This window comes from Manis javanica, chromosome 10, assembly GCF_040802235.1.
Source record: "Manis javanica isolate MJ-LG chromosome 10, MJ_LKY, whole genome shotgun sequence".
Classification (NCBI taxonomy): domain Eukaryota; kingdom Metazoa; phylum Chordata; class Mammalia; order Pholidota; family Manidae; genus Manis; species Manis javanica.
Window position 1 is genome coordinate 8,288,584 of NC_133165.1, and position 62,885 is coordinate 8,351,468.

General features: G+C 51.3%; 1 protein-coding gene and 1 long non-coding RNA gene across 2 annotated transcripts; one reads left to right on the plus strand and one right to left on the minus strand.

Annotated features, from left to right (window-relative positions):
* Positions 1–12,642: 12,642 nt before the first annotated feature.
* On the minus strand, positions 12,643–43,082 carry EMP2 (epithelial membrane protein 2). The gene is made up of 5 exons (XM_073214741.1): positions 42,826–43,082; positions 21,714–21,846; positions 19,669–19,759; positions 17,169–17,315; positions 12,643–16,069 (listed from the first exon to the last, which is right to left on the minus strand). The coding sequence occupies exons 2-5, from the start codon at positions 21,789–21,791 to the stop codon at positions 15,882–15,884; spliced, it is 504 nt and encodes a 167-aa protein (XP_073070842.1). The 5' UTR covers positions 21,792–21,846; positions 42,826–43,082; the 3' UTR covers positions 12,643–15,881.
* Positions 43,083–56,169: 13,087 nt separating this feature from the next.
* Positions 56,170–59,261, plus strand: LOC140843973 (uncharacterized). The gene is made up of 3 exons (XR_012121969.1): positions 56,170–56,314; positions 56,887–57,316; positions 57,680–59,261. It is a non-coding gene; the product is annotated as an uncharacterized lncRNA (long non-coding RNA).
* Positions 59,262–62,885: the final 3,624 nt, after the last annotated feature.

Here is a 62,885-nt window from a genome sequence, read left to right on the forward strand (position 1 = left end):
CAATGGAATATTACTCAGCCATAAGAAAAAAACAGATCCTACCATTTGCAACAACATGGATGGAGCTGGAGGGTATTATGCTCAGTGAAATAAGCCAGGTAGAGAAAGACAAGTACCAAATGATTTCACTCATATGTGGAGAATAAGAACAAAGGAAAACTGAAGGAACAAAACAGCAGCAGAATCACAGAACCCAAGAATGGACTAATAGTTACCAAAGGGAAAGGGACTGGGGACGATGGGTGGGAAGGGAGGGGTAAGGGCAGGGAAAAAGAGGGCATTACAGTTAGCATGTATAGTGCATGGGGGGCACGGAGAGGGCTGTGCAACACAGAGAAGACAAGTAATGATTTTACATCATCTTACTACACAGATGGACAGTGACTGTGAAGGGGTATGTGGGGGGGACTTGGTGAAGGGGGGAACCTAGTAAACATAATGTTCTTTCTGTAATTGTAGATTAATTATACCAAAATAAAAATAGGAAAAAAAACCCAATGGGCTATGGACTCTTAATTCCATAAAGGATCAGGTGAGACTATCATCTGGAAATCGTGATTCAGCAGAAATCTGAGCTCACCAGGTTAAGAGCACAGTGAACATTTGCAAGGGGCAGATGGCTCATGATGGCCTGTGGTCCAGGGTGGGTCACAGGGGTCAGACCATGTAGAGCACGGCATAGAGCACCCCCATGCCACCCGGACTTCCGCAGGGTGGCCTCGCCTCTCCTCCTCCCGGAGGTGCAGTCTTTCCCTCTCATCTTCCTTGACTCTCGGGCTGTCTGACCGCTGTGACCGACAGAACACGGTGGAAGCAGCGTCGTGCCAGCTCTCAGAGCTAGCCAGGGAGCTTCCACGTCCTGTCTCTCAGTTCAACTCGCCCTGAGATGAGCGTGCTACAAGAAGCTCGGGTCATGAGGTCCTGGAGGACAAGACACCACATGGAGAGAGAAAGAGAGAGAGAGACAGACAGACAGACAGAGAAGCACAGAGGTGCAGACCCACGAGTGAAGAAACCATCTTGAAAGCAGATCCTGGCTCTGAAATGCTCCAGCGCGAGACATGCGGTGCAGACACATGGCTGAGCTCTACCCAAATTCCTGACCCACAAAACTGGGAAAAAAATAAAGGTCAAGTGAAGCCACTCTATTTGAGGCTCATTTATGAGGGGGCAACAGCCCCTGGGACACTACAAAGCCTGGGGGCCCATGGTAAGTTTGTCTTGGGAAGTACCTGGGAGCCACTGAAGGCTCCCGTCAAGTGGGTGATCGGACCGAAAAGACTGAGGAGATCCCTGTGGTCACCATGCAGAAATAGGCGGGGGATGGGTCAGTGAGTGGGTAGGAGGAACCAGGGTGACCAGTCACAAGTCTACTGAAATGGTTAGGGCGAGATGACAGGAGCTGGGACTGGGATAGAGGAGGTGATGCTCAAGGGCAGGGGAATCAGGAATAAATACTTTCTAGGGAACCTTCATGGCATGCACCAGGCCAGACTCCAGAGTCCAGTGATTTGCCCCAAGACCCCTTGGGAAGGCAGAATAAATGTGCACACCCTTCCTCTCCCAGGAAAAATGACATGCAGAAGAAAACGTATTAGAACCATAAAAGGAATTACTGGAATCACTTCTCTTTGGGGACTGATTTAAAAAAAAAAAGAGGAACTTTTATCTGATCAGACCGAACCAAATTGTTTTGGTTTATAATCGAGATTTTCATTGGATATCGAAATGTGCAGCTCCCCGGCCCACAGCTGCATATAAACGGCCCTGGAATGTTTACATTTACCCTCCTGCAGTCCACGTCATCGATTTCATCCTCTAAACACCTGAACGAGCACTTTGGGAAAGCGACCACCAGGGGGTAGTATCGCCTCTTCCTGTTTCTAGAATGAAATTAAACCTGCTTTTTGTCCTTTGCGGTGTTGAAACCAATTGATAATCACAGCACTACTCAGTAACAAAGCTGAAATGTGTCACCAAGGTAGCAAGTGTTTCAGCTACAACCTAGATACAGCACGGTCCCTTACGGTCCCTTCCTCCCAGATCTCCCCGTTGATTCTGGAGCTCAGAACAAGTCCCCCCAAAAATGTGCCCCTTGGGCATGTGGGTTATTTTGAGCTGAAGACAGTCAAGACCAAGCTCATTCAAGAAAAACTTTTACCTCTCCCTTCAACTACCTAAAAGAATCTAGAAAGGAGGCCTGGCTCAAAAAGAAATCTATTTCCCAGAGAGGTTATTTTATTTCAATGACCCATCTGTACGGCAGGGCAAACATTAATTACCCAAGATTTGTTCGTATTGCCCTCCTCCCCTCTGAAACCCAGGCCACTGTCCCCATTCCTTAGCTCAAGGTGACATAAAAGCCTCACCTGCCCGGCTTGTCTTTGTCTCACTGCCTCTGTGGGCCTCCATGTGTATGTAATTAAACTCGTTTTTCTCCTGTTAATCTGTCTTGTGCTAATTCCACTACGGAATCAGCCAAAGAACCAAGGGTAGAGGACACATGTTCCCTCCCCAACAATCCTAGTTGACCTTGATTCTTAATGCACAAGCTTTCTCCGGCATTGCCTTAGAAGTTAGTCGGCCTTTCTGAAGAGAGCAAAGCTCTTCCCTGTGTTCAAATTCCAGAGCTTCCCTTCTACTTCGAAACAAAAGCCCTTCCAGGTGGCGTCTGTCATCAGGCCAATCCTTCCCGTCTCTCTTCATCCTCCCGCCCTTCCTTCCATCACACTGGGTGGGGTGAGACAGATGAAAAGCAATTAGTTTAAACCGAAAAATCCACACGAGTGGAAAAAGACTCAAACCTCCATGAGACTAGGGAAGCCACTCACTCTCTGCTGTCCATGCTGGAGAAGTAAAGCTTCTCTGGTGGACTAAGTTGAATGTGGTAAAAAGAATAGCACAGACATGACCCGCATGATCAATCCCCAGCTCAGCGCTTCCCCGCTCCCGTGACAAAGAAAAGCACGAAGCAGCTCCCCCGAACACCGAGGTGGATGCAGACAGAGATGAAGCGAGAGGCCTTCAGGGTTGTTGCGTGCACCCGGCTTAAGCAGCAGGAGAATTTTCAGGAGTAGATGCAGTGTAGACTCGGGAATGTTCAGAGCAGGTAAAGGGATGGGGCTTGAACAAGAGCATCTAGGAACTATCGACAGGTCTGGCTTGGGTCACATGCTGCAAGAAACCCTGACTGACCTGTCCATCAGACCGCCCGCAGGGACGGGGAGAGCACTCTCCAGAAGGGATCTGGGGTGTTCTTACCAAAATTAAAGGAACTGCGTATTAGCCTTAACAATTTTTTTAAAGCACTGAATAGCCAAGTGCTTAGCAGATATTTTGAAAACCTGAGGACCATGAGTAAGAGGTGAGATGTCTTTTCTCTTTTTAAGTTATCATTTTCGGTTGGACTACACTGAAGTCAGATCCTTGAATTTCCAAACCACCTCTGTGTATATCATGCTCAGAGAGACAAAAAGGAGAACCGAGAGAGGAGGAAGTTCAGGGGGTCTGGACCATCAGCACCTCCTAATCTGGGCTGCCCGGCGCAGTTTAAGGACTCCGGCATTCCGAGTATTCCCAGTTGCAATCCACCGACCTCCTTCAGTTAAATCCCTGGAGAGCTTGTTAAAATGGCAGCTTTCCAGGGCCCCTGCCCTCCTTGAGGGGCCCACCCAGCAAGCCTGGGGTGCGGCCTGGGCATCTGCAGCTCAGCATATGCTCCCCAGGGAATTCCAAGGTACCAAGTTCAAGGATCACAGTTTAAGAAAACCCCTTTCTCTCACCAGCAAATTATAAAGACTTTTCCATGTACAACAGACAGAAATCTAGTCCAAACTCGAAATCAGTCGAGCTGCTGGCTGTACCTGCAAGTCCCTCGCGTTGCCCCATCCTGCCCACTGACTGGCTCTCTGCCTCCTTTGCCAGAAAACAAACCAGGCAAGATGGAGGACCTGAAGGCTGAGTCATCGTCCTTTACGGGTACTTCGGTTACTGTGTCAACTTACCCAGGGGTGGGGAGGTGGGGGCTGGCAGGTCACCTCACTAAGGGGCAGGCAACTATTGACAGTAGGAAGTCGTCTGTTCAGATCCCTGCTTGAAACTCCCGGCAGCCTGTCTCTCCCACTGGTCTCTGGGAAAAGCCTTCTGGTCCACCAGCTGCTCCGCGTGCTGGCTGCACACTTTCCTGCTCTCTCGGGCGCTTTTCCTCCCAGAAAGTCCACCTCCAAGGTCGGCCCAGCCACCACCTCCTCCAGGAAGCCCCTTCAGATTCAGTCCCACTGTTTGTCACCTCTGCCCACTCTAGAGCCTTTAGCACCTCCCTGAATGAGCCATTTGACTCTATCATTTGTTTTCAATTGTGGTAAAAAATAAAACACATGAGATCTACCATCTTAACAAAGTTTTAAGTGTGTGTTATAGTGTTAACTGTAAGCACTATGTTGTACAGCTTGTGCGCTGAAACTCTGCACCCCTTAAACAGCAGTTTCCCAGCTCCACCCACCCTCAGCCTCTGGCCACCATCTACTTTCTGTTCCCATGAATCTGACTACTTTAAATACCTCATGTAGGTGGTATCAAGAAATGGAAACAGCCTCAATGTCTATCAACAGATGAATGGATAATATGGCATGTGCATACAATGGAATATTATTCAGGTTATTTTAAAAAAAGAAGGAAATACAATCATATGCTACAACCTGGATGAACCTAGCAGACATTACGGTAAGTGGAAGAAGCCAGTCACAGGAGGTCAAATTCTGCACAATTCTGACTAGCAGTTGACTGCAGCTGAGTTATCACGTGGAGCAGAGAGAGGTTCTCCACCCAGGCTGCCCGTTACAATCACCTGGATTCTAACTTAAGCAACTTCCACAACTAGGCCATTTCCCAGACCAGTTAAATGGCAAGCTCTGTGCCATCCGGGCTTCTGAAGCTTCCCAAGTGGTAAGGTTCCTTGCATGTGGCAAGAATAAGAACCCAAGATTTAGAGTCAGAAGATCTAATTTTGGGTCTTGAATCTGCCCCTTCGGTAGATTGCCTTGGCCCAGTAACTTGATAATAACGAGAATAATAGCCCATGTTGAGCACCAACTGTAGGCCCCCTGCAGCTGCTGCCAATGACTGCTCCCATTTTACAGAATGCAGAGGCCCAGAGAAATCAAGCAATTTGCCTGAGGTCACACAGCTGGAAATGTGTGACCAGGTTTGGACATAGGCAGCCAGCTCAGCAGGGCAGAGTTAGCCCTGGTGACACATGTCTCATTGGTCCTAGAGAGAAATTTCCCCGCGTTCTGGATATCCCACCTTATTCTGAGAAGGTCTGGTGGAGTGGGGCTGGCTTTCAGAGTTCTTTACTCACGACAAAAGACCACCCATCCCAGGCTGCCATAGGATGACAAAGAGGAAAAGCAGGCCTTCAGGAAAGCGGAAACCTAAGCACGGCTAAGAGGCTAGAGGATGGCGGCTGCCTCATTAACACCGCCATCCCGCATCGGGTCCCGCGGGAGTGTGGCTGCTTTTCTGGCGGGGCTCTTCTCTCTCCAGTATCCACCATTGCTTCCCGCACATAGGCAGCAGCGTGTCAGGCCAATTTAACTTCCTCTCCTGGCCAAAAAAATGAAATTCTTCCCCAAGATCAAGTCACACCTCTTTCCTCGCCTGTGTGCAAGCTCCTAGCAAAATTACATGTTTGTTCTTCCACAAAGACGGAGAGGCAACGTCTTCCTGGTTCCTCTGGATTCTGTTCTGGTGAGCACATGTGCCGTTTAAGCTTTGGGACCAGGAACAGCCTGCACTGTTCTCGTGTGGGTTCAGAGCCAGGCCAAGGCCCAAGGTGGGCTGGGCTGTTAGTGACTTTTCCCTGTTTCTCCTCAGGTGATGTGAGATGCTGTGGGCCAGCCACTGCACGAACAATTTCCAACAGCACACTGCCAATCACCGTATTTCCTGGTATATAAAACCCTTCCACAGTGGTTCCCAGCAGGGGACAATTTTGCATCCCCTTCCTGGGGGACATTTAGCAATGTCTGGAGACATTTTTGATTGCTACAATTCAGTGGGGAGGGATGCTCCTTAGCATCTCCCGGTGGAGGCCATGGATACTGCTAAATACATGACACGTATAGGACAGCCCCCCCACAACAGAGAATTATCTGGCCCCAAACGTCAACTGTACCAACATTGAGAAACCCTGGTGTTTAATCTGGAGCTTTCGTAAGGAAAAATTTTGAAAGAACGCATTCACAAATACTTTACATCATACGGTTATTGACAATGACTTCAAAGTGGTTTTGCATGGAAAACATACTTTTTCACATGTAAGAACAGTAAATTCTACACCGACATTCAGTTGCAAATTGTGTATGTCTTAATGTAGTAATATCTTAACAAAATACAAGTACAAAAATCATGTGGCTGTGCTGGATTTGGCTAAACTGGGTGTGAAAAGACAAAACCTTTGTGGGGGCGCTTCACACCTTGTGTTGCCACAAACCACCACGAGGGGGCGGTAGCACCACTTGCTCGTTCACTTTCTGGCCACTTGGCTGGCGTTCCCAAGCCTGTAAAGCGAATGCCTTGGAAGCAGGATCGTTTCTGGATATATATTTTTGGAGGGAGGAGCCGAGATTCATATACATGTGTCTATATAGAATACTCTTGTTTCAGTGTTTAACTCCAAATTTAAAATGAAAACCCATCTGATTTATGTACGTAGGTTTGATCCCTTAAAACGATGGTTTGCAAATTTTTGTGATCATCAGAATGAAGCCTGAAAGGCTTGTAAAATTCAGACTCTGGACCATGCTCTTAGAGATTTGACAGGGATGGAACCTGCATTTGCGTAAGTACTCCATCTGTGCCCTAAACGGTTCAATGGCTTTACACATGCGTGCACACACACACACACACCATAATTTATGGACCTAAATGGAAGCCTCTGGAAACATTACATTAATGGCCCCGATTTTCTTGTTCGTGTCTCCCACTATAATGAGAGCATCATGAGCTCACGGGACTTCACTGGCACATTCTGTGTCTGCAGAGCAGAGCCCAGTGTGTGCATAGTAGATGCAGACTATGTTACAAAGTGTACGGAACCTAAGTAGCTAGCTAGCTCAAGTCAGATTGGAACTGGGGCGTGTCTGGTGCTGAGGTCCAGGGGTTTTACACTGCATGGCCCCGCCTCCCAGGAGGCTTTGGTTGGCTGCAGAAGTGCAGAGACACGGCCTTGGGTGGGAGCGAGAAATGCAGTGATCAGAACAGAAAGACAAAGCAGAGCTCCTGCGCCACTAGCAATGAGTCAGACACCTCAGCTCCTTAGAGCCAGATGCGCTCTGAAATTAGTGCCCCCCAGACACCTGGCAGAGACGCCGTTCCTGCCAGCCATCTGTGTGGGATTGCACAACGCCTCCTTCAGCCCCTTCCGCCTCCGATTACTGAGTCCCCGCCCCTCCAGAAGCTCGAGTAGGAATCATGGTCAGCAGGGGGTGAGATTATAGGGCATGATGGGCTTCTTTGCAGGCTGCAAGCATCTGATCCTACATCCAGGTGTGGCTAAACCAAAATACAGATTTCTAATCTGTTGCGTTGAGATGTACTACAAGGCCAGCTTGAGAGAGGAAACCCAGTTCAGAAACAGGAGACCCAGGAAAGGCGACAAGAGAGAAACAGAACACAACGTGTGAATTGCCTTTCACAGTGAAGACGGTCAGGTCCATGCTTTTTTACGTGTCTTACACCCTCCCCCCAACGGACCCATATAAGAAAGACAAGATCGCAAGGAGGGTTGTGGTAGGTAGAGTCGTAAGCCCCTAAAGAACCCGCATCCTCACCGCCAGGACCTATGAATGTTACCCCACATGGCAAAGGCACTTCTGCAGCTGTGATTAAGGATCTTGAGATGGGAGAGGATCTTGGATTATCCAGGTGACCCGGTGACATCACAGGTCCCCCTACCGGGGAGGCAGGAGGTCACAGAGGAGATGCTGAGTGCCCGTTTTGAGGATGGACGGGCTGTGCATCAAGGTATGTGGGTGGTTGGCAAAAACTCTAGCAGTTGGCCAAGCATGTTCTCCCAAATGGAGGAGGTCTATTCTTCCCCTCGTCTCCAGGAGGAACCAGCCCTGCTGAACTGGTGAACCTGATTTGAAATTTCTGGTTTGAGAAATGTGAGATAAGTTCATGTTACTTGAAGCCACCACGTTTGTAGTGACTCCTCACAGCAACGACTGGAAACTAAGGATTGGAAACACAGGCAAATGTCTCCAGTGGTACCCGACCGGTTTAGGTGGCACCTAAGGACACACTGCATGGGAAGAAGCTATCAGGCTCCTGTTACCTTTCTAGCTTTTTGATTACATCAAGCGTGTGAGGGGGGCGGGGGGTGGTCCTGGTCATTTTTTACCACCTATACATCTGTTATGAACTTCCTTTCTTAACTAGGAAAGAGCAGCCCCCAGGCTCAAAACTCCTGCTGACAAGAGTTTGTAATATGCATTCAATAGCGTTCCTGTTTTTAATCGTATCTAGTTTTTAACTGGGTCACTTATGACAACTGATGCTGATTATCGACTTAAGAGTTTTCTCTTGAATATGTATTTATATAAAAAATGTGTTGCTTTCAAGAAAAACGTTCGGTAAACAATAGCGGAGGCTGTCCACACCTAAAAGCACAGAGCATGTAGGTGGGATATGGATGAATAGGAATACGAGCTTAGCTGTGAGTTGATAGGGAACTGGCTTCTGATGGGACTTGGAAGGCATTTTGCCGTTCTGTTTGACAGCCCAGTATCTGAATGTCCTTCCTTTGTTGGGGACTTTCCTTACTTCCGAGTCTTGGTGGGTTGCCGAACTTTCCTCCCACTGCAGAAACTGAAAATGTCTGATAATCACTCCCCAACCCCCCATGCAGTGAGTGTGCGGTCACATGACCTGGTCTCCATCGATCAGATGCACCACGCCAGACGCCCACTCCAGAGGTAGGGAGCACAGAGGGTTTCCGGAGGCTGTTGGATCAGGGTCGTGGTGCAAGTGGCACCACCTGGTGGTGGGGGCAATAGTTCCTTTACCAACTGCTCCGTGGTGGATGTAGCTGCTCACTTCCAAGCCTGTTTTCCTTTTGATAAACTTGACTTCCTTTTAATAAATTCCTTTTCTGTTAAAATCAGCCAGAGCCACCCTTGCTTGCAACCAAGAGCCCTAATACCAAATTTGGGTGCTACGAGCAACAGACACACTTAGGTGCAACTGGCCCCGTGGAAGTGACAGAACAGAAGGCAGCGAGGACCTGTCATTCCAGGCTGGGAAATGGTGCCCCTTGCATCGCTGGTTGCCACCAAGTTTTGGCAAACTTTTTCTGTAAAGGGCCAGAAAGTAAAAGGTTTAGACCTAGTGGACCACATGGTCTGTTTGGCAAAGACCCAGCTCTGCCTTTGAAAGCAGCTTTGAACAATATGTAAACTAGTAGGCATAGCTGGATGCCAACAGAACTTCATTAATCAGGTGTGGGACAGGATTTGGCTCATGGACTGTACATAGTTTGACTCTGATTTAAACTGTCACCTATTTCATACCAACCAGGTACCTATGGATGTTGTCCTATCAGAAAAAGTTGTAGAAACCCATCAGGATATTGCTATGATTGGCTGCTTCTTAGAATCTTAATAAGGTCTTCTAAGAAAATGTCAATTTGGGGCTGAAGATGGTCCATTTCATAGCAAAAATGTAAGACAATACAGCTTTACTGAGATGCTTTCTGCCAGAAGCCTGCGGTGTAAACTGATGGAGGATCCAGTGATTGGGAGATTTGCAGGGATGACAAGTCAAATTCTGAACACGGAGTCAGCAAACTTTGTAAAGGGCCAGGTAGTAAATATCTGAGGTTAGAAGCCGCAGCTCTTTGTAGCAGGGTCTTCTTTGCACCTTTCCCAACCCTTTAAAAATGGAGAAACGTTCTTCGCTTTTGGGCTATTAGAACGCAGGCCTTTGACCATCAAGCCAGGAATCTGCTAAACCCTGCTCTAAAGGAAGGATCGGGCTGTGGAGGCAAAAAGCTGAGCAGAATAGACGTCTGGGTTTGCAGAGAAAGATATGCCAGATCCTCTAGCATTTCTCACCAGATGACGAACAGGCTTAGGGACAGCTTGTATTAGGAGAGCTTGAAGTTCCTGCCTCAGGAAACAGAGGCTGGAGTATAAAACAAGGATTCCTAGGCTGAAAGATTAGGCCCACCTCATAAAAGACCTTAAGGGGGCACCCCCACCCAGCTATGCTGCTCCCAGATTCCTGTCAAAATTTGTGTAATAATAAATGTTTGTTCTTAAAAAAAAAAAAGATCTAGAAAAGATCTCTGGCTGGCTCAGCCTTTCACGGCCAAAGGAACACCATCCATAACTGAGAACAGCCTGTGACCACCCAACAGCCCGGGGGCATCTCTAAGATACCAGGCCTCACGTCCACAGGAAGGAGGCAGGAGCCTCCTCCCCACTGCCCATCTGAATGAGTATCTCCCGTCAATCGGAACCAGCTGTGGATTGACGCACCACTGATGTCACTGAGCTCCAGCGAGGGGTGTTCTTGGTAAGAGTGACTGACAGTGAAGCTTTGGGCTCTGGGTCTTGATTCTCATCCAGCTCATCCATTTCCCCAAGGGGGGCATTTACTGTAGGCGTCCTGTTCCTTTTCCCCCATTACATCCTCAGTGCATTTGGGAGTGTGTGACTTAGCTGTTGATCATAGGTTGCGGGGCCTTAAGGAGCCACACCCAGACCTACTAACAAGGATAACACGTCCTCAAGAGATCCTGGAGTGGGAGCTGGAAGTGGCAATTGGTTTCAGCTTCCCAGACCTCTTGGGATGGGGTTCATTTCCCGGGTATCTAAGAATTTAAAAAATTCATACCAGGTTGGCTACAAACAGATAAATGTAGCAGACACGGCTGGTTGCCTCCCTAATGGTCAATCCCGTCTTCTCCCTTCTAAGAGTGAGGGTCCTAAGTATATCCCTCACTGAAGGAATTCGATCCCCAGCTCAGAGGTCAATGTAAATCATGGTAGTTCAGTTACCTCTGCCAGTGATTGGGAATAAGGTAAAAAATTGGAATCCGCAGGCCAGTGACATCAGGAGGATTTCGCTAGAGGGTTCTGGGAAAGCTCTTCTCGTTACTAGAAAAAGAGACACAGAAAAAGATAGTTCCCTCCCTTATTGCTTGATTAGACCAGGGGATGGCGAAACATTTTCTCTACCAAGACAGGCTTTGCACGCCAGGCAGGTTCTGTGGCCACGCGGTCCTTGGAGCAGGAAGGCAGCCGTACGCAGAATCTAAGAAAACGGGCATGGCTAGGTTCAATGAAAACGTTATCTAGGAACACTGAATTTTGAATTTCGTATAATTTTCTCATGCCACCAAGTATTAGTCTTCTCTTAAATTTCTTAAAAAACTGGGACTAAGTCTGGATCAAGGTAGGGACTACGTTTATCATGATATACCTGACACCTAGCACAATGCTTATGCCCTCGCACACGAATATTTGCTGATCATGGTGATTTGACCCCCTTATCATTTCAAATGCTGATGCAGCCAACATCAGCGCCCCTAGATGTGGAAAGCCGTATATCTGAAGGGGAAAAGAGAGAGCAGCACGCTAACAGTAGTGGACCTTAATACCCCACATTCGACGTGGACAGATCATCCAGACAGAAAATCAATAAGAAACCATGAGACTTGAGCTGTACTTCAGACCAAACGGATCTGACAGACATTTACGAACAGTCCGTCCGACAGCCCCAGAAGGCGCATTCTTCTCAAGCACATACGGAATGTTCTCCAAGATAAATCATATGTTAGGCCACAAATACTTGCTGAATGACTGAATGGATGAATGGACATGCTGATCCCCTGTAAGAAATATAAAAATGAATGCTCTGGGGTGACCACCATCCACCTGCCACCTGGATCACAAAAAACAAAAACAAAACAAAACACACAAAACTCTAGATACAAAGAATGCAGACAGTAGTTGCTGGAGGTTTTAGTTTGCAACCCTGTTTGGAGGTAAGGAAAAGTAGGTTTCTTAGATGGCTTTTACTCCTTTTGGCATTCCTTAGGTAGAAATTGAAGATCTCTGTTTCTATCACCTGTCTTTCAATCAATTGTCTAGCTACCTTTCTTTCTGGCTGAGTTGTTCTGTCTTTAGCGGAGTGTGCTGTAAAGACAGTCTGATTTTCATCATCCCTCCATCCTGTAAAAACACAAAAATAAATCCTTTATTAAATACAAACTGAAGAACAGGACTGGCTGCAAAATTTGTGGGGACTATCGCAAATTGACAATGTGGGTCTGTTTGTTCAGTTATCACTAAGGTTTGAGATGGTGGGGGCAGGTCACTAAACAGGCACACAGCCCTTTGAAGCACAGGGTCCTGGCCAAGAGTGAGTCCCATGGAGAAGGCAGAGGGGGACGGAGATGGTCCAGGCAGAGGGCAATAGAGACGGTATAGGCAGACACAAACTGTCGGGCATCAACTGCTCCCTTCAAAACCGCACAGGATCCTCTCGGTGAGAAGACGAATGATCCCCATCACTCAAAGTGGCAGCGCTCTACCCCTGACGTCGGCAGTAACTGGGAACATCAGAGTCTCTTGATCCGGCCAACTTGGTTTTAGACTTTATTTCTCATGTACAGTTTCAGATTATACAAAACATAGAAAACAGACTATTTTATAGGCACATTAAGTAGGAAAGTATCTAACTACCCTGAAATCGTATTTGTTTCCAAACCAAGATTCAAATTTAGAGTATCCTTAGCATTTCCTCCAAACCACTGTCCAATATACAAAACTGTCCACCTTTGCTGTATTGTTAGGTAACCTCTCAGCTATTAGCAAGTTTAGTAATTCCCCACCCAGGCAGATCTAAAACGAGGCTAGTTTCTACCTAAGCTACGGTGTTCGGTGTGTACGTGTAGGCTTGGGGGCAGGGTGGGGGGTCTAGTTAATAGAGCACCCTAAGACTTCAGCCTGATGGTCAGGGATGCACACACGCACACAGCCTCCAGCAGAGAGTGTGAGAGTCGGGGAATGTCTCCTGATTTTCCCATATTCGGGTATGAATATATACATCCACGCAGAGCAAATCAATTCTCCAAACCCAATTTGAACAGAAACCCAAAGTAATTTTAATGCAAATGACAAAATGAGTTAGTCTGTCTCCATCCACAGCCTCTCAATGAAAGAATTACAGTACTTTATAAAAAAAAAAAAAGTCCTAAAATGCGCCTACAGTTCCTTCAAATACCATTGTTACCAGTAGTAGATTTGGTCCTAATCTTTGCTTCTTGTTCTTGCATAACCGCTAATAAGCACCAAGTGAGGGCCGATCCTACCTATGGGTGAGGCTGGGTATTTTCTCCCTCTGCCATCACTTCTTCGCGCTTCCCCAGGGGGAGGAAAAGGCATCTCTCACATTTCACAAAGTTATGGCACCACGGAGGCGGGCCCTGAACGCTGTACAGCAGTGGTGATTGGCCAGGAAACGCCATGGAGTTATTTCAGACGCTCACACACCTACGAAGCTCTTAGGGAAGGGAAATTCAGGCATTGCTTGGGGATTAGCCTTTCCAGATTTCCGGTTTATGGGTTTTTGTTTGTTTCCTTCATGGCTACCAGAAAATTATAGAAAAACCACCAGGGTAGAAAGAGTGGGGGAACATGGATCCCCCTTCCTCATGAAGCTCAAGGAGCAGCAGCCTGCAAGCCCCAGGAGTATGACCCACCCACCGACCTATAACATGCCTGTGACAGGCTTCCATGGAGGCAGGAGGGGACAGTTTCTCATCTCTGGTCCCGCATCACCCTGCACTATACTGGTGGCCTCTCTGTGGGGAGGGGGTCCTGTCTTAGGGCAAATGGCTGGATTCACTTGTGTGTGTTTTCAAAGCCTCCCACAGTACCCAAGGCGGGGTAAGAACCTCATACTCAGTTAAAAATGAGTGAAGGAGAGAAGAGACACAGACACAGAGGAGACCCAGCTGCACTGAAGAGCTGTTCACGGGCCTGAAACCTACCCCAACCAGATGACACCCCAGGTCCTCTAGAACTGGGCTGACAGCAAATCAGCAGTCCACTCAGCAAGTCAAGTGCAGAAGCATTTAAACAGTACACACGCAAGACCTGGTGGGCGGGTCCCACACAGGCCCAGGCACACCTCCCTGGCCGCACGCAAAACACAGGACGGAAAACAGTGGGGCGCAAAGCACTTCCGCCATCAGCACCTCCGAGGTCCCCTGCAATGCCACACACCTCACAGTGTTCACAACTAAGGGCAAACTCTGCAAACCGTGTTCCTCAGAATTGAGGGGTGCTGCCTCACCCAGACCCTGGCAGGCCTGTGCGACCACTTAAGTTTGAGGCCACGGCGATCTGCAAGCACCTCACAGCTTCATCTGCTGCCAGGACCCTGGGACCCTTCATGGAAGTGAGCGCTCTCTGGGTGTAAGAGACAACACGACCCAATGAATGCTTTCTGCCCTGGAGCGTATTTCAGCTGATCTAAAGGCTTCCAGAAGGAGAAAAGGAGGCAGGCAAAGAGCAGGTTCCCTCCTGCCCCATGGCCCCTCTTTGGAATCCCTGGTTGTACTCTTTGCAGCCTCCATGACAACCTGTATTCAGCTTTCCTCACTGGTTTTTAATCGTCTCCTCCAATAGACTATCAGCCCAACAAGGAGAATGTCTCAACGTATGTCCTGTGCCTGGCAGGCAACAAGCATTCCATAATCTATGTTGATGAATGAATGAATGAATGAATGAATGAATGAATGGTGGAGGCATCCTCTGAGGCACTAGAAACGGGCAGAGAGAGGCTGGCCAGCTTAGAAGCCAGGGCGGAAAGAGAAGGGAGAGGCCTTCTGGCTTGGAGGGAGGAGGCTACATGCCCAGGGTGTCTGGCTGTCAGGAGGCCTGGCCAGGGCCTGGACTTCGGGTGGTCCAGATGTAGGCAGCTGTGGAAGAGATAGGGGGGACTCCAAGGCTGAAGGGGGCCAGGGTTTCGGCCTGCACCTCCCCACTCAACCTGATGAGGCCTTGAGCATTTACATCTGGCCCCGGGATGGTGGTACACCTCAGCATCCCCGAGAGGCCTGTCCAAAATGCAGGTTCCCAGGCCCCATCCCTGAAGACCAGCTCTGAAGGTCTAGGGCAGGACCCCAATCGTCTGCATTTTATTTGGTGTGCTAGGGATCGCAAGCTGAGATTCTGTGCCTTAGGGTGAGCTTAAATCTGACCTCCAGGTTAAAGACCCACTTCCCAAAAGCAAGCAGATAGTCTGAAAATCTGGTGGCGCTTTCTGGACTCAGTTACACCCCATTACAGGAGGGTGGGGGCTCTAGTCTGGAGAGAGACATGACACCAGGGACTATGCTTGTTCCTCACATGGAACTTGGCTAAACATCTGGGGAGGTTTCATCCCTCACCTGGGCCCTGCACCCCCACTCACCCAGAGAGACTGGGGAAGGGAAGCTGGGCTGAGAGGGCTTGGTGTGGCCCAAAGCTAGGCAAGACAGCCCCCCGAGATCCGCCATTCTCAGCCTCTGGTCCCATCACATGCCATCCCCACGGTCGAGAAACAGCCCGCTGAACATTTTTGGATTTGAGCATCGCCGATTGTTGGCTGCGTCTTGGTGGGACTTTCGGACAGGCGGGAGTTCTGAATTCCAGCCTCATAGTCTATACTCTCATCTCAAGAATGCAAAAACTCTTCTCTTTGGCCTTTAAAGGAAACAACATTTGCTAGAAAAACCACAAAAAAAAAAAAAAAAGATTATATACAAAACGGTTTATCTGAATGTGGATTCTGTATTGCAGCGAACGCAACCTGGCCCTTGTGTACTATTTGCGCTTCCTTAGTATCAGATACATGAGGCCGCTGGTGAAGGTGAAGGCAAAGGCCACCCAGGCCAGGATGAAGGAGTAGCCGAATCTGCCGTCCGAGGCCTGGGAGTACCATCTTTGGTTTTTCTCATGGAGGTCTTGGCGCCGGTCCGTATAAATGGAAGCCGCAATCATGACACACAGGCCTACAGAAAGAAAGTCAGGGAAGACAAACTTCAGCTTGTATGATGGTTGGTATTTCTTTTAGTCTTCTGGAAAGATTGCAACCCGTCATGTGGCAAACTATTATTACCCTGTAGCCATTTTGCTTCCCACTCCTGCTAGCTGAACCCAACTCCATCCGGGCAGCCGGATCCCCAGCCCAGGGGCCAAGTTGTAGTTGGGCTAAGCCAGGGGTCAGCCAGACAGTAAACCCTAAGGCTTTGCCCTCTCTGTTGCATCCCCCCAGCTCGGCCACTGTAGTGTGAGAGCAGCTGGACACATACATAAACATGTAGGAGGGGCTGGGTTCCAATAAAATTTTCTTTACAAAAAACAGGCAGAGGGCCAGATTTGGCCTGTGGGCCACAATCTGCCAAACCTCCCTGGCAATCCTGTCCCTGTTTACTTGTTATAGTTTATGGATTCGTACGTGTCCCAGTACTGGCCAGAGAAAATCCTTCACTGACAAGTATTATTCCCTGAACAGAGAAAGATGAGGGAGAAGGAAGTATTTTTTTGTGGCTGGGCTCTCCCTTGCTTATTGCTTTAGATCCTGCCAGGTCAGGATGGATGGATGGAGCTGCAGCAGCCTTCATGAGGCCACAAGGAGGCTGTCACTGACACTGAGATGGAAAGAGTGGGGATTCTCGATGACACTGCTGAGCTTCCTGACCAAAAAGCTATTTGCTATATATAAAAACAGTAAAGGTCTCTGCGGCTGAAGTCTGGTTAACTGAATTTGTGGCTAAAAGCGCCTTAACTGAATCACCAACATCCACAGACGTTAGTGGCAGGCTGAGGCTCCCTGCCCTAACTTTCCTTGGGGGACCTATGCCCCTCCCCTCTGCCGAGACAGCATATTCTAGACATCAGCTCCTACCCTACAAGCTCAGCCTTCACAGCTCAGGATGCCTTCCCCGACCCCCTTGCTAAATGCAGACTCCGGGGCATAAAACATCCCTTGTGCCGCAGCAGCCGACTTCTCCTTTCCACATCCTCACCTGCCATGCTTGGGGCCCCCGGCTTCTACTCGTGGGTGGCTGGGAAGGGAGTGCTTATTCCGGGAAGCCCGGCATTACTTACATGACATGAGCTGGATGATGGAGGTCAAAACAAATCTCTCCCCCTGCTTGAGGCGGAAGAGCTGGACCACGAAGACCAGGAAGGCGACACAGCAGAGAGTGGTAGACAGGATCATGGTGGCCTGGACCGCCTGCATCGTAGAGTAATCTGTGGGGAGGGCAGAACACCTGAACGAGCGCCACAGACCACCCAGGTCCTCCGGGGCGCTCGGTGACGCTGCCAGCTCCAGTGGGGGTGACAAGAGGCAAGGGTACGCTGAGTTTTCATTTGCACGGTATGAGTGCGAGGGCAGCCAAGGGGTCTTGTGACACCCCCGCCCCCAGCGCCCATTTGTGCACTTGCCCCAGGGATCCCCCGCATCCTTATCTGGAACCTGGAGCAAGAGCCAACTGCCCTGCCTTCTTCCTGGTCTGGGCACTGCTCCCCAAATGCTTGGCTCGCGGTTGGGGGATTCTTAAAAGCACAAACCCTCAGATTCCAATCTGGCAGATTCTGGTTCAAGAGGTTGGGATGGGATGGGATGGGTCAGGATTGGGGGTCTGCCCTAGAAAGAGCTCTGGAGGGATTCTCAGGGCTGAGTAGCCTTCTGAAAGTGGATGGGGGACTACATGCTGGCCCCCCAAGCACAGACAGTGATCCTTGTAATGGCTGCTTGGGACAAGGGAAGGGAGGCCTTCTTCAGATGAACCCGAGAGAGCAGGGCCTGAGGTTGGGGCTCAGCACAGAACTCCAGCAGAGAAGGGAGCGGGTGGTGGGCGGAGGGTGCGGCGCGCGGGCAGGATTGAAGCTGTGAGCTGAGCCCCATGGTGTAGGCCTCAGTTTCCTCACCAGTGGAATGGGGACAGTAAATCACTCCAGTCTCAAAGGGCAGGAAAAGGGAACAGGATAATCCACGTAAGGACTGTAGGGGGTGCCCTGCGAGGGCTGATGTTATTCCCCGGGACGCAGCTGAGACGGATGAGGGGACAGCACCCAGAGTTCCAGCAAACTGGAGCAAAACTTCCCTGACTTTCTTGAGCAATCTTGCCTGAAATCGACAGGTGGGAAGCATCATTTTTAAGTCCTAATGGAATGTCTAGAGCTAGGGATCTTGGTTCATTCTGGCTGCACACTGACGACTCAGCCCCCTCCCGGCACCGCTGCAGGAAAGCATGTAACACCTGCCCTGCTCCTGTGGCGAGGGAAGAAGCCAGCTGCACACATGTGCAAACATACACCTTACGGCTCCATCTCTGTGAGGTCAGGGAACAGACAAAGCAGGAGACCCTGGTGGCCGTCAGAAGTGGCTGCCCTTGGGGCTGGGGGTGGTGGGCAGAGAGTTGGAAGGGTCCCGAAGGTCCTTCTGGGAGTGTCAGGATGCTATCTGGCTTTGGATGGTGGTTACATGGGCGTGTGTATAATTGTCAAAACTCTCTGAACTGAGCCTTTAAGAAGTGTGCCTTTTCTTCTTTGTAAATTATAGTTTCATTAAAAACACAAGTCCAGCAGGCTGCACTGAAATGAACTAAGTCAGAATCTCTGGCATTGGGACCAGGCATGCGCGGGGAGTGGGGGTGGCAGACCCCGCCAGGGAATTCCACTGGGGGCCAAGGCTGTGACCCTCCGGCTTGGAGAAGTGCATCCCCGTTTGCCCAATCTGAGATTCACACGGGATCTTGTTCAACATACAGACTCCTGGGCCTCTCTTCCTGAAATCATGATACAGTCACTCTGGGGTGGGCACCAGGAAACCTGCATTTTTAGCAGGTACCCCAGTGATGGGCCAACAGGGAATACATGCCTGCTGTGAACTGAATGTTTATATCGTCCCCAAATGCACATGGAAATTTGTTAGTGTAAGTATGTCCCACGTAGTATTTGGGACATACTGATACTAAAATTCGTTGTTTATCTCGATACCAAGTTGAATTGGGCATCCTGCATTTTATCAGGCCCCACAGCGCCTTCCATCAGCTGTGCAACAGAGAGCACGACCAACCAGTCACTCCACAGGGAAGGTGAGTAGTTAGCCTGTTTTTAAGTGGGATCTTCTGTGCTCAGGAAGCCCTTCCGTGCAGTTCGGCTCACGCAGAGGCAGGCAAGGCAGGTGCGTTGCCATGACCTCCATTTCACAGCTGAGACTGAGATTCCATGAACTCAAATGACCTGGCCAAGGTATGGTCCCGCTGCTCAGAGGCCAGCCCTGGGATTCCTGCAGCAGGAGGCTGCTGGTGGTGGGAGGGGATGCGGATGTCAATCTCAGTCTCTGAGCCTATTTAGAGGTGAGGCTTGGATAAAAGAGGAGCAGGGAGAAGATTCCAAAGGAGAGCAGAAGCTGAGGAAGGGTGAGTTCGGCAGAGGCTCTTTTTGGCCAAGAAAGAGAGAAGACAAGGGCGGGGCCCACGTTGCCAGGTCGGCGGTGGGGAGGGGGGGCCCTCAGCATCTGGCTCCTCCACCTGCTCCTGCCTGCAGCTCGCGTCCGGCCTCAGCCACACATTCCTTCTGTCAGCTTCATACCCACCTTGAAAGGTGGTGTCGATTTCCGTACAATTCGTGTTGTTGACGCAGACCCTCCAGACATCTGCAAATAATTCTTCTGCGACCCACCAGGCCTGTAACGGAATGGAAGTGTGGGGCGGGGAAGGCTGTCCGTTAATCACGCAAACGCCGACGCCTAATTAGGTGTGAGGCACAGGGGACCGGCACTTCTCAGCCTTCACGGGATTCACCCAGGAAATCTGGTGGAAAGGCCGATTCTGATTTGAGAGGCCTTGTGGGGGACCAGAGATCCTGCATTTCTAATGGACTCCCAGGTGGTGCCCGAGCTGCTGGGCTGCTGAAAGGTAAGTGAGGGCCCGGGCCTGCACGGGCAGAGGAGAGGTGAGGCTCTCAGCCTGGGCACTATGAGCAGACAGTGGTAAATCCCACGTGAACTACAGCAGCCATGTCAGAGGGGAGTTGGAAAAGGATAAAAAGGGGGGAGCCTGTTACAGATGAAAGGACCCAACAACAAATCTCCCTGCCTTCAGTCCAGATGCTGTCACTTCTCTCTCTGTGCCTCTGCTGCTCTCTGCCCCCAAGATGGCCTGCCTGCTGCTGTCCACCCACCCAGGATGGAATCCCTACCCCAACTCGAGCTGTCGGCAAACGTTCGCTGAGCTCCTGTTCTATGCTCACCGACAATGCTGAGCACGATTCCTAACCCACAGCGAATACCATGCGATCTGCCAATTGGCAGCAAAAGCCCATCTGTGTCTTCTTGGTAAGGGCCACAGTATTATAAATGCCCAGGAGTGCCCCGCAGAATTAACGGGTGCTGTGGCTGATGGCTTCTCTGCTGCTAATGTCTGTCTATCCCTTTCGTTATGTCTGGGACCTTTTCGGAATCCCAAAGGATGAGATGCAAAAATAGAAAAAGGAGATTCTCAAAGAACCCTCTGTACCACCTACTCCACAGACTGGGTTGTGGCAGATTCCAAGGACTTAAAGACCCACAGCAATCGATGTGGTTCCTGCCCTGGCCACCTATGGCAGTTCTCTGAGAAACATCCAGGAGCCCAGAGCTGGTCACACACCACCCCCCTACCAGATCAAGGGCCGGGGGCCTCCGGACTGGCCCCATTTCTGGCTCTGCCACTCACTGTGCTGTGAACTCCAGCCAGTGCCTGAACTGCCCAGAGGCCAGTTCCACCATCACAAAACAGTGCCCGGAGAAGACCTACTCCAGAGACTCCCCATAAGGATCAAATGGGGTGATGCATAGGAAAGGGCTGAGCACAGGGCCTGGCCAGAGCGGGCACTCTGTCAGTGACAGGTGCCGTGATGGTCCCTGCTCCTGTCATGGTAACTGATCCACAGGAGTCCCCGAGGCAGGCAGAGTGGGGGGCTGCTTGTAAGGCATATTTTTTTGGCTTCCTGAGCAGTCTTTCTGAGTCTAAATGTCCAGGCCTTTGGCTCAGGGTGTGGGCCGCAGAGCACCTTGGGTAAAAAGCTTCATTGCCTGCTAGGAGGGGTATCGATCTATGCCCACAGGTCATTGATCCGATGCATCCTGCCAGAGGGCTGCGAGCTGGCTACTAAAGGAAAGAGTTAAAATCTTTCATGGGAGCACAAGAGAGTCAGGAAGGATGTAAGCATGAGGAGGGCATGGGGAGGGCATGGCCCTGGGCCTGCAATTAGGGTACCTGGGGGAATCTAGGGCGAGGGGGATTTTGGCCCCCAAGGGACATCTCTCCATCCAACCTCAAATAACGACAGTGCTGAGTGGAGACCTGCCCTTAGAGAGATGAAGTAAGACATCTGCAAGGGCCTCCTACACCCCAAGTGTCACGCAGGCCTCTGTCCGGGAATCCAGGAGGAGGGGACCCGGGCTGCTCACCCACAGCTCCATGCGGGATGCGCTGACCCCCACACGCAGGCCAAGTCCCCTGGCCAGTGCTAGAGAAACAGGTGTGCCCAGTGGGGAGGACAACCCCAGGTCACATCACCCCAAGGAGTTCTCAGTCCTGCCTCTTATGACACTGGGACACAGGGCTTCTGGGGTGGCCATGAGGAAAGGGGACTCACGTTGTTGATGGTGGCAATGAAAAGCAAGGTGGCGGAGGTGATGTGGAAAACAATAATGAACACCAGAAGCACCAACATTTTCCCAGTGCGTGGTGGGCAGGCAGTTGCGTTTAAAGCACCGGAGAGAGATGAGCTAAAGAGGGAGAGAGAGAGCAATTCAAACTGGTCAGTGACAAAGCAAAATGAAAATAAAACCAGCAACTCTTCATGGGGTCTTAGAAAATGGAAAATGTGTCTTCCCATCTTCCCCTGCCTGGAAACTCCTACTGCACCAAGTCTGGGGTGAGAAGCCGCCCCTTGTCACACCCAGACCCCAGCTATTCCTCGTGGATGAGGAGAGGTGGGGACCAGCTGGAATCCCTAATTCAAGGAGATGTCACCCCACTTGGAAGCAGCATGCCGAGGGCACTGGGGCAGGACCGGGGTAGCTGTGTGGATGCTAAATGCTGCTCCTAGTCTGCCACGCCCCAGGCAATGCTGTGGGAGTTCACAGCACGCGAGGAAAGAGTGCTGGCTGGGTGTTCCTTATCACAGAGATGCTGCGAAACAGCAGAAGCGAGGGCCACAGGAAAATATTTCCTAACTTATGAGATGAATCCCCACTTAAACACCCATCCTCTTGTTATCTACTCTCCTTTGAACATCTGACCGCAAGATGCAAATGGCAGGCAGCTCCGGTTTCATTTTTCTCTCTCTGGCCATGGGAAACTGGCATCTCCCAGCATCCCTTGCAGCTAGATTGGTGCCTTTGGTTAATTCTGGCCAGTGGGCTGTGAGCGACACGGGCTCACGCCATTTCTGGGCTGTGAGCAGGAGTGAGGGCTCCAGGCTTGCTCCCTGGGGAAGCCTCACACTTTGGACACACACTATCCAAATTGAGAAATATGCCTTTGGAGGTTCAACCACTGAGATTTCAGGGAAATATTTTACTACGGCTGGAAAGTCTGAATAATATACAATAGGAAGCAACAGGAAGCAATTGCAAAGTGGAATTAGAGATCTTGCAAAAGAAGCAGGGTTGTACCGAGCTGATGAAAGGGACCCTGGAGAACTGCTCAAAAGGCACCAGTGGCCTTAATAAATGAGGACTTGTCCCCTCCGACCATGCTTGTGCTCACTCATGGGGCTCAGGATTCCCTCGTGGGGCTGACTGAGGCCCAGGGGCCTCTCCTTGAGACCCAGGACTTGCTAACAGTGAGCCAGGAGCTGTGTGGCTACAGAGCTCCGTCTGGGCAATCCCACTGCGATTCTGCACCTCGTCACTAGGAAGGACCCCATGAACCAGCTCAGAGAGTGTTCCAATTCTTTTTAAAAGGACAAATCCCCCTTTGTTTAGGCCTGCGTCATTCCTAGCTGCCATTATACACTGCCTCCAAATAGATCTGCTGCTTCTAAATAGATGTGCTTGTAAAAAAAAAAAAAAAGGTTCTTGTACCACACTGAATGCCATGTTCCTTTAATATCAGCTGGAATGCCAAAATGTCAACCTCATCAGGCAGGGCCACAAACTGCATGCAGGGTGATAATGGCTTTATATACTGTCCAGCTCAAATGACACAATGCATAAGGACATTTAATTAGAACTTTCTAAAAAGGGGGGGAAAAGGCTTTTAACTACCCAAAAAAAAAAAAAAAGCAAAAGTTTGGTCAGGCCATAGAGTGTAGCTAGAAATTTAACAATGTCATCTAGAATTTATTACATTTGCTTTTAAGATTTTCTTTTTATAAGCTGTAGTAGTGATATAAAGTATCCTTTTAAAACAAATGTATTGAAGTTCTACAAGTGAGCCTTTAAGGAAAATACTGTATACATAAAAGGACAGGTGGTTTGCAGTGTTAGCAAAAATCCTGACCGTCGTTCCCAAGGGCCTAATGTCTGGGAGGCACTGTTTTAACACCAGGGAGTGATTTCAGTTGGAATTCCAGACATTAGGAATGCGCTCCTGCAGGCAAAAGGTAAGTTTTCACAAGAGGCCAAATAAGGTCTTGAGACCAGCGGAAGAGAAAGGTCTAGGGGCACACAAGGGTGGCTACAGACTGGTTTGAACTGTTAGGCGTCCAGGAAAATTAGGGAATGGAGAAGTCGGTTCCTCTGCTCAGTACTCGCCTGTGGTGACGTCTGCAATTCACGTCTCCAGGAAACTACAAAACGGCTAAGTCAGTGATGGGACCTGCGGACTCAGAACATTGCCCATGAGCTCACCTAGACGCTGGAGGAACTCACTCACCATCAGAGGCGGGCCCATGAACCTTTAAGAGGGATTAAAAATGGCCCCTTCCTCCCTCAGAGACAGTTCTTTCCCAGAGCAGATGAATGCCCCTCACAATGGCTGCCCGGGGGCTCTGGAACAATGTACCCAACGATGCCCACGTGGGTCATTTCTAGACTTGTTGCTGCTCCAACGACACCTGCCGGTGATCATCCTTGCACTTCCTTCTTGAACACTTAGTGTATCTGAAGGACAGAGTCTTAGAAGTAGAGGTGCTGAGTTGAAGGATATGTATGTTTACTGTTAATTTTTAATTAAATTAAATCGGATTTACAGAGAAGGGTATGACCACAGTTGGTGCTGTGCCAGCCTTGATCTGCGGAGGGTCTCAGAGGGCATAAAGTACTGGAGCAACCGTTTCGCACGGCCTGGGTGGGTGGGGAAGCCCTGATGGCATGTCTCCCTTATTAGCATCCCTCAGTGCCCTGGGGAGTATAAGTCTGGCCTCTACTACAGCCCAGCCTCTGCTGTCTGCTCGGCCCCTTCCCAGGGGTGCCCATTCCTTCCCTGGCACACCCAGGTTTTGTTCCAGTGAAGGGCTCTTCAGCCCCTCTCTGGAGATACTGAAGAAAAAAACATACATCTCCCTGGGCCAGGTGTTGAATGTAGACTGACCTTCAAACAGGGTTGAATTTATCCTTGCCATTCAGAGAAATTAATTTTCCCTTGGAAATGTCATACTGAGTGCTGACCCTCTTGCGTCCCCTTGTCCTTGGGGGCTCAGCACTCTGCAGACTGGCAGGGTCTCGGGCCCCTGAGCACGCTCTCTCCCTTCTTCCTGCAGCTGGCCCTGCTGTAGGGTCCCCATCCGCCCCCAGCTCTGCCCCGCCATCACCCTCTCTCCCACCCCAGGGTTATTCTCTCTGCACGACTTACATTGTCTCAGAGTATCTTTCTTGTTCATGCGTTTATCATCCATCTCCTGCTCTGTTTCCCTGCTGTGCCCAGGGCACAGAAAGCTATTTGCTGTCATTTATAGTTCCAGAAACATAGAACTGTGAAGGCCCTTTGAAAAACTCAAAGCTCTGACCGTCCAGAGGTGGGAACCAGGGCCAGGGAGGGTCACGGCTCACGGACCCTACAGCGAAGCAGGAGCAAGGCCAGGGCTGGGGGGTCTCCTGGCCCCTACTCCAGCTGCCCCTGGGGCCTCAGTGGGAGACGCCGCAGAGGGCGCACGACAGTCTTTCAACACTCTGAGCATTTCCCAAAGCCTCTGTCACTCTGAAGCCCGACTCGCCAAGCAGCACAAACCACGCTGTTTCTCCTTTGGCCACTTCTTTGGGGGGCTGAGCAGGACATTCTGAAGGGCTACCTGGGCTCGGGCGTTAACAGCTCTGAAGGTGGGAGACTGCACTGGATGAGCTTCTCAAGTTCCTGTCTAGAAATCACAGTCCTCTGACTTGCAGAACTGCTCTTTTATTTATTTTTGAAGTCAGTTGACATATGACATCCTATGAGTGTCAGGTGCACAGCACAGTGACTCGATATGTTTACACATTACGAAATGAGAACTTCTCTTTTACAAATGTTTTGATCTACATAATAATACATGTGACATTAAGAGAACCAAAAGACAATAAAAAGCCACAGCCCCTGCCCTTCCCAGTCCTGATCCCAGAAGCAATCACTTTTAACCATTCAGCTGTTCTTTCCTTCCACAGATTCCTACTTCCAAACCATGTTCACACACTTCTGTTTCCCGATTCATCTATCGTAAGCGTCACTCACTTCCTGCCGGGGGAGGGATTCTTTCACCGCCACCGCCCCCCGTCCCGCTACTCCTGTCATTCCAACACGGTCTCGTCAACATTCCCATCAAGAGTCGGCTCTGACATTACGACCACGTAAAGGTCAATGATCATGATCTTTGCAGGGCCAAAAGATCATGCTATGACCGCATGTTTTCCTTAAAACTCTTTTCCCGGGCACTCCTCGCTGCCTTCCCCCACCCCTCTCGGTGGCTCCATCCGTTTTCCACATTTCTTCAGTTCTCTCTGAATTTTTTATCATTCTGTCTTCTATTGCAGAACCGCAGATGCAAAGCAAATGCACGGGGTTCGGTGGCAAGCCTGCGGGTAGACACATGCTTCACAGCTTCTCTCTCCGGCCTGTCCTTCCCTCCCAGCTCGGCCCTCCTCTGCCCTCTGCCATGCGCGGCGTCGGCAGCCGCCGCCATCTCGCAGGACAAGTAAGATAAGCATTCTTCAGGGAAGACTAGCCAGTTCAGTCCTGGGACCGAGCACAGGGTGCCGCCATAATCCCAAGACCCCCTAGGAGATAAAGCAGGTCCCGGGGGGGGGGGCGCGGTGCCCAGAAGGGGCCACCCCACAGGAAGCGGGGCTCCTCATGATTAAAGGTCGAGCTGCAGTTTACACGGTGCATCTTGCATTTTATCTTCACGTCAAACCTGTGAAACTGGCAGGGAAGGTATCATTAACCCCATTCTACAGATGAAAGACTGAGGTTCACAAAGGCTTCAGCTGATTTTCCCAAGGGAGCGAACCTGGGACGCCAAACCCCGGTGTTCCAACTCCAAGTCTAGGACATTTTTCTACCACTCTCTTTCCTGCTCACATGCTTATTAGCGCCTAATGACAATCACGCAGCATTGAATCATTTTGTATCCTTTCCCTCTGGCTGGAGTTCCCTCCAGCTTTGCACCAGGCAGGAGGGATTTGGGAAAACAGTGTCTCAGTCCTGGCCCGCCAGCTACTCTCAAGACATGACAGAGCTGATGAAGAACGACATTTTAGTCTCCGTTTGTACTAAAAATAAGAGTTTCCTGCATTTTTAATCCTATTAGCTCCCTGGCCCAGCCGAAGCATGGGTTGTCTTCATCGATCACCTTTGAGGCTGGTTTGGATTTGAGATGGAGCTTTTCCTTCGTCACTAAAAGGATTCACTCAGACATAGCAGAATGGACTCTGTTCTGTTTTCTAAATTCATCACGACACACGCTCTCTCCACCCAGAAACTCAAGTGGATCTCGCAGAGCACACTACCCGAATGCCCACCCTCGGACTCGGTGCGTGTACGAACCACTGTAAAGGGCCTGCAGATTGAAGACCTAAATACTCTCCACTCCATACCCATAAAAATAATCATGTTAAAACAAGGTAGAAAGTAGCATATGAGAATTTAAGACTTAAAAAAAATTTTAAAGGAAAAGGAATCTGTAACCAGGAGAGGAGGAGCAGCAGATGGGTTGGGTGAGCAGAGCAAGCACCCCTCCTGGCGTCGGAAGCAGAGCCAGTGGGGGGTGGGACGCCCTGGCAGCCGTGGGCAGGGCTATGGAAATTCCACACCCAAGGTGGACTGTTTGTGGCTCCGTGAATTTCAAGTTCTAAAGGCTGATGGCTGTCAGGATGAGGAATGGCCACTCCCAGAAATGCCCATCCAGACCTCAGATAGCAAACAAGATATGCCAAGAACTGGAACTGGCGTCACCTCATGGCCGTCCATGTAGAATGCCGTCCTGCTCTGCCTTGACCCAGTGTTTGTCTGGGAGGTGTGTGCGTGTGTGTATGCGTGCGTGCGTGCGTGCATGAGTGTGTGTGCTGCACGTCTGGCTCTGCATGCTTCTGCTGGTGACTCACTGGCCCTCCCTCCCCACAAGCAATGTGACTGCCACTGATGGTGGGACATCAGCACCAGGGTCTTACAGGTGAAGGGAAGGCCAGAGCAGGTGCCTCCTCTCCCTTCCTTCGGAACAACACAGCGCCCCCTGCAGGGAGCCCGCCCCTGCCTGCGGCTGGGAAAGGGAAGCTGCCCTGGGACACGTTCCATTTCCGTGCAAGGGGACAAGCCAGCCAGCGGCTTCCCATGGGAAAGAGAACACTGTGAAGGTGACCACTCGGGCCACCCGAATCTATTCCCGCCCCCGGGAGGTCCTACAATTTAAACCACGGCCCATTCTCAGCCTGAGCTGGAGCTCTTTCCCGGAATCGTAGGCAGGACAATCCTGAGGTGTGGGACCTTTGAAAACAGACCTGAGGTGCCAGGCGTCTGGAGGCCCAGGATGGTTCCCCAAAACCCCGCAGGGCTCCACCCACGATTCCTGTTCCAGAGGCCAGGGAGGACCTAGGCCCTGGGGTGGGGGGGCACACTGCCAGGGGGCCTCCAGTTCCCATCCGAGTTGGCTGGAGCCCAGGGCCCCTCTGCCACCCATGGCACTCAGAGGGGACAGTGGTGTTGGCCCTGTTTTCAGGAAGGCAGAGTTGCTCAGCCTTCTGCCCTGGTACCTGGACACCAGCCAGCCGGAATATCCAGGCGTCCAGGATGCCCTGGGGCTGGCAGAAGCCCCCCTGCCCTGGGCAGCCCAGCTGTGTGCTCACTGAGGCTGGGGCTTCCAGGCACAAAGCCAACATTTGGCTTTGTCCAGAAATGGCAACAGGCAGAACACTGGGATTTGGCAGGCAATATGCCAAGGCAGAAGCCACTGAGGATGATTCCTCCTGTGCGGGCAGCTGAGTCTTTCAATTCACTATAATAATAGTAACCACAACATCAACAATAATGACAGCCAACATTTATTGCTCAGTATGTGCCAGGCACTATTTTACGCTCTTCCCATGAGTTAACTTACTCATTCCCCACAAAACACTATGATGGTAAGTGCTATTATTATCCTCATTTTACAGGTAAAGAAAATAAGGCTCAGAGAGGTTAAGCAACTTCCCCAAGATCACACAGCTAATAAATAAAGGCTGGAGGTGGGATTTGAGCCCAGGCAATCTCGCACCAGAAAATCACTACATTGCCTACCCTAGTGCCTCCCTTCACTGCAAGCCAGATAGACACCTGTCAGGAAGGTGACAGCCTGTCATAAGGATGCGCAAGGACCATGATCCACTTTGCAGGCGAGAAGTCAGAGTTACGTATATGTTCTCCTCACCCAGTGAGCAGAACCGAGGCTCAATCCCAGCCTTCTGATTCCTGGCCCACTCACTTGTTTCCAAATGGAGCAACTATTCATGCAACAAGCATTTATGGAGCGCTTCATGTATGTAACTGGGCCCTGGTGCTATGCAGATGAGTATGGCAGGCTCTGCGTGCCCAGGGAGCTGCCAGGTACATGAAGACAAGAATGTATAAATAAACACCATGTGGTGACAAGAGTGGTGTGAGAACACAAAGGAAGCTGCCGGGGTAAAGGCGGTATCAGATGTTCTGTGGAGGAAGTAACACCAGAGCTGGGGCTCAAAGGAAGGGCGGCTTTCCCGGAAGAGCTGTGGGATAGGCATTGCACCCAGAGATGCTCAGAGGCACATACAAGTGTGAGTGGGGTGTGTGCTGGGCAGGGCCCAGAGCTGAGCCACAACTCTACCCTGAGAGAGAAGCTTAACGGGCCTTGCAAGTTGGAATGTTATTCTGGGGGCACTGGGGAGTTGGACAGGGTGTTGAAGAAGGAAATTAGTAAGACCTTTCCACAGTCAGGAGGCTGGGTTAGAAGGAGGCAGTCTGGGGGCAGCTGTTGGAGCAGCCCTGGCGAGAAAAGGGGGTTCAGACAAAGGCAGGACAGGGCGATGAGCAGAAGGGGCCAATGCAGGGCTCATCAGGAAGTGAATCGACAGGACCGGCAACAGGATGACAAAGAATGCTGGGACCCTTAGCCGGGGGCGGAGCAGACCTGGTTCTGCTAACGTGCTGGGCTGGGAGCATGAGACACATGTCTGAAGGCCGGGGGAGACAGTTCAGTAGTCTCAGCAGTATCTGGTGGATGCTGGTGGGCCTGGGAGCAGGCCACTGGAAATGTGCCCTGGACTGGCCCTCAGGAAGAAACAGGGGCTAGAAGAGAAATCCCAGCATCACTGCGTGTGGACGGGAGACGACACCACCAGCAGATAAGAATTACTAGCCAGGGAGAAAGTGCTGAGAAGGAGGAAGGGAGAAGGAGAAAAGGGGGGCCAAGGGGACTGAGGAGGGTGCACGGCAGCCAGGAGAACCGGAGGCAGAAGCAGAGAGAGCAAAGAGGCAGCAGGGTGGGAAACCAGCTCGCTGGCAAATTCAGGAACACCAATTCTAGTGGAATAAGCTAGAGCCCAGTAGTGTCATCCTTGGAGCGTGTCATCGGCCATGGAGGCACGGCAGGTGCAGACCTGGGTGTGACCTACAGTCCGCGACAGAGTCAGGGACCTTCCGTGTTTGTGCAAACGGTTCCCCCAGCATTTAGAACAGAGCCTGGTTTATAGATGGCACTCAGTTAATATGTTGCATGAATGACTAAAAGAGCCAGATTTCAAGGAGCTAGAGTTTTCTTTCAAGTTTGGCAATTAGAGGAGGAAGAAATATTTATCAAGGGCCTGGAGTCCCTTCCCGAAGACAAAACTCCAGCCTCGGTCAGGGCTTCCCTGGTGAATTCTGCCAAACTGTTAAGGAGGAATAATACCAAGTCTACACCAACACCTCTAGGAAACGGAAGAGGCGGGGTCACCCCTGTCCCCACCAACTTATTCTATGAGGCCTGCATTCCCCTAATCCCAAAACCAGGCAAGACATTACAAGAAAAAGAAAAAAAAAAACGCAGACCAATGCATTGTGTTCATAAGCACAAATGTTTTTAACAAAACTGTAGCAAATCGAATCCTCGTATTAAAGGGTAGAGTCTGTTTCCCCACCCACTGAACCCTGGCTGCCCTTGTGATTTCTCTTACAAATGAAAGGCAGAGAACGGCACCGTATCAATTCTGAGCCAAGGCTGCAGAAAACTCACATCCTCCCACTGTCTCTGCTCAGCTGCCACAGGACCAAGCCCGGCCACGCCCACAGGAGGGTCAGAGACCACGTGGAGCAGAGACAGGCTCTTCCTCTTCCAGCAGAGACCACCCTAGATCGGCCAGCCCCCCACTGACCTACCAGCTGACCACAGACACATGAGGGAGCCCAGCTGAGTCCAGCCCACATCACCCACCTGCAGAATCATGAACTGAACAACTGTTTTCTGTGTTGAGCCATTACATTTCAGGATGGCTTGTTATACAGCAAGCGCTAACTGATACAGGGAAACACTAGATTCAGATGGAAGGACAGAAACTACATCTTACTCATTTTCACGTGCCCAGTGGCCAAGCTTACTCAGCAAATTGTCATTGAATATCTGCTGGTCTGGGCATTCGAAGAGCAGTGACTCTGCCAATGACTGCTGCCTGACCCGCTAAGTAAAGCACTGCTGTCACCGAGTGGTCCCTGTAATTATGCAAACCCACAGCCCAGCCTAAAGAGTGTTGGTAGTGTACCTGCAGAGGCACACATGTCAGGTTGTGGAGCGAGGTACACTCAGATGAGGTGCTAGGCGTGAGGCAGGTGCCAAGCTCGGGGTGTTCCCCATCCTCACAGCTACTACGTTAGGACTGTTCTGTTCTTCCCTTGATAAAGCACTTTGCAACTTTTGGGTAATCCCCAGGGTATAAGTGGCACTCGCTTTAACAGCCTTTACATCTCTCCTAAATGACAAGGGCTGTCATCTCTGTAGATGGATTTTCCCAGCAAGTAAGGAACTGGGAGATCACTGTGTACAATGCAGCCAGATGCAGGGACCCCCAGACAGAGGAGCTGTATGTGAACACAAGAGAGGGTAAAGAGGAGAAGATGAACAGAAGTACTGGGTGCAAAATGCAACAGGAGTACAGACCAAGCCAGACGGACTGGACTGTACCTTCCAGCTTAACCTCAGTGCCTCGGTGTCCTCATCTGGAAAATAGTAATGACGATGGCACGCCTACTTCCTAGGGCTGCTTGGGAAGGCTGGCAAGCTCAGAACAGTGTCTGGTATGTAGCAAAGTGCCAGGCATACCACCAATTACAACAAGCATCAGGGTCCAGGAGTTTCTTAGAACCGCCACCCCGCATCCCCCCGCCTTTTCCCTCCTCGGTGACCTCTCGTCCTGTGCATGGCCCTACCCTTACGGTGGGGGCCAGCAAGTGGAAATAAGCCGCCAGCACTTTGTCCAGAGAGGAAAGAAGTGCAAACAGGCAGCAGGCAGCTTGGGGTATACAGACAATTAGTGGGTATTTCAGGCACCATCCCCCACTATGGATACATCTGTGTTTACCCAAATCGGCCACTCTTGGCCCACCATCAGAATGGCAGGTGTACCCACGTCACGCCCATATTACCAGCAGCTTACGCACTTTTTAAACTTACATCTTTATAAAAGGAAACCTCATATTAAGACTGAAATGGAAAGTCAGTGCTGCCTGCCTGCCATTAATAGAGGGTGCTGGGAAAAATACAATGAAAACAAAACAATGTTATTAAATTCCAGCTAGAAACTTGCTCTAGGCCACGTCCAAGGCCAGCTCATTCTCTCTCTGCTGAAACAGGATGTCACAGGTGTTTGGCAAAGTTTAAAGACATATTAGCACAAAACGGAGATTTTTTTTCTTCTTGCAGGGTGACAGGGAATTTAAAAAGGATTCTGTTTTATTTAATGCTATAGGTCCGGTTCATCTAAAGCATCTGTGATCATTAATTTTATATGTCAACTTGGCCAGGCCACTGTGCTTCTGTGAGGGTAAGTTTTTTGAATAATATTAACATTTAAATCACTGGGCTTTGAAAAAGGCAAATTGTGCTCCAGAATGTGGGTTGGTCTCACCCAATCAGTGGAGGACCTGAGCGGAACAAAAAGGATGGGTTCCCCCAAGCCGGGAAGGAATTCAGCCAGTAGAGGGTCTTTGGACAGGTTTTGTCCTGGGTCTCCAGCCTGCCTTCTGACCCGCCAGCCTCCAAAATTAAGCCAATTCCTTAAAAATTAATCTCACTCTAATGTCTACACATGCGGTTGGTTCTGGAGGACGCTGGATAACACAGCTCTCTCCAGTGGGGAACCAGCCCACACAGACTCACTACCTTGAGGGCGGGCAGGTCATGCCCTTGAGCTGGGGGCTGGATGGGACTGACAGAAAGGGATTCCTTCTTTGAATTACTCAGGCCCAGGGCAGAAAGCTGAGCCAGCTGGGGAGCCAGCCCCAAGAACTTGGAATCACACTGTAACACCTCCCCACCAGCATGCAGCTGGGGGTGGGAGGTGCTGTGAGATCACCACACTGGACAGAAAGGCAGCCCCCAGAGGCCACAGCCCTCTAACTGGGGCGCTCCTGATGCGCCCACAGCTGGGACACAGTCCAGCCATGGAACTGGAAACCGACCCCACACAATGAGAACCGCAAACTCATGCAATGTCAGCCGAACGGCACTGTGTGATCACGCCTACCCAAACCCTGCCTGCATTATTTTTACAGCATCCAGCTTCCATCTCGACGTGCCCCGGCACTGGGGATTTCACTGCTTCCCGACACCCCCACCTGGGTCTTGGGCTTTAAACTTCAGAACAAGGTTTTCAAAACTTCAATCACTTGCCTACCACCTTCTTGCATACCCCTTGGGGATTTTACTTCATATTTGTGTTTAAATAAAGCCACTCTCTAAAAGAAAGACATCTTTGGGCTCCCTGGAAATGGAAAATCAGAATCACTTGCCACAGACAGAGACTGACTGTGAAAATAAATAGCTCCACTAAGAGCTTACAAGTTCTAGCTCAATGCTGGGTCTGCCAAAGGGCTAAGCCGCAGACCCGCTCTGTCTGGTTAAACAAGGAAAACTGGGGTCGGAAAGGTGTCAAATGTTTAGCACCGACTAAGAATTTCCCCTTGATGGAATCACAACTGTTGAAAGAGAATTGAAAAGGGAAACACTTCCTCACTGAATGATTTAATGTCATTTAATGTCGTGTCCGGTGCCACCCGAAATCATCCCAGCATCATGCAGAAAACAGCATTAGAGAGTCTTTCTTCCAGCAATTCCAAGTCTGTCCTTGGTGGTCCCCACGCAGGGAGCCCCAGAGCATGTGGCCCCCCTTCCTTTTACTACCCCCCACCCCAGGCCATTCAGCTAGGCCCAGCGTGTCCCAGAACTGTAGGTAGGACCTTGCTTAGACCCAGGAGCCCTGGCCCGCAGTAATCTGCTCTAGACCTATAGGGATCTCACCAGAGGAAGCTTCTTAGGAGCCAGGAACTAAGGCAGATCTGAGCATTGAATTAAAGCCTGGGAAGTGGAGAAATGACAGCCCTCACGCACTGCTAGAGGGAACGTACAATGGTGCAGCTGCTTTAGAAAAGTCTGGCAGTTCCTCAAATGATTAAAGGGAGTTACCACAGGACCCAGCAATTCCACTCTTAGCTATATACCCAAGAGAAAAGAAAGCACATGTCCAAACACACAAATGTTTACAGCAACATGACTTACAAACCCATGTGTCCATCAACTCATGAGCTTACAAACAAAATGTGGTACAACCATACAGCAGATTATTATTAGGCCATAACAAAGAAAGAAATCCTGAGAGATGCTACACCATGGAGGCCCCTTAAAGACGTTATGTGAAGTGAAAGAAGCCAGACACAAGAGGCCACGTAGCTTAGGATTCCGTCAAGTGCAATGTGCAGAGCGGCAGATGGGCAGGGACAGAGCACAGAGGGGAGGTTGATGAGGGCTGAGGGGGCTGCAGAAATAGGAGGTGGTCCCTAGTAGGTACTCGGTTTCTTTTTGAGATGAAAGTGTTGTCAAATGCCTGTGGTGACAGCTGCACGTATCTGGGGATATCCTAAAATACCCTGCACTGTACACTTCTAAAGGCCATTAAAAAAAGGGACTGAAGTAAAATGGGCGAAGCCTAAGCTCACTGGGGACCAGTATTTCAACAGCTCCATTCCCCTGGGTGGGTCAGCACAAGGGCACTGAAGAGCCCTCTGTGGCCCTGACGCGGGAGGGAGGGCAGAAGCCACGGGTCAGGAGGCAGGCCCTTGAGCTGGTCTGAGGGAGGCGCCCTCCCCACCCCCACAGGGCCCAGAGGTGCCTGCCCCTGGGGCCAGGGACTGAGCCAGTCCCTCCCCTCCCCAAGAGGGGGAGAGCGTGGGACCCCACTTTCTAACCATCTGCCCCAAGTACACAGAACACAGAGTAGGTACTACACAAGGACATGAAGAAATGGGCCGCCTGGTCCCGGATGGGTTAGTGTCCCAAACGGATGCCCTTTCTTTGACCCCAACAGACCAAGTTCGCTCCCTGATCAGGGCAGCAGGGTATTTGCATTCAAAGTCCTTAGAACTCGGGGTGACTAGCTCCTTCCCTTCATTCAGCCTCAACCCCAAAGTTTTGCCCTCAGTGAGGCCTCCCCGGAGCACCCAACTGAAGTGAGCCCCTGCCCCCATTTCTCCCCGCCCCCGTCTGATTTCCTTCAAATCACTGACTGCCGTCTGCCGTTTTCTGATTGCTCTCTACTCACCTTTTCCCTGTCTCAGCCCTCTGGCAGAAGCTCCCTGAGAGCAGGGATTTAAGCCTGTTGGTCAGTGCTGACTCCAGTGCCCCGCCCAGTGCCTGACACACGGTGGAGAGAGGTGGTGACCTTTCAGAAGCTCATCCCCCGTCCCTCCGCTCCACCCCACAACCTCACCAGGGAGCCCCAAAGCAGGGAGGAGGTGAAGGCAGAGAGCATCTCAAGAGAGGGCCTGGGACAAAGGCAAAGGGTGCCCCTCCCACTCAGGGATCCCATGGCCACCAGCTCCTGAGGATGGGCAGGCCTGGAAACTTCAGTGAAGGCACAAGGGATGGCGTGGGTGGGGAGGGGAGTGGCCGCGGGCCAGGCTCTGGCCACGCCTGGGTGTGGGTACCGGTACCATGAGCCCGGAGCAGCCCGCTGGGGAAGCCGGGAGGCTGAGCAGTTCGCAGCCCACACTCACGGCCGCAGGGAAGCTGGAGGGCACATCGCCCAGTAAAAGGGGCTGGGCCGGGCACGAGTGGTATCCCCGACAGGGCTACTGTCATTTCTGCTGTCCATGTATCATCTGTATTACTCACTACCCGTAACTGTCTTTAAAACACATTAGCTTAACTCGATTCATTTTTCGATGTGTATTTACTCCACAAATGGAAAATCAGTCTCACTGGCCAAGTAATTTTAGTGTCACCTTACTTACTACTTTATTTCTTACATTTTAATAATGCAATTAAATAACTATGATGCATGTGTCACAGTTTTCACATTGTGTGTATGCCACAGAAATCATCTCCAAGTGCCTGTAGGTGTGCGGACCACACGCTGGGTATGTTGATGATTAAGCCTCTTTCGGGCTCTGGCCCAGAAGAATGTGACCCTGTGTCACTCAGATATAAATGGACACTGACCATACCACATGGGCTTGACAGGGTCCAGGCAGAGCCCCTGGCAGGAGGGAGAAGGGGCAGCTGCCTGGCCCCAGAGGCCTTTCGGCCTCTCTCCTCTCTCCCTCCCCGTCCCCACCCCTGCAACCTCCAGCGAGCTCCTCACCCAAGGCTTGGGCTCTCCCTTCTGGGACTCCCACAGACACGCAGACACAGGCTTTCTGTCTAAAGCAGGACCCCCAGCACACCCTTCTCCACTCCACACATCCCTGAAATACAAGAGAATCTGAAGGCTTTTGGTCAGGACAGGTGTGGGGCGTGTCCCTCGGGGCCAGAAGGCTGACTTGGGAGGAAGAAGGCTGGCTTCCAGGACACCCGCCAAAACGACTGCAGCACAGGACCCTTTTGGCTCAAAGGACCAGGATTTCAAGACGCAGACGACTGTTTTTAAAAAGAGGGACATGATGGGGCCACAGCCAATACAGCAGGATCTGTGGGGCCCAGAGGCCCTGGATCAAATCTGAGCACAATCACACTGTGTTTTTAAGCAAAAATGTTAAGACTGTTTCTCATCTTTAGAACAGGGAGAATAATGATGCCCACCCCCAAAAGATTGTGGTTTGTTTGAAATGAGCTAAAAGATGTAAGAAATATGTGGCCCAGGTGCTTTGCACCCTATACATCCTGTAAACAATAGTGATGGTATGTATTGTTATTGCTGTGATAACACTGGTGAAGGTCTAAGTCGTCTTCTCAAACACCATTTAAAACTCATCTCTGAATTCTTCAAAGCCCCAGATCTCACTCCCAGTGTCTCCTGGACACCTATCTGGGACACTCATGGCCTTATTCAGACACCCCAGATGTACTCACTGGTGCCCCTCTCCTCCAGACCACACGTCTGTCGACAGCACCCAGATGGGACAACCACTGTACTGTGAGGCATCCACCCTGGGATATCCCAAGGGGAAGGTTCCACGGGGGCCGGACGCACCCCCTGCGGTTAAGTCCCCCGTACCTTGTCCCTGGATTCCAGCACAGCCCCTAACTCATCTCTGTCCACATAGCCTCCACCAGAAAACCCACCTCCTAAAGCCCCCCACCCCGAAACCGGCATTGCTTAGTGAATTCAGGGAAGACCATTTTATCCTTCCGGAACCTCAGGTTGCAGATAACTCGGGGATATATTCTGTTACAGACAAGCCCATTCCTTCCACACCAGCTCCCACCTCTCCCCTCCCCACAGGGGACCACACTGACCTCCTTCCTTGTATCTCCTTTATATACACATAATACGTACGAGGCCATAGGAAACACAGCTAGTTTCATTTACAGTACGTAAATAGCATGTTCCTCCACGTATTGTTTTGCTATTTGTTCTTTCTTAATTCAATAATTTCTTCCAGATCTTTCTACCTGGGACACATGAACACCGTTCTCTTTAACTTCTGTAAAATGTTCTGTAATAGGACTGGCAGGTACTCAAGTTGCTTTCAGGTTGCTTCCACTTTTTCCTCTCTCTCACTTCTTCACCCCAACTGTGCATCCATCATCATGCCTGGCTCTCCGCAGCCAGGTCCTTGGGGATGTGGAGGAAAGCCCCTTCACCCAGGCCTCCTCTGCACCCCCTTCCTGTGCTCTGCGCTGAAGCGAACTGGACCCGCGCTGCCCCTCAAGCTGCGTCGCTGCCGGCGCCGTCCGCCTTTTCGCAGATGTTCCCTTCGCACGCTTGGAATCCTCGCTGTTTGGGGACATTCTGGGGACTCTTCTGAGCCCATCTCCAGTCCCCCAGGCCTAAGGAAACGCTTGCACACCATGACCATGGGCTTCCCAGAAACCACATGTCATGACCCCGATCCTGATGCATATATTCCCGAACTCATCCTCTCCCACTAGCCTATAGACTGTGACCTTGGAAGAGAGGGAATCCTTTGCCTGTAGCAGCTCACTCCACACGGTTGCTTAGAAACACCCATGAAGAAGAAAGCGGGCGAGCCAGCCTCTCCCTTGGCCCTCCTTTGGTTCAGACAAGCCACAAACATCCCAAGCCACTTCCACGTACATCAATATACCAATTCCTCCCAGCCTCAGAGCAACTGTCCAAGGTCATCTGGGTGGCACGATGACCTACATTCAAGACAGGGAGATTCCCTAGAAAGCTGAGTGGCAGGTCCAGGTCTGAGGCTGAGCATCGGGGCCTCTTGCCAGACGAGAAGCTTAGGCAGAGCTCCAATATTTCAGGATTCATCGTACTGTCAAATCCCAGTCCCTGTGATGCCAAATCCCAAAAGGCAGTCACTCCAAGACTAAGACTTTTGCCAAACTCAAGGACCACCTGTGCGTGTTAATGAGTGTCACTCTATATAACTGTATCTCTGAAACTATGGGTTTGCGTGCGAGTTGGTTTTTCAAATACCAACTGAGAAATAAACATAATTACACTTTTTGCTCATGTTCAGCTACGGACCTGTTTAAATTACCTTGCATACCACCAGTGATAACACACTTTAGGAACCATTCATTAGAACAAGGTCAGTGAGACAAATTTGGGTCATATTTATTGACTGCAAAATTTTTTAATTAGTTTCATTTTAAGGAAAGACAGTTTGCCAGAGAAGTTTGAGATCAGAAGTTTTCTCTACTGGGAAAACTTACTCAATATTAGACTATGAGCAGTTTGCACAAGGGACTTGGCTTGGTTTGTCCATCTCTACATCCTGCATGGTGACAACTATCTCACATCCAAATCTCTCAGGGGAATCTTGATGCCAATTATCACCCTAGTGACCCCCTGTCCAGCACCAGACCCAGGAATGCTAGGAAGCTTCTAGAAGCTGATGTCATCCGACCTGTCCACAGAGGGCAGGACTTTGGGCAATCTTTTGGCTCTCAGCTCCCGTACAGAATAAGAGAAGCCCAGCTTCCCAAGGATGGTGAGTGAGGGCCCCGGGAATTCAATTGTTCAGGTCAACAACTGCTCATTCAGCGTTAGTGATGCCACGTGAACAAAACTAACAGTGTCTTGGAATGGGAAGGAGGGAGGACTCAGTCCGCCAGGCCTCCTCCAGCCCCCTCCTCCCTACGTCCTGCCCCAGGATGGGCCAACATCCCCAGAGCACACAGCTGTGCCTGACAGCGACCTGCTGCCCCACAGGAAGTGACCACAGCCTGAGCAGCTCCTTGCTCACCTCTGTCCCGTCAGTACGTAAGTGTGGAAACTCAGCACCGCAGTGGATGACACATGCCGCAAGGGTCTCTGACCCTGAGGACCTGGCCAGGAATCCCACTGACCAGTCCCCAGCCATTAAGCTCCTTGGTAGTGAGTCCCTAGACAGGCCCTGATCTAGTCCTGATTCTGCCACCAACTGACTGGGGGACCTCAGGTGTGTCACTCCACCTCTGAGTGTCCCTAGCTGTCGATCCCAGACTATCTAAGGTCCTAAGGCCTCAGAAATTCCCTGATTGTTGCCCATGGCTGCCCTGAATGCAGGGAGTTCTCGCCCGCCCAGGCCTTGGCTGCCTGGAAAAGCCCAAGTGATTCTGGATCTGAGCAAGGCTAGTGCTGTTGTCACCACCACCACCACCAGCCCGGGCTCTGGGTGTCGGGTTACCAGCAGGGCACTCCTGCTGGGTGGCAGCTCAGCCACTCATATTGTCAGACTCTCCCCTCAGCCTGCTCCTATAACAAGAGCCAAATGCCTCTGACTCTGCACTCTTTGGGGTAACCCCTGCGGGAAGACAGCCTCCAGCACTCCCAGGACAAGAAAGGGAGCCTCCCCTTCCTGCCACCCCACCCTTCCCCCCATTCCCTCCCCGGACAAGCTGAAGCCAACATCTCAGAGTCAGGCCTCCAGTTCTGACTGCGGTGCCAGCTGCCCTCTTTCCCTGTTCCAGCTGCTGCTGCCAATCGCCTGCTTTCCTAAGCCCAGTAAGACGGCCCCGGAGCCCCTCCTTTGGTACAGGAGTCCTGTTACTGACCTTTAACTGCCTCTTCTGCTCCCCAGTTCCAGGATCTGGGACCCCACCACTGCTCTGGGGCTCCCAACCCCACCTGACCTTAGCACGGGTCAGAGGTCCCACTTGTCCAGAGCTGAGCAGCTGCCACATGTCGCAACACACACACACACAATTTTTGTGCTTCCCCCCCGGGAGGGGGGCTGGACTCCTGCCTCCCAAGCAAACCCAACAACTGGCCAGCAATCCGCTGCCCACCATCTGACCTGGAAAGGCACTCATGTATTTTTGTCTCGACAGACTTCCCTTCCTGGTCATGTCTGGCGGAATTTACTGTGACGAAGATCTGGCCTTAACTGTCCCTCCATCCACCAGGAAGGCCAGAGAGGGCCGGGGAGAGTCAGTATGTGGCTGGGGTGAAAAACTGGCCAGCAGAACCTCCCCATGAATCACCTGTGGCTATAAAATTGGGTCTGTGCACACAGGGATGTGGTTTCAGCTCCTGCTCTGAAGACATGAAGCACAGAAAGGAAATTTAAGTGAAACATATACTTCTATTCCCGGAAGAAAGGGCCTTCTAAATAACTTGAGCATGGGCATGGGGGTGGGGGGGCGTGTGTGGCACTGAATGGATGTGCTCTATCTTCACAATTAGATGCCACAGAGCCCAGTTAGCCCCTCTTGAGCTGTGCCCGACTCCAGGACCAGACTAGCCAGAGAGGGTGCCACCCCGCCCCTCAGGGTGGGGCAGTACAGTGCTACCCGGAGCTTTCAGCCCTCATCCACCCTGCTGGCCACCTCTATGGCTTCCAACACAAACACCTGTCCTGGAATTTCAGGTGCATCTCAATTTCCCCACTTGAGGGACAGAGGAGGCTCCCAGCTATGTGGCCTGCCCTCTCCTCCCACCCAGCCTCACTCCAGTCCCAGTGGGGGTGGAGGCTGCAGACTGAAAACCCTCAGTGGGAAAACAGGTTCTGTGCCTGCCTGCCACCTCCCTCAGCTGTGGGCTTGGCATCTGGCCCTGGTTTCCCCAGAAGGGTCTCCCCTCATTCCCCAGAACCCACCAGGGCATCTCCAGGTGGACAAAAGGGGAGGGCTTGGAGGGAAGCAGTTGGAGGTTCAAAGTCTGGCTCTGGGCACCTGCTAGCTCAGTGGTGACCTTAAGAAACTGACTTTTAACATCTCTGGCCTGGTTTTCCCCACCTGCAAACTGGGAGTGGGGTGGAAACGGCCCAGCGGGAGGCTTCCAGGAGAAGGTGAGCACCCAAGCGCTGGTGCTCACCAAACGCTCCAACACCCAGGTTCCCAGCCTGGCCCCTTGCGACTCCTAGAGAAACCTGGCTCCAGCCCCTACTCATCCTCCCTTTGCTTCCTTATATCCAGGCCGGACTCCAGGGAGCGGTGGCCAGCAACAGTGAGCAGGCGCTAGAATTTCTAACTCATTCCGACTGAAGCACAGAGGTGGCTGGAGACTTTGTCTGAAATTGTGGTAAAAAAATACAGAACATAATACTGATCGTTTTAACCTCTGGTCAGTGTAGAATTCAGGGGCATTAAATATGTTCACCGTCACTGCGTCGTGTAACCATCACCGCTATCCCCAAAATGTTTTCATCCTCCCCAACGGAGAGCTTCCCAGGTTTCCACAATACCTGCCCAGCCCCTGGTAACCTCCGTTCTACTTCCTGTCCCTGTGAATCTGCCTATTAGATACCTTGCATCGGTGGAATGACAGTACTCGGGCTGCAGCCTCGTCAAGCCCGTCTGGAAGCCCCTTCCTGTCCTCTGCCTGTCACTTTTCAGGCTGGTCTCTGCAGCTGAGACACAGCTAAGTTAAAAGCACTCTTCACCCCCAACCCCCACAAACACAGCTGTGGAGCTTGGGAGGGGGCAGCGTCCCCTTCCTCAAACCTGAAACTGCCTGCCAGCCTTGATCCGAAGTAAAGGGTGGCTTCTGTGGCCTGGAGGGAGGGCTTTATTCTGGGGAGTCTCCCCTAGGGCCAGGTGCCCCCCACTTACCCCCATCTGAGTTATGAATTTCAGCCCCAAATTAGCAGTGTATTTAGGACCCAGGTTTTGGAGGGAGTGTATATATAGTCCCTGTATACACGAGCTCTAGTCTGCCCTTTCTCTGGAACCCCTTTCTCTGGTCCTCAAAGGCCCCCCAGCCCTGCCCGAGAGCAGCGGGGAGAGGCGGCATCCACGCAGGTCCTCACCGCCCCAGACCTGGGGAAGCGGCTCCCCGCCGCTGGAGGGCGCAACGGAGCCGCCGGGGGGCCCAGAGGGACCCACCGGCCGGGCCTGGGCTCAGCCGGTCCCGCCCGCTCAAGGAGGCGAGGGACGGTGCGCCCAGGCGCTGGGGACCTTCCCGCGACCAGGGGGCTGCACTGGCCTCCGAGCGCCCCGGGAGTGAAGCTGGCAGAGGCGAGGGGTGCCGCCCTGCCTCCTCCCCGAACTTTGCCCGCCCGCCCGCCCGCCTCGGCGCTAAAGGCGAGGGGGGCAGTCCGGGGGTGGGGAGGTGGAATTCGGGGTCCCGAGAGCGGGCGGAGAGTCCGCGCCCTCGCAGTGGGGCGGAGCCGGGGGCTTCGGCCCGGACGGGCCTCGTCCGCTCCCGGCGCAGATCCCGTTGCAGGGACCCCCTTCTAAGCCGCGGGGCCCGCGCCCTGGCGCCCCCGCCGCCTGCGGCCCCCGCCCCGCGCGGCTCCCGGCCGCGAGCCCCACTCACCGGGCGCTGGCGGCTGCACCGACGGGCGGGCTGGGCGCGGGGCGAGGCCGCCGGGCTGTTTGCAAACTCTGGGCCGGGACTGCGCGCCCGCCCTCCGCCCTCTCGGTGGCGCGGAGCCTCCTCCCCCGGCGCCCTCCTTCCCGATCCCGCCTCCCGGGGCGTGATGTCAGGAGCGGGAGAGCGGGGTGGGAGGGGCCGCAGGCGGCGGCCCGGGGACCCCGGAGGAGGCCGCGGCCCGGGGGCGCCCCCGGCCCGCCCGCGCCACTCGGGCCAAGTGGGGGGCGGAGTCGGCCGCGCGGTTCTGGGATCGCGGGAGGCCCGGGACGCGCCGCGGGGCTGGGAACGCCTTCTCCGCGCGGGCCCCGGCACATCCACAGCGCCCTCCGCTCCCCTCTCTTCACGCCCCTCCGGGCGAGGGTTAGGAACCAGGTGCTGGAATCCGGCGCCCAGCTTTAGAGCCCTTCGCCGTCCGGCACTTTCCTCAACTTTGTGGTCTTGTCCTTGATCTTTCCTGCCTCAGTTTCCTCTAATGGACTTGGGAGTCACTCTAGGACCTCTTTCCTGGATTTGTTGTGAGACCTGAAAGTGATAATATAGGCACGTGCTGGCACACAGTAAGTGCCCAGCAAATGGTAGCTATTGTTATTTTTATTGTCTGACACAGTCTCAGGCCTTGGTGGGAGGTTGCAGGGCAACCGGGAAACAAGTCTTAGGACTCCTGTGGAGTCCCCCCACCAGCACCCAACCCCAATTCCCGGGACACACACACACACACACACACACACACACACACACACACACACACACACACACCACACACACACACACACACACACACACACACACACCACACACACCACACACACACACACACACCACACACACACACACCACACACACACACACACCACACACACACCACACACACACACACACACCACACACACACACACACCACACACACACACACCACACACACACACACACACACCACACACACACACACACCACCATTATCTTTTGAACCCACAGTCCTGGAATTTATTTTTCCTGGAAATCATATCAAAAGACAAGGAACTGCCTTTCTTTCCAGCCCTAGTTTCCCCATCTGGAAACACCAGGTATCCCCAAGGACTTGCATTTCATTCATTAATTCATCCATCAAATATTGATTCCAGTGTTCCTGCCTCTTATCTCATAGCTTGGGCACTAGAGTTCCTAGCTGAGAGAGGTCAGGAGGTGAAATCCAGCCTACAGACTATTCACCACCCCATAGTCTGGTGTGGGGTTGTGTCCGCTTGGAGGAAGGGACACTTTCTTTTTCCTCTGCACAAAGTTACCGTCTTTATGCCAAGCTGTCTGCACTGAAAGGATGATATTTTCTAAATCGGTTCAGAAGGGGCATTTTCTTTCCAATTTTCATAAGCCACCAGAATAACACCTTTTTGGTTGACCACCCACTATGCGTCAGATATCAGTGAAAAAGCCATGGGCGAGAGAGATACAGCCCCTGGTTTTAGGAGCTTGTGTTCTATTGAGGAGTGACGAAAACGAGTGAGAAAGCACATAAATAAAAAGTTTAACAATATAATCACAGGTCGTAAACAGTGTTATGGGAGAAAACCCCTGTTCTGAGCACCTACTCTGTGCAGGTTGCTGGAGGCCGGGGCCACAGCCTGGAGGCTAAGACTGCTGTCCCCAGGGCCACCACCTCTCAGGAGTGTCATGCAGGGAGGAGAACACAAGAGCAAGCAGAAACGTGCTGCGTCCAGAAGGATTTGAGTCCCGCCTAAGGAGAGAATGTCAGACCGCTCGAGTATAAGGACTTGAAGATCAAGAGTCTCATTTGCCCAGAATGGTTGAAATCCCTTCCTGCCAGGAAGCAAAGAAATGGACAAGAATTTCTAGGTCTCCTTTCATATTGTGACTTAATGAGTTTTGCACTACAGTGCCGTGTGTGTGTGTGTGTGTGTGTGTGTGTGTGTGTGTGTGTGTGTTCCACTGGAAATCTTTTTTCCCAACGCTTCCCTGTGCCAAAGCTTCATAAGGATTTATGAGTCTGGCCTGAGCCCTAAGGTCACTCATCTTAGGGGTTCCACGAGCTCATTCCATGCTCTGACAGCCTAAGAGACAGTGGACGTGCATAAAGATCCAGGAATCTTAGCAAGCAAAGCAAAACAGACCCCGAATCTGTCGAACAGGATCACGAATGGAACCGATCACTTCCATGAAGTCCCAGGTTTGGCCGGGTCTGCCACCGCTCTATTCCCAGAGCCCAAGCAGAGGCTGCACAGGGGAGAGTCAGGCTAAGTATACTTCAAGTGGGTGATTGCAAAAATATCATTTCCCTGAGCAATTGTTTGGCAGAAAGGAAGGAAGGAGAGAATATTATTTTTGAAAAACGAAGAATATTTAAAAAAGCACAGAAGCTGCTCTCATAGCCTGCAGAATCATATTTATAATTGTGCTAAAGATCCCAGGAAAATGGGAGAAACTCCGGGACACCATATTAAGAACAGGATTTTTTTTTCTTCTTTTCCTTCTCCTCTGCAGTGTGCACCTGTACTCTGTCTTTTCAAAAGATGGGCCAGGAGAACTGGCCACTAGCCACCTTGCCCTGCTGGGAGGCACCTGGACTTTCTTTTCTGACCTGCAGACAACATCCCGTGGGCCTCCTGGGCTCCAGACATTTGGGCAATAATGAGGCTGGTGGTGGAGTGCAAACTCTCTTGCTGTTTCTGACTGTATTTCAGGGAAATTCAAATCTGGGAAAGATCTGCAGCTCTAACCCTGCAGTGCCAAACCTCTTAATAAAAACTGGGAACTGTAGTCAAGCAGCAAGATGTTCTCGGTCTCAGTGGCAAACATTTCTCTAATGGGGAAAACCCAGACACAATGCCTTAGGTTTGTCTGCCTTTGCGTCCATTACGTGTGAACTCTTTAAACGCCATTGAAAGCCCAGAACAGCAGGATTATGATCTGTCTCCCCAGAGGTTTGGAAATTATGTGGGGCTGATTGTGGCGATTCATCAAACCTCTTTGTCATAAGTCAAACAGACAATATTTGTATTGTGAATTCTACTACTTGCTGGGAGTTTAACGACAGGGAGAAGCAATGAGACCCAGGGCTCGGAGCTTTGAGCTGGAGGACACGGGGCCTTGTTTCTCTGCTGGAAACCATCGTCTCCATCCCGCCTCCGTCCCAGCCTGTGGAGGTGGGCGACAAGCAGGAATCGGTCCCCTGACAGGGCGTATTTCTCAGATCCCACTTCAGGAATTCCAGTCTCTTGGTTGTTCATACAGTAGGTACTATGGGCTTCCTGAGCTTTCTCCCTCACGGCAAAGCGGGCAGCCAGCTGAGCCTCACCTAGAAGTGCTGATGGCAGGGCATTTTTGGTGGGCAAAGGGGGAGTTTTGACTCAGTGTTACTTTCTTGTAACTTTCAAACTTGGGATTTTCCTGGGTTGACCTCCTCTGAGGATCCTGCTCCGTCTAGAGGAGTAGCCAAGAGAAAATGTTGCTCATGAGGGCTTTGGACGTGCTTGCTCTATTCCTACATCCAGAAGCATTTAGATCTGAAAGCCAAATTCAGATAGAAAATAACCACAGGTACATTTTCAAAGGAAATCCAGGATGAAATTGAATGGCGGTTGGTAAAATCTCTGACATGTGGCAAGATTAAACTCACCTGCGAATCAAAGGCAGGTTTCAGTGATTGAATCAGATTCTTTGATCCATTCCCGCCCCGACTTCATGGGTTTAGATCACATTTTCTTTTAGATCTCCATTTCTCTTGACAAGTGCCCACCTATTCTTACTTACCTATTCGGCTACAACTCTAAATTCTGTTAGGCTGCCTTAAGGTTGGGGGCCAGATTTGCCCCCAGCCACAGACATACCTAGTCATTCCTTCTGAGAATGGAAAAGGGTCAGCAAGAGCAGGTTATAAGAAACTGGCAGAACCTTAAAACATTCAAGCCAGAGAGGATACATAAGGCACGACTGACTTCTCCAACTACCTTCTCTACCAAACCCCGAATCAACACTCCCTCCCAGCGGTGCGTACCAGAAGCAAGTTCTGCAGGTCCCCTCGGTATCTCTGCTCCCCCTGGCTGTCATTTTCTGGGACCAATGGGCTACCAGAGGTATATTAGGCTTATGAAAACGGCAACAGCACAAGAGGGCAAGCCCTCCGCCCAAGCATATTCCTCGCTTTTGCAAGCATCAGGTGTATTGATATTGGCTAAAGACAGTCACGTGGCCTAGCTCAAGGTCAGAGGGGGAAGTGTGCTCAGTGTGCTCTGCGCCCCACGAGGCTATGACTGAGGTGTGGATGCATTCTACTCTACACACCATACTGGGGGCGGGGGTAAAATCGGAGCCCATAACTCAATTGAACACACTCCTTTCCCCCACACCATGCTGAGGTTTCAACCTTATTATTGAAACACCAGAGGGGAGGATACAAGTGGGTATAAAGCATGTTTCTGCCTCGGATCTTACTGGAGAGAGAGAAGTATATTTAAAGAGACAAAACAAAGAGGTGCAAATAATTGGTGAACAGGTGGGGCTCTGGAAAGGGTTTCGAAACAAGAGAAAAGAGCAACGGACCATTCCTTTCGCTGGGTTCTGGAGAGGCATCTTGGTGTCTGGCCAGGTTCTTCCCAGTTGGGCCCCGCCCTGCCAGCAGGTGCACAGAAGGTGATTTTAGGTAATACAGGGAGGGGGCATTGCCCAGCTTTGAATCAGGGAGTGATAACAAGATTCCCTTTTCCAATGATCTTGCCATAGTTCTGAAGCAAGTCTCCTTTTATGCTAGTGTCTCTAAAACCTCTCTTATACTTGATGATCTCCTTTGTTTAATAGATTGTCAACCTATTGTTCACAGATTGTTCCAGGCAACAGTCTCTGGTTAGGATATACTCACATGGGTTTCTCTGAGGAGTGTTTACATATGTAAGTTTGTCTTTTCTGTTTGCTGGATAGCGATGGTTTCCCGTTTACCAGGATGATACAGGGCTTCCTTTTAAAATTAATATAGTTAAATAAAGAGTTGATTTAAAAAAATATTAAATGAATATTAGTTCAGGTAGACTATAGGTATGGCAGAAGTTAGTGTTTGATCATGTAGTTAACATATGGTAAGTAGTGAGTGACGTAGTGGGAACGGAAGAGCTTAGTTTGGGTTCAAATCCATGCTCCATTCGCCTCAGAGGGCTTTTGAGCAAGTTATTCAGATAGCTTCTCTGTTGCAGCAAAGACAAGGACTGAGGAAAATACACAACGCTCCCCCAACACTTATATTTATTTTTTCCAGGGCCCTTCCATTCACAGCTAAGGAGTCTGGCTTTCAAATTACAGCACTGAGAAAAGATTCGTTTTAAAGTAAGATTTTTTAAGTAAAAAATACAAGTTGATTTTTTTTTTTTTAATGTAGTCACATCAAGGGCCAGCAACCTTTTTCTGTAAGGGGCCAGATAGTAAATATTTCTGGCCCTGTAGTCATCGAACTCATAGGGTCTCTGTCCCAGACACTCAAGTCAATCTGTAAATGAATGGATGCGGCTGTGCTCCAATAAAACTTTACTGACAAAAGCAGGCATGGGATCACGTTTGGACCCCAGGCCAACAGTTAACAACCTCTGACATAATAGTACAGGTAGGAGGTCCTGAAGTGGCAGAGACAACGAAGGTGGTACAGAGATGTCCAAAGTCATGGAACCTTGTTCTAGAATAAATCTAGGTGATGATCAGGGACAATGACAGAAGAAGAGGGAGTGGATCTTGGGGCCTCTTCCCGCATGCAGCCCGCAGACCCTTTCCTGGCACATCTGTGGATCCTGCTCCTTGGCAGCCCTCAGGGCAGAAATCACAGGATCCCCAGTGTTCCAGGAGGCTTTAATATCTCCTGCCTTTCCTCCCCTTATGCCCACTGCCCGCCCATCTAATGCTGGATATGTGTGCTCTCTGCAGACATAGAGCGGCCCAGGAAGCCCCTCTGAGTCAGAATTTGCCCCTCGGACATCCACCCTGGGCTGTACAGAGAGTGTTCCTTTGGCTTCTCAAGTGGTCACAGATTAAAATATAAATACTCTTGGATGGGGAACCCCATTAAGCTATTACAGTCATTATCCCATTAGCTACAGTCAGCCATTTACACCTTAGCTAGAGCCATTGCCTTCCAGCTCTCCAAAGGAGCAGGATAGAAAACAGGGCCAGAAAGAGTGGGGCCCGTTCCTACATTTCCTAGGCAAGGAAAGTGAGACTCAGCCAGGAGAAAGAGCAAGACTCAGCGGGCAGGACTGTGTTCAGTATTTCCCCCAGGCTCCTCCTTACCGAGGAGCTTAGTACGGAGCCTGTACTAAGCGCTAAGCACCTTACATGCCCTAGCTCATTTAATCCTCACAACAACTCAGGGAAGGAGGTGCTACAATGCCCACTTTACAGATGAGGACACAGAGGGTTCAGGCTACTGAGTTAAGTAGGTGGCAGAGCCAAGACTCCAAGGCTTCTGCGGCTCCAATCTCTTAATGACTACACTCAGCCCTTTTATTGCCCCCACTGAAGCATCTCTCCTGCCCTGGCCTCTTCCTTCACCCACTGCTCCTGCCCACTCCTCTGCAGCCCCCGAAGGCTTCCTCCTTGCCCTCCACCAGATGGTGAGACGTTCTCAGAAAGCCCTGCTCAATGACGCTGGCTGGAGGGATGCCAGGGAATCTCTGGGTCTCTTGGGTTGATGGTCCCAAACCTAGAGGCAGTGCTGATGGGCTGGAGAGACGTTGGGAGGCCAGCGGTCCCCCTGAGTGCCTCTCCATCTCCAGGGTGGGGGTGTCCCAGTTCACTGGCTGGCACTCTCACCAGCCCACACCCCACACTCACCCAACCAGTTGGACCACACCACCCACATGCCAGCCGGATCCGTTGGGATGGGCGCATGGCAGGACCCAGCTCGCCTGCCGGCTGCCCTCCCAGCCCCCACCTCCTGGGTGTTCCAGCTCCAGGTGTGCAAAGTCTCCTCCATCCACACTTGGGAGTGCTATGGGTTTTCTCACAAACAGAAGCCAAGAGTCCTTCCTGGAAGCTTGGAAAGGAGAAAGGGAAGCTTATGGCCAGGATTCCCTGCCCGGGGGTGACTTGGCTCACAACTGTAGGAAGTGACCCCGAAGTGCAAACCTGTGAGCTGGAGAGGAACCGGTGGAGGGAGCTCTGACATGGCCACCGTCTCCTCGCTGGGCCTCAGACTTCCCCTTGAAAACAGGATACAGAATTCCCTCAGTGTCTAGCCCTTGGAAGTGTTCCTTATGAGGAATCCCCGGGGTTTCTGCCCAAACCATTATCTCTTTGATTCAGTCATTTATTCAAACATTATTTATTGAGCCAAGTGCCAGGGGCTCTGCCAAGCCCAGGAGGGAAGGGGAGGGAAGACACTCAGAGAAGGGCTCTTGTGGGACTTCCATCCAGCGAGGGGAGGCAGACAAACAAACCAACAAATCGATCAGCAAAGCAGCAAAGTAACCTGAGCCCTGGATGTGCACCATGCAGAAAATACACCTGCAGGACGTGGTGGACACTGGCCAGTGGGGAGTGGCGGCGGGGCAGCTGGGTGATTTTGGGGGCCTCTGATGGAGGCTGAGAAGATCAGCAGCAGCCTGCCATGCGAGGGAAGTTCTGGAGCTGAAGGGCCCAAGTGGAGGGACTAGCAAGTGCAAATGCCCTGGGGTGCCTATCCCGTGAGGAATTAAAAAATGACTGTGCCAGCAGGGTGAGTGATGGGTAAGTGGAAGGGAATGAGGTCAGTGGGGACGGTGGGGGTTCTGAGGATTGTTGTCCTTCCCTCCACCCCCGTTCTGCATGAGGTGGCCAGAGGGTAGTTCCCAGAGAACAGGCTGCTGCTGGCAGAGGAAGGGCCTGATGCAGTGCCGGCAGAGAGCACAGGCGTGCCCTCCATGGCATCTCCCACCTCCTGACCCAGACCCTTGTGTCCCTCGCTGCTGTCTGAGCCCCCACCCGGAGTCTCTGTGACATGTGTTGGTGGCACTGATTTGTCACTTAATGGAATCATACATAGGGAGAAATACGCAGGACTGTCCCATCCCCCGTGCTCTACGGAAATGGGGAAACTGAGTCTGGGTGGCAGGAAGGGGTGGGGCTTCTGATTTATGCCCCATGGGATTCTGTTGCTTCTTTCAGAGTTGGTGAGGGGATCCCTCGTTCCCCTGCCCCTGCCCTTGGCAGCCTGCTTACATTCATGTGGGAGTGGCCACGAGGTCATGAAATGGATTATCTCTGCCTTGTGCAACCACCCCAGATAAGCAGCTTGCATCACGGCTCTTGTTTCCCCACAGAAAGCATAGGGAGCTGCCTGTGCCTGGGTTTGACCAGCTGCATGACCTTGGCCAGGTCACTTAACCTCTCTGAGCCTTCATTTTACTACTGCCTACCTCATAGGGTTGTTGGAAGGATAAGTGAGCTCATAGCCTTAAAGCACTTGGAACAATCCTGGGCAAGTATTCAATGGCAATGCATGCATTTGAAACCCCGGCCATACCTTGCACACACTACCTGTTTTGAAATTCTTCATCAATTTCTTTTGTTCATTTGTTCAGCCACCCCTTACTGAGCATTTGCCAGGCCTAGGAACTCACAGAGAATGGGCCAGACAAGGTACCTGCCCTTGAGGAGCTTACTTTCTAAAGGTAGAAATAGACCATGAAGACAAAAAACAAAAAAATAACCAAGACACTTTTAATATTGGTAAGTGTTGGGAAGAAATCAAATAGAGTGACAGAGACAGTGATTGGAGAGGGGTGCTGTTCTAGGCAGGGGGTCTGGGAAGGTCTCTGAAGGGTAACAGATCAGATGAATGCCCTGCCACAGGAGGAGCATTTCATGTGGAGAGAATACATTGCAAGTGCAAAGGCCCTGGGGCAGAAGCAGCTGTGTTTGAGGAGGAAGAGGCTATTGTGACTGGGCCGCACAAGGGAGAGAGGAGAAATCTGAGGCAGGGCCCACACTGACAGCTCCCAAGCTGTGGTAGGAGTTTGAATGACCTTCAGGGCAGCAAGAAGCCCACAAACAGTTTAAGGGGGGGCGCAATCAATCCAGCTCAGGTTCCCAAAGGTCACCCTGGCTGCTGTGAGAGAAACAGATGGAAGAGGGCAAGGCTGCAATGGGGAGGCCAGTTTTAAGGCTCTTAAGTGAGAATAGAGAGACCCCTTCTCAGGCCCCCACAGAGCATTTAGACGCACCAGTGCTACCACAATCAACGAGCTTGCCACACAACCAGCAGCCTGGCAGATGTGGGTCTGCAGGGTGGCACAGTTCCAAGGGGGAACAAGGTCCCCACATTCTGAGATCAGGCCCTTAACCCTCCTCCAGGACCAGCCTGCAGCCATCAGCCCTGCCCAGGCCCCATCCTCCAGGAGTACCCAGGGCAGAAATCCGGCCCTGCCCACCCTGGGCTGTGCTCTGATAAACTCCCTGAAGGGGAAGCCGTTTGTTTGGAAGGAAATGGTGCAGAATGAGGCAGCAGCCACACTGAGAAAAGGGCTGGAGCCTGTTTCCAGGGCTGAGCTGGGAGCAGCAGGGCTGAGACCCCAGTGCCTGGGAAGTCGCGAGGCCTTCCCCCTGCTGTGGAGGTCTGATTTCAATTAGGTACCTGCTCCACGTTGCCCCGGGAGTTCACCAGGTTTTGTCAAACGCCACATCCGGGACCTGATGGCTCTTGATCTTCAACCCGCCAAGTGGGCTCAGGAGGAAGATCACAATGCCCTGGAGGGGGCTTAGGGGTTGACCCAGAATGCAGGCTACCCTCCTGTCCCTGCTTCTTACTTCAGTCGCATTTTCTTGCCCCCATCCCACCCGACATACTGGGGACAGGATGTTGGGAATTACAATTGCCTGACTACATTGGCAGCCCCCGAGGAGATTTTACAAGATGCTGCTGCCAAGACCCCACCTCCAACCAATTCAGTTAGGCTCTGGGATGGGGACAGAGCACGGGTCTTTAAAAAAAAAAATTCTCCCCCAGGGGATTCTAATGTGCAGCCATGGTTGAGAACCCCTGCTTTAGAAAGTTTCTTAGCCCTGATTGTCTTCATCTCCCAGGAAGGTTTTCTAATAAACCCCTCTCTGGGCCCCACCCTGGACCAATGAAACCAAGATCACTAAAGAAGGGGTGCAAGCCCTGTATTGTTTTAAAAGCTCCCCCAGGTGATTCCTAAGAGCAGTCAGGGTGGAGAACCTCTGATGGTCCAGTCTCCCTGGTGTCCAGAAAGGGAGACTGAGGCCCAGAAAAAGAGGCCCCTGATTGTTTTATGCTGCAAAGTCTGTGGGCATCTGTTACACGGCCACAGAAAACCAATATTCACTTACTACACCAGAAGGGGCTGCAGCGTCCTGACCTGCAGCCCTCAAAAGCAGGCTCCTCCCAAAGCACCTAGAAATGAGGAGAACTCCAAGGGGAGAGAATGAGGATGCTGTCAGAGGCCTGTTGCCAAAAAGGGCCAGGCAGGCAGGTCACCCAGGCGTCGGCTACCAGGAGGTGGCAGGGGCTCGGGACACTCACCAGAGACAGTTTGGACCAACACCGTTCCTTAGATCCCATGCCATGCCCGGGAGGTAGGAACGTAAGCCTCCCCTTGCACTTGGGACGTGGGACTCCTGGACCCCTCCAGAAGGAACAGAGGCAGAGAGGCAAAGCCAGCCTTAAACGTGGGCAGGGCACAGCGCCCTGCACGTGGTTTCTTCTCCTGCTCTTTGAGGGTTTCTAGGATGACTCCCTGAGCCATACTAAGTTGTCTAAAATCCCAACACTTTCTCCTGTGGGTGGTATATTGGCCCCATTTAATATACTGCAACCCCAAGCCCACCCCATCTACTTCCTAACTCATTGTCTTCATTTCCCTGAAGCCCTCACCACCACCTGAAAACAACTGGTTCTATTATGTCTTTATTCATCATTGGTGACATGGCACCGCCCTCCAGCCTAAAAACATAGGCTCAGTGAGGTCAGGGGTCAGCGGGTCCCGTCCTGAGGCTCTGGAGGGTCAGAAGGGGATTCTGGTAGAGAGGCGCCCCTGCAGCTAGCTGCCTCCTGGACTTGCCCTCTGCATCCCACCCCAACCCCCTGGGGCTCAGCTGACAGCTGCCTGGGTCCCCCAGACTTCTGCCAGGCTACACCCACTCCCTGTGGTGGGGGGGAGAAGCTGGGTCAGGGGAACTGACAGGTTCCAGGGGAAGATTCCCTGCTCTGCAGTTCTGGAGTTCCGTGCTTGTCAAAACATTTGCTGTAAAGGACCAGTTCGCTCATTTGTGATTGCCAATTCATTCATCATGAACTCTCGTAACATACAGAAAAACCCATTGTGTGCCTGCATGTCGCAGCAATGGCGAACTGCTAGGGAGATTTCCAAACCCTTTCTCCCTGCATGGTGCCCAGCTCTGCATGGGCTGGGAGCAGTTTCTGCACAGCTTTGGGGCCACACTGTGCGGATACACCAATGATGGGCCAGGCAGGCAGGAGCTGGCTGCTACAAGGCCCCAGGCACCTGCCCAGAGGCTGGGTGCCGGGGTGATGGTGATCCCAGGAGGGAAGGTCCCGATGGTCAGTGTGTCCCCCACAGAAAGGAGCCTGAGGTGGGCTGCAGAAAATGCTGGGAAATAGGCCGGTGGGGTGAGGGTGGACTGCCCCCCACCCCAGAATCTACCTCCTGGGCCCTCCCACAATTCAGGGGAAACTTCTTCAAGGGAGGCAGCACTTGGCCCTGTTCTGTGCTTGTCACCACCACCCCACTTTGGCCTGGAGTCCTTAAACTTCTCTCAAGATGTTTGTCTTTGACTTTCTGGCTGAGATTCCAGTCCAAGAGGAATGTGTCCTAAGATATGAAGGCCAGGTGGGAGCACCTCATGTCCCCCTGGGCCCAGCCTGGGGACAGCTGGCTTCAGTCTGCTGGGAGTCAGGCCCCACTGACAGGGCTGGGGTGACGATACTGTCCCAGCCCAGTGTTCACAGAGATGGCAGTCCGGATTGCCTCACCCTGCCCCTCCCGAGCTCTCAGGGAGCTTGAGATGCAGAAGAGGCGAGATCGAAACTCTCCCCAAGAGTGGGTGGCTGACTGTGCACCAGAGGGCTGGCTGCCAGGGTTTCCGGGCAGGGGGCTCAGGAAGGCCTCTCTGCAGTGTCTTGCACACAGTAGGCACTCGGGCATATTTTCAGAGGCCATGCACGGCCGGCAGCTGAGCCTGGACAGAACCCTGCCCTGCCTGGCGTCACCCCCTAGCTCTCAGCCCGTGGTGGCTGCATTGTTCCAATTCCTCCAGGTTTGGAATGTCTCTGTTTACCATCAATGTCAACCTGCCTTGGAGAACATTCAACTCCAGAGGCCTGCTGGGGTGTGGGGAGGGGAGGGTGGGGGGACAGGGCTGAGCAGCCCACCCATGGAGCCTCCACCCACTTCACAGCCCGCAATGTCAGAGACCCCTACCCAGGCCTGTGGTCACCCTGGGCCCTGGAATCGAGGGACCAGGTGAGTGTCAGACAGCAGGAGCTCCTGTCTGCCCAGGCTCCTAGCCCCTGTCTCCTTGCCCTTTCCTTTAGCTGAATATGAGGAAGGATGGGCCCTCCTCCAGGGAATCACCACCTCCTTCCGTGCTTTTGATCACACCGGCCTTCCACCTGATGTGACCTCTCCCACGTCCACCTGTCCAAATCCTCCCTGCCCAGGTGAGATCTCAGCTCTTGCACCTATGCAGCTCAGATTTGAGTTTAACCTTTACCATTTTGGCCATGTTGCCTGGAGTAAGTCCCTCATCCTCACCGCACCTCCCGTTTCTCATCTGTAAAGTGGAGTGTCGGGCGTTTCTCATACTTGCGGCTGCCCATCGTCTTTGAATCAAAGCCTACATATCAGCGCACACTCACTAATGTAGAAGGAGGACTTGATTTTGCAGCCCCCTTGTATCTAGGACCCAAGCACTGGATCACAACTACATGCAGCCCTGGCCTCTTGCAAGTGAATGAGGGGTAGTCAGCTCTAGACTTTGCTTTGGGTCAGCAGGTGGAGGCAACCATCTCTGGGAACAGTGATGGCTGGACTTGCGGGTCTGCAGGAGCTCTGGTATCAGGGCAGTTGTGTTTGTTAAAGCCTCCCCCATAGTACATGCCATCTGTAGCTTTCTACCATACAAACCCAGTTTTGTCTCCCCACCCGGAATTCAGAGTGCTATCTAATTTTTTGAGGAAAACTCTTTTCTTCTTAGGTTAACCAGAGTGGACTCTGTTATTTGCAACCAAGACCTTTAATGAATTTGCAGGGGCAATAATAGTATCTATCTTCCAGGCTGTTGCGAGGATGAAATACCCCTACAGCCTTAGTGGGGAATCAAGAGGAAGCCAGTTCAGCCATCTGAGAATCTGCCTGTGTCCAGCTTCCCGGTCTGGGGACAGTGTGCGTGCCTGTGTCCCACAGCACGCCTCCCTCGCAGGCAGGTTGGTTTTCCCCACCTGAGCCTTTCCTCTTCCTTAGGAAGCCCCCAGGTCCCAGGCTCAGTCTTAGTTACACTCACCTCCCAGAAATAAAAACAGGATGTCTGCCCGTTTGCCAAAGGGCCCCATCCTGAGTCCATCATTGAACAGGACTTGTTTCCTACAGGAGACAGCCCCTGGCCCCACGGGGAGGTCAGTAGGCACAGAGGCACTGAGATTCCGCACCCAGGGGTACATCCCCGGTCCCAGAAACTGCTGACTGCAGTAGACCTGGGGTCCCAGGGTCCCAGCTCACTAGTGACTCAGCCCTTCCTCGCCTGTGGCTCCCATGCCCTTGGTCACTTCCCGGGGCAGGAAGCTCAGCCATGGGGGTTTGGTGGGTGGATATCTCACAATGCACCACCACGCAGTCCCAGAATGAATGTCTCCTAACAATTTTTTGTTCAAGGGGAGCTGCCCTCACACGGCCACTCTGGGCAGGGCTGGCCTCCCAGGCATCCCCAAAGTGACCCAAGTCAGGGGCCATGCCCAGGATGCTTCTCATCCTCACTCGCTTGTGTTATTCACCAAAACAGGTCACCTTGGAGAAGACCATCCTTGCCTTAGTCAAGGAGGTCCCTGTGCTGAATCAACAGTGTCCCTCCAAATTCATGTCTACCTGGAACCTCAGATTGTAACCTTGTTAGGAAATAGGGTCTTTGCAGATATAATTAGTAATGAAGATAAGGTCGTACGGGATGAAAGTGGACTCTAAATCAGTGACTGGTGTGCTTATCAGAAGAGAGAAATTTAGACACAGACACAGGGAAGACACATCACTCATGTGATGAGGAAAGCAGATAGATGTGACAATGCTGCTTGAGAATGTCGGGCATTGCTGGCCACCAACAGATACTAGGAACAGATGCTCCCAGAAGGAACCAACCCTCCCAACACCTTGACTTCTGACTTCTGGCCTCCAGAACTGCAAGAGAATAAATCGCTGTGTTAGCCACCGAGATTATGGTAACTTGTCACAGCAGCTGTAGGAGACTAATACAGCTCCTTTTTTTGAGTACTGTGACTACAGACAGCACAGAAAAGACAGAGCTAGTGATATTGATCTGACCGAGCTCTGTAGGCAAAAGAAAATAAGACCCATCTCTTCCTCACCTTGTGGTTTGTAGGGAAAGATGGCTGTCCAACAGAAATAAAACGGGAGTTAGATATACATTCTTATATTTTCTAGTTGCTGGGTTAAAAAATGGAGAAATATTTTTAGATGAAATCATCTCCATCAAACCAATTAATTTAATAATTGTTCATTTTAATTAATTAGGTTACTTTTGTGAGATCAATTTTAGTAATATATTTTCTTTAACCTAATAGATGCCGAATATTGTCACAGCAGCACGCAACTAAGAGAACACGTATCAGGAAGATATTTTACGTCCTTTTTTTTTCTTTGATACCGTCTTCAAAACCCAGTGTGCATTTTACCCTTAGAGCGCATCTCCATTTGCACTAGCTGAATTTCAGGTGCTCAGTGGCCACCTTGGGCTTGTGGTCCCATATTGGACAGAGCAGCCGGTTTGATTCCTTGGTGTGAACAAAGTGTGTTCTGTTGTGAGTGAAGGGGTCATTCCCCCTCCATGCTTATGGCCCCAGCTGCCGGTGGGGCAGGCTACTAAGTCTGACTGTTTATATGCAAGACTTTGTAGGTGATCACACCAGCCCTTTGTGTGGTAAGAGGCTGCATGGGCAGTACCCAGGTTCCCAACCCTAAACTCATTCCACCCTAAACTCCGTTTGATCCAAACCGGCCTGGCAGGGAAACAGTGTGCACACAGACCTGGCACCTGAGCTGCAGGTGAGAGGTGGGGAAGGTAGAGAGGGCACGGAGGGGGAGGGGCTGAGGAGTCCTTAAATCCTCAGGGCCTCAAAATGCAGGTGTGTATCTCTGGACTAGATGCTCTAGGAAGGAAAGCCCTGTGTCTGGCTGTGGTGTTCAAGGTTGTTTACATGAAGCTGAAGGTGGGCTTGTCCACGGTCACTCAGAGACAGGTGCCTGTCTACCCCTGTCCAGGCTGTTTGTCCGTGTGCCATCCAGTTATTCCAAGTGCTCAGGGACTAAAGCCACTTCCTCCAAGTCCGGCCCCAAGATTACCAGGGAGCGAGTCCCCTGTGGAGGGGCTGGTGACAGGGGGTGGGGGTGGGGTGGAGGCAATGCTTGCTGCAGCCAGTTTCCTGGGCCTCAGTGGAGTACTAAATCCCAGCCTCTGGGGACCTGAGAAATTTGCATTTTGACCCCTTCCCCAAGTGATTTTTAGAGACAGTGCCATTTCATACACAAAAAATGCATACATTTTCTGTAGTTTTCTGTGTGGCCATGGGCAACTGTCTTCCTGGGACTCAGTTTCCATGGACGTAAAATAAGGTGTTAAAGTCAGTTTCCAAGGGGCATTCCAACTCTACTTTCTATGGCTACGGGATTCCAACTGCCTGGAGAGCTGCTGCCATGAGGGGATGTGGGCCCAGCACGCCAGCACCTCCAATTTTTCACAAGGGAGCCAGGAGCCAGATTTTTCTATAAATCCGTTGATTGAAATATTGCATCTAAGTTCTGAATTTTAAAGTCTCATGTGGAAAAACCAGAGAGGCCTGTTTGTATCCTCTAATTCTTTGGAAGCATCAGGCCAGACACTGTTGTGTAGCCATGTCCAAGCCACAGGCAGCCTCCTCACCTATGCACATCAAAAGGTTCCCTTTCTTCATCTGAGCAGTTCAGCTGGTGACCTTGGGCAAGTGACCTAGCCGCTTTGTACCTCGGTTTCCTCACCTGTAATAGTTCCTACCCGTAGGGTTGCGTGAAGATTAAATGAATTAATTTTGTGAAGTGTGCACGGAGCAAGGGCTCCGTAAATATCTGCTCTATTATTATCACTGTTGTTACTAATCAAAGCGGCTTGAAGAGGGGATGTTGTCTGTTACAGGATGTGTGAAATTAAGCCTACTGTGAGTCTCTGGGTTCTTCCTCTCCTTTTGAAGGCTCTGCCAGAGGAGACCCTTTTCCTGATCACTACCAGTGAGTGGGGAGCCCAGCAAGGCGCTCAGAGTCCTTAGAAAGACAGAGATCACATCCTGCTTTGGTGCGGTCTGGACACAGCCTTCCCAGACTCTGTGCCCAAAAGCCCTGTTTGCAAAGTGATTGTTCAAGACTAACGGTTGGAAGGGTGAACGGCTCAGGGTGGTCCTGGCTGAACAGCAGGTGAGAGGGGCCCTGGCTTCCCAGAGGAGGGGGAAAAAAGGGCGGTGGGCATTAGACGCATGGCAGGGACCGGAGGGCAGGCAGAGATGGCGACAGGGGAGGGTGGTGAGTGGCAGCTCAGGTCACTTCCTACACCACTTACTAATCCTTCCACTGCCACGCTGTCCTCATTCAGGAACTCCTGGGGCTCTCAGGAAAAGACCACACTGCTTAGCATTCAAAACCTTCCTGGACTGTCCCCTCCTTTTTCTTGCCGCTTTTGTCCACAGGCTTTGAACTTGAAGCTGGAGCTCCCTTCATGCCCACCAGCTTGCACCTGCTGTTCCCTCTGCTCAGAAAACTCTTCCCTAGCCTCTCTCAGCTGACTCAAATTCTTGTCCTCTTTATAGTGCCTCCTCCAGGAAGCCTTCCAGACCCTCCCCAACAGGATCAGCCCTCTTCCACAATGAGGAAGCAATTTCTGTTCACTTGGCTATTTCCCCCATTTCTAGGCTGTCAGCAGCATATGGGCCATCATGTCAGGGTGGAGAACCCTGACAGGTCACTTTCCATCCCCTATCTCCAGGTCTCCTCTGTCCGTTTCCCTCCCAACATTAATTTCAAACAAAGATTATCTGAGGATTTCTGATAGAGGCTAGGCCTCTGAAAGGTACAGGGGAAATAAGTCCTCCCTGTCTTTGAGGGGTGTGATGAGTTGAATTGTGGTACCCCAAATTCATATGCTGGAGTCATAACCCCCAGTATCTCAGAATGTGACTGTATTTGGAGACAGGGTCTTCAAAGAGGTGATTAAATTAAAATTCGGTCATATGTGTGGGCCCTAGTTCAAATGCAACCGGCATCCTTATGAGATGAGAAAATCAGAATGTAGCCTCATGCACAGGGAAAACTATGTGAAGCCACAGGGAGAAGACGGCCGTCCACAAGCCCAGGAGAGAGGCCTCCGAAGAGCCAACCCTGCCAACACCTTGACCTTGGCCCTCAAGCCTCCAGAATTTGTTGTTGAAGTTACCCAAGCTGTGGTGCTTTGTTACAGAAGCCCTACCAGACTCAGGCAAGGGACTTAACAGTTCTCCTTTTCTGCTTTCATAGAACAGAGATACCAATGGTCTCTACTTCATGAAGAGTTGGGAGGACTGATTAAGTTAAATGCACATAAAGCAGAACAGAAACTGACAAATGGTGCCCTTTATTACTATTGCCACTGACATTGTTGTCCAGTTGGGATAGACAAGACTTAGCAATGAGACCTGAGAGGATGCCACAGATGGAGTTGTGGGAGCAGATGCTGATGGATCACACGATCCCCGAATTTAGGAAGACCTCTTTGTGTCCCCATCCCTTATTTGATGAATGAGGAAAGTGAGCCCAGAGGGAAGGGTTTTCCTAAGGTCTCATGGTAACAGGAGAGCCCCAGGGCTGGAGCAGGGCCTCCCGCTCAGAGCCTGCCACACCCTTCTGCTGGTTGTGAGTTTGAATATTAAGCAAAATTCACACCGGTTCTTGGCTGCCCGGCTTACGTCAGGCAAGCCCACTCAAGGGTACAGGGGTGACCTTTCCTCTGTGAAACACAGGCTGCAAGGAGGAGGCTGTCTGGCCACTGGTATGGTGGGGGGAATTGAGGGGGGAGCAGCTGTTCCTGGTTTTGCATCTGCTAAGATACTTACTCCAAGTGCTTCTCTAGGCGTCCAGGCAGCCAAGTGCTTCCCTCACATCGGAGCTTTGCCTGGATCTGAGGTTGAGCAGAAAGCAGTGGGGCCGGGGAGGGAATGCAGACCTCATGGAGAGGACCTCCAGCTGGTCTCAGCCACAAGGACACCTGGAAACAGGCAGGGCCCAGTTCTTTCTCCGGCCAGACACTAGACCCTGAGCCAGCAGGGTGTCACACTGCACTCCCGTTTGGAAGAGCTGAGCCCCACTGTGTGGGAGTGAGCACTGCTTTCTAAGCCACCTCTAGGCAGGCGGTCAGCTGCCTGCCAGCTGCTCACTGAGTGGTGGCCCCAGAGGCCCCTCTGTGGCTAGGAGTCGGCCAAAGAGAGCCACAGGCCGCTAACTCCGAAGTTGTCATGCGCTGTCCCTACTTCCCCATCATCCGTCCCCAGCTTGAAGCACTCTCCGGATGGGGAACTCCCTGCTGCCAAACCTTTCTATCCCATCGAGCAGAGTTCTGAGTCAGGGCAACCCAAATACAGTGTAAGCACATTGTTACTTTAAAGAGTAAAGGGAAATAAGTTGATTTAATAATAATTTTCTTTAACCCAGTATATCTAAAATGTGATCATATGAGCCTGTTCTTCAACATTTAAACATCTAGTAAGAGGTTTTACATCCCGTTTTGCACTGAATCTTGGAAATCTGGTGTGTATTTTATGCTTCTGCATTTTGTCCATTGGACCAGCTATTGCAGAGCCCGGTGGACATGTGGCGCTGGCTGCTAAAGCACTGGGCAGTGCAGCTCCTAATTATGGGTTATTTTTTCTTAAGCCGAATTAAAATCTAACACCCTGCCACTTTTACATGTTGGTCTTTGTCTACTGCACTTAGAAACCTATCTGATAATAATTAGCAACTATAAATAAATGACTTACGCTTTTGACTCTGTGCCAGCCAGTGAGCTGAATGCCTTGTGCAGATTACGTTTAAATCCACTCCGCCGGAGAGTGCCACTTTTCCAATGAAGACATGGAAAAGCAGAAAGGTCACACAGCTAGCAAGTGAGAAAGCCAGGATGTGGCCCCAGGTCTGTGACCCATTCTCTCAGCTTCTCCGCTGTGCTGCCCAATATGGTGGCTGCCCAACCATTAATGATGATCAAGCACTTGGAATGTGGCTGGCCCGAATCAAGGTGTGTCTTTGAGTGTAAAAAACATACCAGATTTCCAATATTTAGTACTAAAAAACAATAGTTTTTAATGTTGATTACATGTTGAAATGACACTATTTTGGTTAAGTAAAATGTTATTAAAATTAATTTCACCTTTTTTTTGGATTTTCTTAAAGTGGCTATTTGACACCTTACGATGTCACATGCAGCTGGCATTGTTTTATTGGGCAGTACTGCTCTAACCTAGTTCTCCTGGCTAAATATTCTCCACTCCTCTAACAGTTCACCCATGACATCATTTCATCATTCCCTGAGGTGCTCCTTAGATCAGTATATCTCGGAGTGAACAACTATCCACTGACTATTCTGTGATTTACTTGTTCACGTCTTTTGCCCAATTTTGGCTTGATTGGTCTCTTCTTTTGCCCCACCGATTGTCAGACCTCTTTGTAATTAGGGGTCTTAACATCCACCTGCAGCTGCTAATGTCCTGGTCAGCCTTT

What these genes read in the sequence shown, in the direction of transcription:
- EMP2 (XM_073214741.1), bottom strand. Translation starts at nt 21,791, where the DNA reads ATGTTGGTGCTTCTGGTGTTCATTATTGTTTTCCACATCACCTCCGCC. An exon ending in AATCGACACCACCTTTCAAG is followed by an intron (nt 17,316 to 19,668) that starts GTGGGTATGAAG and finishes CCCTCCCCACAG; the next exon opens with ATTACTCTACGATGCAGGCG. An exon ending in CATCATCCAGCTCATGTCAT is followed by an intron (nt 16,070 to 17,168) that starts GTAAGTAATGCC and finishes TTCTTTCTGTAG; the next exon opens with GCCTGTGTGTCATGATTGCG.